This window comes from Miscanthus floridulus, chromosome 5 (genome assembly GCF_019320115.1).
Source record: "Miscanthus floridulus cultivar M001 chromosome 5, ASM1932011v1, whole genome shotgun sequence".
Classification (NCBI taxonomy): Eukaryota; Viridiplantae; Streptophyta; class Magnoliopsida; order Poales; family Poaceae; genus Miscanthus; species Miscanthus floridulus.
In genome coordinates, this window is record NC_089584.1 from 85,923,330 (window position 1) to 85,994,587 (window position 71,258).

Below are 71,258 nucleotides of genomic sequence, written 5' to 3' on the forward strand. Positions count from 1 at the left end.
AATAACACTGCGGTGATGAACAACATTGGCGAGACTTTTGTATTATCTTCCTCGCCACACCCCTCGTTTTTGTCATTACTCGTGAGTATATAGGTACTCCCTTCGTCCATAAATAAATTAATTTCTGGAGTAGTCATAGGTCAAACTTTTTTACTTTGGCCGAATCTATAGAAAAGAGTTTCAAGATTTATGACACCAAGATCATTAAATGCATCATAAACTTTATTTTTATAATGTTTGTCACAAAAATTTGTACTTCTTTCTATAAATCCGGTTAAACATTAAAATATTTGACTTAATGTAACTTTAAGAATCGATTTATTCAGAGAGGGGAATGCACAATGCGTGCATAGTGGTCTCATCACGTAAAAGATGAAGAAATCATTAATTATGGCCATCAACAAGGCGACGAAGATTCCTCGCACTCTTCACCTAACAGCCTAACAGACATGATCGCAGTATACGCCACGAAAAGAAAATGCACACCGTACCCACGAACAACAAAAGCATATCAGGAAACCCTTCCCTCTGGCTTGAGAGGACGGTCGAGCGTACACCAGTTGCAGCAGAAACGAAACGGGAGCGAGTGATCATTTAATCTCTCTCGTGAGCATAGGTACGTACGTATTATATACGTATACGTGTAATGCAAACTGGTTAACATACGACGAAGAAAGAAACGTGGTGGTCTCTGAGTTATATTTCTAGAGCATAGTAGTACTAGGATGAGCTGAATCCTTGACCAAGACGTCCGACAGTGACACGAAGATCCATCTCGGACCGTGCATAAACGTTCTTGGATATTCCCAGGGGACGATGGCATCAATATGCGCTTCAGGAGGCGTTTAATCCTTCCCTCGTCGCCGCGCACGGCGTGCTCTGATTTCTGATTTGGGTTGAGTCTGGGCTACCTCTACCTGCTGCCGCTGCCACGGGATCTTGTGATTTGGACGTGCAAAAACCAGAAAGGTTTCGCGTGGACATCAACGGCGCGAACGAGCGAGGAAACATCATGCGGAAGCGGAGCTGCTGTGCAGTGGCCAGTGGCGGAGGATCATCTCGTCTCGCTTTCACGCACCAACGGACGCGTAATGGAAGATGAGTTGTCTGCCCGCCCATTGGCCTTGACCGCTTGACGCAGCATGTGCTGTTGTGCTCAAACAAACATAAACCGTTTCGATCGGGACCAGTGGTGGAACTAGGGGGCCAGCACGGGGCGTGGCCCCACGATACAGTGGAAATCTTTTAAAATATTTCAATTTACAATACATTAAGACATCAATTCATCTATTTTTTTATCATAATATTTTGATTTTTTGTTATGAATACTAACTCTATATGAAAAATCATTGAAAAGTTATCGAGGCATGCACTTACCTATATATTTATCATACTTAGAGGTGTCATTATAACTATGTGTCCCTCTAATCAAAATTGCTAGTTCCGTCATTTTATGTGATTATGCTTTCCTTCTATAACTGAAGGTCCTACCTTTTGTCCCTTAGGGTTTGTCTAGGTGCAGACGTGTCATACCGACTGTCATTTGAAATGGCTCGTGGCTGGTCTGCTGCGACGTTGCTTACTATCACTACTGGAAAACCGAGATTTGCCTAGTGTTTAATGGTTTGCCTAGTGTCAATCGTCGGACACTAGGCAAAGAGCTTGTTTGCCGAGTGTTAGACCCCGGAGCACTCGGCAAAATAAAGGCACTAGGCAAAATAACGATTTGCCGAGTGTCGACACTAGGCAAAGAAATCCACTCGGTAAATGATCATTTTGCCTAGTGTCAATACTAGGCATACCATCACACTCGGCAAAGGCTGCCGGAGGGCAACCGCCGTTACCATTTTGCCGAGTGTCTTCCGTTAACACTCGGCAAAATTAGAACTTTGCCTAGTGTCTCCGGATGACACTAGGCAAACTGACCAGTTTGCCTAGTGTCTTACAGAGACACTAGGCAAAATATTTTTTCTTTTTTTGATTTTAGCTTCCAATTTTTTTCTGTAGCTTTCCTACTATACCTTGACCAACATGTTGAAAGTTGGCACAATTTTATGAAATTTTGCTATATTTCTTTAGTTTATTTAATTTCTTTGAATTTTTTCGACAAATGCAAATTTGAACTGCAAGTGTGACGAATAATGGCAATTCATGAATGCAAAAATGATATTCATGTTAGTAAGTGTTAGTTGAGGCCGTATCCAGAAACAGACCAAAAATTTCACACATCTTCACGTCGAGACATGACCACGAACTTGCGAGCAAATAGTTTTTAAATTCTATTAAATGAAAACGGAGTCTGAAATTCATGAAACTTGTCGACAAGTCAAGATATCGCATGCGGGTGCCATGATAAAAATTTAAAAAGATTTCGAGCACATCATCATGTATGATGCTTAGAAACCCTAACATCTCCTAACATCACATGGAGGTCACGGATGGAGGGAGGGAGGGAACGGCCGTCCACACAAACTAACATAATCGATAGTTCTTGTTGATTTCATGTATTTTGTAGGAAGTGTGGCTATAGAGATGTTTGTCCCTACTGCCTATAGATCTACCATGTTCTCCTTTCTGATAGTTGACTCCTATGCCTATCAGGTCTGTGACTTGCCAAGAAGAAGCCACCGCGACGCGTTCCGCCACTGTGACGTGCAGCTCGTGTCTGCCGAGGCCACGTTCCGCCACCGCGACGCGGCCTTCACGGAGGATCACTGGCGCTGCCTCGGCACTCTGTAGCCGGCTGGAGGATGCTGCCATGGTTCAGTTGGTAGACGGTAGGAGTACGAGACATCAGACGCTTGTTGTGAACTTTGTTAAGAAATTTGGTTGTGCACTTATGAACTTGTGAACTTGTGGCACATTTGAACTTTTGGTATGAACATGTGATATATGTGAACATGTGGTTCTTATTTATGATTCATGTGATATATTTGTGGTGTTTGAATATGATTTATATTTGTGTCGCAAATGGAATAATCAAAAAAAAAATCAGCTTCTGGTTACTTTGCCTAGTGTCAGGGGTCTGACACTAGGCAAAGGGGTTACACGTGGGAACAGGCTTTGCCTAGTGTAAGCGACCTGACACTAGGCAAAGCTTGACATATTTGCCTAGTGTCGGACGCCTGGCACTAGGCAAACCTTGCATACTTTGCCGAGTGTCAGACCTCCGACACTAGGTAAAACGTCCGTTACGATTTCCACCATCAGTGGAATACTTTTGCCGAGTGGTGTCCTTGACACTAGGCAAACACTTTGCCGAGTGTCCGAGGTTTGACACTCGGCAAAGTGCTCTTTGCCTAGTCCGCCTCTGCCGACCCTTGTTTGCCTAGTGTGACACTAGGCAAACTGTTTGCCTAGTGTTTCTGGGCCTTTGCCTAGTGTCTGCGGCACTAGGCAAATCGTGCGATTCCAGTAGTGTATGACTCTGCCCCATATGATCATTTGATTCGGTCCTCATTTATGTGTCATATTTTGGAAGCTGCTGCACAATTTAAAAATAAAACAGAGTACATTGGCCCTTTCAACATTCTCCAGCTTGACAAAGAAAGTGGCAATCAAGCATTGAGATTTTCCCATTCATGAGGTTTTTAACTATCGCTGCCTTTTCCATATCCTTTATCCCAAATGTATTTCTTTTAATAAGGGATTGTAGTATTGCAGTAGGCGTACTCGACGTTCTTTAAGCCATCCCCAAGTGAGTCGGCGGCTAGCTGCAGGAAGTTAGGCAACGACTCGTCGTACCTGAACTCTTCCGTGGCTCACAAATGAGGAGCAAACAGGTAATGATGACCTCTTCTAATGGAACCAGGGGTAGCAAGGGCATGCGGCCCCCTCCCCCCAACCCACACACAGTAATTTTTTTATCAAGGTATCAATTCACCTATTTTTATTATTATATTGTGATTTTTCATTATAAATAATAACTGAATATGTAAAAACATTAAAAATATTGTTAAGTTTGATGTATGAATGGAACAATGAAACAACAAGCTAGGATATTATTGTACTGTTCATGAGTATGTATGTTTTCTAGAAGACACATGAGTGCTGTGCTTCTTTATATTAAAAATAAAAAGTTCACTAAACAAGTTGTCGAAGCAAACAAAATGCCAAATAGACCAATTTAACATGGATCACATAAATAACCATAACTCGAGTGTGGCTCATCCAATCCTAGGTACTCTTTTAGGAAACGTGGGATGGCAAGGGAATCATCCTTGCCTTTTCTACTGCAGAACGTACCTATTTTGATCTAAATAGTTTTGGAAAGCTATTCAGAGAACTAATTTTGCATTTACACTTGTAGTTACTTTTCATGTCTGTTTGGATGAGCTGGCCAAAGTTATAATGACACCTCTAAGTTATAATGAGAGCTAGGTTCCTCGCGGGCATCGACACTCATAATAAAGGGTGCGTACACAGTGCAGAGAGCTCCCGCTCTGTGCGAGGTCTGAAAAAGGGTGTTGGTGGCAAGCCTTACCCTCGCCAGTGCAATGCGGGGAGACCACGACTCGAACCCGGGACCTTCCGGTCACAAGCGGTAAGACTCTACCACTTGTACCAGGCCCGCCCTTCGGGCATCGACACTCATAATGCCTAGGCAAATTGTTGCAGTAGCCGCCGAAGCACGAATGGCGTAGCACTGGGATGTTACACTCATCAATATCTGTAGCCAATGAGAATGAACAATAGGCAACAATGGAAGCCTCCCAAAGAATAACAAACATTGAGAAACACTTATAAAAAAACAACATTGAGAAACATGCATATACCAGTGAATAGATATGCATGAGGAGGAATTAGTAGTGACCTTGGCATCCATCAGCGACGTAAGTCAGCGACGTAAGTTGTAAGGGTTGCCATCGTAGCCCTTAGAGCAGGGGCACGTAAAGCCTCCATTCTCTTGCCAGCAGTCGTTATGCTTTGCTCCACTTTCTTGATCGGTACGACAGGCTGTGATGGGAAACCACGGGCGAACTCGCTGATGGTTCACAATAACTCTTCCATGGCGAGGAGCAAACAGTTAATGATGACCTTCTGCTGGAACGAGGGTAGCATGGGCCATGCGCCCCCCCCCCCCCCCCCCCCCCCCCCCCACACACACACACACACACACCCACCGCACACAGTAATTTTTTTTTATTAAGGTATCAATTCACCTATTTTATTATGATATTATGATTTTTCATTGTGAATACTAACTGCATATGTAAAAACATTAAAAAAGTTGTTGAGACATACACTTATGGAATATATGTCACACTTAGAAGTGTCATATTTGCCTAGCCCTCTTTAATCAAAACTGCTGGTTCCAACACTGATCGGAACAAAGCTAAGTACGTGGCCACTTGCTTAGAATAGTTGCACCATCAAATTTACCCTCCAAATCAAATCCAAATTCAAACAGAAATGGTTAAACATGATAAATTAATGGTCCGTTGGATCAAACTAGTAGTTCTTTTTGGTCGAAAAAAAGAAAATAAGACAAACTCAATCGCATTCCCAGTCGCGTGGCACGTGAAGAATAACAATGTACGGTACCTCCCTTGCGCCATCAAAATGGCATCATCAAAATATCAATAATGATATTGTGCGGGCATTCGTCCTGTCCGGACGGACCCGCACAGGAACGACTCGATCGAGGCCGTGACCCCCACGCCCACTTGCTCGGTCCGCTCTTCCCCCTGCTCTCCGCACCCACTTGATGCCGAGCCGGCGCAAGTTGCTGCCGCCGTTCCCTCCCTCCCTCCATCCGTGACCTCCATGTCGCGCGCGGTTCACTGGGCCGTTGTCGCCGCGCCCGTGCAGGTCGCTGTCGCCGCTGCTCCCTCCCTCCCTTCGCGACCTCCATGCGACCCCCACTGGAGACGAGGGCGACTCGAGCGAGGTAGGTCTGGATCTGAGCCATCCTCCTCCTCCTCCATCTCCTCCTCTGGATCTGAGCGCTCCTCCTCCTCCTCCTCCTCTGGATCTAAGCCTCCTCCTGCTCCTCCTCATTTGGATCTGAGGGACGCGGCGGTGGCTAGGGTTCAGACGAGCTCTGTTGCAGTAGTCTTGTTTTGCTATTGCAATAAGTAATATCTCTTTGTTGCATCAGTCACTTTTTTGTTTCTAATGTTGCATCTCGCATTGCAGTAGCCTTGTTCTGATGTTGCGACAAGTAATATTTCTTTGTTGCATTAGTCTTTTTTCTGATGTTGCTTTCTCGCATTGCGCTTTGTTCTGTCGTTGCAGTCGCCTTGTTGTGATGTTGCAACAAGTAATATTTCTTTGTTGCATTAGTCTCTTTTTTATGATCTTGCATCTCACGTTGCAGTAGCTTTGTTCTGTTGTTGCAGCCGCCTTGTTCTGATGTTGCAGTAGACTTATTTTGATGTTGCAAAACAAGTAATACTTCTGATGTTTGCATCTCGCATTGCTCCGTGTTGCAAGGTGATGGAGCACGGTGGGGATGGGACGTGGAGGTCAACGAGCGTGCAGAGGATGACATCACGGCGGGGGATGGTGACGCGACGAGGCACGGCGGCGCAGCGGTGGATGGGCCGCTCGTGGGGGCGCGCTCGTTCTCTTCGCATCGGATTGTGGTCCCGTGCGGCACGGCGGGAGGCACGGCAGGAGGATGAACCGCGGTCGGGATCGAAATATTACGTGGACTAGGTACGTCCGGACACGCCCTGAAACCGGATGTCCGGACACTAGTTGCGTCATCAAAATATTCATCGTCACATCATCAAAGTACAGATTTTTTTGACACAAACACACAGACTGACCCTCCTTTATTTCCGTATATGTAGCGAATTATTCCAAGAAACAGCGCCAGACAACATATTCGTGTCGGATCCGGTTATAACTGGAGTACTCTTCAGGCCAAGTTATTCTTTTTCGAGTGATCGATAACGGGCGGGCAGGAACAGAGAACAGGATGAGACAGACGGATGCCGCTTCTCACGCCAAACGGAAAAAAAATGTCATGTGTTGTTTCGATTACGTACGACACGCGGCCGCGCACCTTTTCTGATCAAGTGATCATCGCAACAAGAGGGACTTGTACAGCTTGCTCGCCGATCGAGATCCGGCCGGGCACGGAGGAACCAGGAATTTGTTCCGTCTGCCACGGGACGGGAGATGCATGCCGGTCGAAAAGGACGGACCTCCGTGACCGAACAACAAAAATTGAAAGCAGCGCAAACGGTGACCAAATATAAGAGGTTGCCTTGTAAAAAAAATTGTCACGGGATCAAAATCAGAGTACTTTGGGGAAGAGTGCCTGGCAAAGTCTTCAAGGGTGGAGCTGTCGGTCCAGAGTTCGAACCTTTGGTCTGTTCGCTGGTTGGTAGGCTGGTTTGGACTAGCGAGTGCTGGTTTGTTGTGAGAGAAAAACACTGTTGGCTGGTTGGTTTGGGCTGGCTGAAACCAACAAGCGAACAGGCTGTCCACTCACTGACCTCTAGGAAGGCCACGCCCAAGGTGCCGCATTTTAAAAAAAAAAATCAAAGTACTTTGATAAACTAAGAGTTGCTCGGTTAGTTACATTCCTCGTGGTATAACATGTTCATCTAGATTTTGAATCTCCGAGACAACTGAAAATAGCATACTATTTTTATTTGTAGTGAGTATCCCATGTATCTTAAAATATAATAAAGTCATGTTTAGATTAACTTAGAGTCATAACATGAGTGAGGTGACATCAACAAAGACTTTGCAGCTTCATATTCAAAACGAAAAAGGTAAAAGTACATGATGAGACGATGAAAGAGTGAGGAACCGACGAGCGGATGGAGGAGAGAGCGAGAGCCGGAAAGGAGAAATTAAAATGAAAAGCTCCGGCTTTCAAGCCTTAATTTATTTTAAGAAAATTACTTCACGGGATTAGGAGGGTACATTTCGAGCGTCACGTTTTAACCAAAATACTGTACTCCGTACGCTGTTTACCGGTGAACATTCTATATTTCTACTACACGCTGTAAATACGTCGCTGAGGCACGGCATGAGGGCGTGTCCACTCATCCAGGAACACGGCGAGCAGGGAACGAGCCGTAGCTTGTGGCAAAGCTGCTGATGATGCAGCGGCCGGTCGTGGGTTCGAGCTCTGCTCGACCCATGATTTTCCACCGGGGGTTTTCCCCAGTTTAACAGGGTCTCTCTCGCGTGGAGCTGCAAAGGGATTACGACACGCCCGTCGTCTACGGAGCCTTGAATGGTTTCGGTGATCTCTTCAAGGACGCGATCTTGGAATCTAGGTGTAGTTGTAGGATCTATTTGTGTACTTGAGGTGTGCGTGTGTGTGGTGTTGGTGTGTGTATCTGGTCATGAACAGATACTACAGTTGTACCTAGATAAGAGAGACGCAAAAAAAAAAGGAACACGGCGAGCAGGACAAACGATGTGCAACAAGGCCAAAGCGAGAATCCTAAGTTCCATCTCAGCACCGTTCGGTGCACTTGCCTATGTTTGGATGCCTATCATTTTTCTGCTTCGTCTTATTCATCTTCACCCCTCCGTCTTGTATAGATCCGTTTTCTCGATTCCCACTTCTCTCGTGATGCAAGACGACGCGATGCACCCATGATAAAGAGGCACATATGTCATACACTTAAAGCTCTCATCCATATATGCAACCAAACAAGATCTCATTTCATACTGCACCAACAACAAAAACAATCAAACATAACTGGATACACGATTTAAACATGCATCTCATTATTCTATCCTGGCTCTCCATCCCAGCTCTCCATCACCGAAGCAACCAATGACCACCCAAGTACAGGCCAGCGGCACCGGCACACCGCACCACGGACGGTGGCGAGCCGCTGCCGTTCACGCGTGGCTACTTGCCGTGTTCCTTGTGGCATGTGGGCCCAGAGCTGGATCGGGCCCCGCGGCGGGAAACGTGCGCGCCCGTGCTGTCCTCCGCACACGCGGCTGCTCGACGGGTCTGGTTCGGTGGTTCCGGAGGGATAAAGTACTAGCGTCACCAAGCCATCGTCCCCAATCAACTCGGTGGGCGACGATCAGGACGGAAACACGGGCAGGTTCAATGGATCTGCCGCCTTGTCCTATACTCCTATGCCGTTGCTGCTGGATAGATATGGATAGATAGAGGTGGATTCCTATCAAATCATATACTCATGATACTATTATTTATTTTTATTTTATTGGGTATAGATATACTTCTAGATATTAATTAATACAGAACGAACAGTTCCAATATAAATTAGCAAATCGTATACGAAGGATGTAGAAATAAATGTAGGCTCATGCTTAATTGGCATTTTGAGCGATAAAGCTAGAGTTTGTTATTAGAGGTGCAGAAAAATGAATACGGACATGCTTACATTATTTTATTTTTGATATGCATCCATGTGATAGGTGAGATTTACTTATTAATCTAATATTAATAATATTTGTAAAAAAAAAGTTGTCAAACATCAAATTTTTTTTCTCTCCTTTGAACTTTTCCTTTGTTTTCCCTTGGTTTCAACTGAGCTCATTTGGCCATTCCATTCCTCGTTTCAAACTGCCCTAAGAGCCACCGTTATAGCGTGTCACTATATATTATAATCCATCCAGGTTAATGGCACTATACAGAGGATCGGCGATGGTCTACGGGAGAGCAATGGAACCGTCACGCAACCCCCGCTCCCCCGCTCCCCCGCCCCCGCACTCGTACGCCGCCCCCCAGCCCAGATCCGCCGCCGCCGGCCGCGGCCCCCATACGCTGAGCGCGCCTGTGAAATCCCCGCCCTGCGCTCGTCCTCCTCAACCCACTCGCAAGACGTACGATGGTCCCCTGCCATAGATCGAGCTTGCCCCCCCCCCCCCCCCCCGCGCTCGCCCCCCGCCCCCGTACGCCGCCCACCTGCCCAGTTCCACCGCCGCCGGCCGCGGCCACCGAACTACGGACCCCCCACCCTGCCCTCACCCCAAGCGCAAGGCGTACGGTGGCTCCCGGCCACAGATCGAGTCCGCCCCCCGGCGCTCCCCACCCTAGGCGGCCATCAATTCGGCCACTGTGGAGCCGGATCTCCGGTTCCGCGCGCCCGCGACTGCGTCAGTCGCCGCTCGCGGCGCGTCCCCTGTTCCCGCGGTCGCCGTGGGGCCGGAGCCCCGCCTCGTCGTGACCAGTGCGGCCACCGCCAGTGGGTTCGACACGACGGGAAGCACGTCGGGCAAGCGAGTCAGTTTCACCTCGCCTCTCTGCAACCACCCGGTCAGAAGCTATTGCTCCATTGCTGCTACACCTACCAAATCCTGCCTTAGATCCGCTGCTGTGCAGAGTCCAGTGCTCCAGTCCGCCGCGCCTGGCTCTACCGTCACCAGGCGGCGGCAGCTGGCCGGTGGGGCGCATTCAAGCGCGCGCTTCGCGTCACAAAACGAGGACGGATGGTCTTTGGTGCTCTCGAGACGTTGGTGGCGTCTCCCGGAGTTCAAGAGCTTGGAGCATTCAACTCCTTCAACCACTCACATCACATCGGCGCGCCACCTCCACAGAGATGATCTACAGCGGCGTATGAGAGGTAAATGTTTCCGCTGTCTTTCCTCTGGCCACGCTGCGGCGGATTGCAGAGACCCGGTGCGGTGTTTCTCCTGTGGCCGCTGGGGACATAAAAGCTTTATGTGCAAGAGCAGGCACTCATCCTCCAGAAAGCAAGCTTCCACGCCCAAGACTGCCCCGCCACCGCTCGACGATACCAACTTCCCGCCCCTGCGCGCAACGGCGATGGCAAGGCCCGGGGACCCCGCTGTCCGTCCTCTGGACACCAGCGCAGTGGCTTTCTCCGTCGACAACATGGACCAGGAGCTCGATCGTCTCTCCATGCACGGCATGGTGGCTTGGCTGGGGGGGAGCAGGCCGGTGGTGGAGCCGGAGGTCATCAAGAGGGCCATCTGCCATCAGTTTCCAGTTCGCCCGGAGGATGTCACCGTCGTCAGGCACTCCCCTGAGGACTTCTTCGTCGACTTCAAGCACCGCCACCACCGCGACGAGGCGGTGGCGCAGGGAGCTTTCCCCTACCGCAACCTCGACATCCACACAAGGCCGTGGCAGATAGTAACGCACGGCGACATCTGCGACCTCAAGTTCCGAGTCCGCCTCTACCTGGAGGGCATCCCCCTTCACGCCTGGAATGAGAGCATCGCCAAGAGGGCTGTCGCCAGGGCCTGCAACCTTGACTACGTCGAGAAGGCGTCGCTGGACCGCACGGACACCAGGGCGCTCTGTGTCTGGGCCTGGACGCACAATCCGTCAGACATACCGAAGGTAACTTGGCTAACATTGTCATGCAGGAAAGCTGAGTCCCAGAGCGCGCAACCCGTGCGCGGCCGCCGGGGACTCACATTCAGGGTGATGGTGCACCTTGATCTGGTGGAGGATCCACCGGGGAGAGATGGACGGGCTGCTGCTCCCCGCGTGTTCAAGTGGGACTACGGGGTCGTTGATGGTGAAAGGACACCGCGCGACCGCCACGACCCACCGCCTGCTGTCTTCCGCGGTGGACACCGCGACGACGACGACGAATGCCGTGGACGCCGAGAGCACCAGGGCGACCACTGGTACTCGCGCCTTGCCCGTAGCCTGTCGCGAGCGCCCAAGGATCGCGAGCGGGAGCGGTCGGAGTCGAGACATGGTGGACGTCGACACCGGAGCCCTGAACACGGGGGTCGTCGTCGACATCTGCACGACGTCGCTCCTGGCCATGGCGCCCAAGAGCCTGCCCCGAGCGACCCTGCGGGCCATGATGTCACCCTTTCTGCCCCAGGCGTCGCTGCTGGACAATGGACGGACGCTGGGTTTCGGCACGGAGCGACTCAGCACGGAACCAGAGGACGCAGCAGAGAACGGGCGCAACACCGGAGGCCGCACAGGCACGCGCGCTCGAAGCCGAGGACCACAACGACGCGTTCCAAGTCCCCGTCACCGCGCCAGCGCTGCAAGTCGCCGGACTTCAGCGCTGCTGGCAACAATCATCATCCATCACCGAGCCCTCCAAAGGTGCGTGCTAATCAAAGCAATGTCAATAACCAACCCTGCACCCTTTCACCCGCTGCTTCCCCGCCCTGGAAGCCGAACGCCACACCTGATGCTGCAGCGCCGTCCACGTCGACAACACCGAGCGACTCAGCTTCGAACACGCTGACGACCGCTGCGTCTCCCACTTGCCTGTCTGAACTGCAGGGTCCTCCCGTCACCGACCAAGAAAACGGGACATCACAGCGGTCACGCCTCGCTGCGGAGCGTCGCTTCCGCTGCGGGCGAGTCTACTCCAGGCGCCCACATTGGAAGCAGACACAGCCGGAGAGGAGCCCCCATATGGTTCGTTTCCGCCCGGGGCTCATCTACTCCAGACACGGCGCCCGCGGAACGCCCAACGACTGCTCGCGCAGTCGACGCATGACAGATGGACTTCACCACCACCAGCAACCGGACAACAACAGCGAGCTCTTGAGTACGTTTAGCTCACAGGTGTATGGGGGGAAGATGGGGATGAAACCTTAATCTCGCTAGTCTTTGATTGTACATAAATTTTCTTTCCCGATCTTAATTGAAAGGCAGAGCTCCTGCCATTGCGTAAAAAAAAAAAAAAATCGGCGATTGCACCTGGACGACAGGTGGCCACCCGATACATGTGCGTGTGTGGTGGCCTCAGCGATTTGCTGCGCCCCATCGCCTTTTTTAGCACCTCGCTTGCGTTCTCTGGTTTCCTCCTCCCCTCTCCTCTACGCTCCGTCCGTCCGCTTCCCACCGTTCCCTCTCCCTGTCGTCTCTCCTACCACAAAGCCGTGGCCCGTGGGCGCTGTTCGCGGCGGCGGGTCTCTCTCCCCTCTGTCGCTCGCGCGCAACGGCCTCAAAAACCCTAGCGACTCGGTCGGCGCTCCATTTGGATCGTGCCGGGGGCCAGGCAGGGCAGCTCGCTTCTCTCCTCGTCGTTCAGGTGCGTCCGCTGTACAATTCAACCCTCTCTCGCGCGCTGTTGATGCGTGTTGCCTCTGGGCGCCGGTGCGCGCGGTTTAGGAGTGTGCGGTCGGTTGTGGCCTCGACTATGCGTGCGTGCGTAGCTCGTTTGGGAAGCTTCTGTGCTCCTTGTTTGATTCGTCAAATTACTGTCGCGCGCCATCTGTTCCTCGCCGCAAGGGGCGAGGTGAGCTTTTCGTTTTCAGTTTTTCATCGTGTGATTTGTGATGGACGAACTCGTACCACTCTTCTGGGTTCGATTGGCAATATATAAAGGAAAAACATGGGCAATTTGGCGTAGGCGGGTCTCTCTCTCTCCTCCCCTGCGGCATGATGCGATCTTAATATTTATTGCCCCTTCTGTGCAAAGTCTGTTCAGGGTGGGCAATTTTGGCGATACGAGGTCTCACCATCCAATTTGTTGGTCTGCTCCTTTTCTAGTCGTCGGATACAGACTGCTTGCTCCAGTACCGGTCGGACGCATTTAATCCATTTGATTTCGTGACGGCTATTACGTCAGATTCGTCTCTCTCTTTTTTGGTCGCATGTGTTCACTGGAGATTTTTACTCTCTGTCATTTTTGTCGAGTGTTCCTCGTTCGTTCGATTACTGATTTGCTTTATGTGATGTTAGATTCCTGCCGTAGAACAGTGATAACACTATAAGTACCCCTGGTAGCTATTATTGGATAATAACGTGAGCATTTTGTATCTGTATATTCCGTTTTCATAGGGGTATAACCTTTGAGGCAAATGGCCGTATACATTCAGTACTGTTTTCTCGTAAATTTTTACTATAAATCTGTATGCATCTTATGCTACTATAGTATAGAGTATACCTTTTTGCCACAAAGTTTTGCTATGCATCTAGATATACATTATATCTAAATGTATATTAAAAGCAATGTATCAAAAAATCTGAACAACTTACAAGTTGGAATGGAGGGAGTACCTGATTAATTTACATGGGATGAATTGCTAAGAAGTTCTTAGTTTTCTTTAATGAGTTTGGTGTGGGATGGCATTTTTAGTAACTCGTCAACGCAGCATATCTTTTAACCAATAAAATGTTCAAAGACACAAAAGTGATAGATAATCTCACACACGCTAGCAGCATGTAGGGGCTGTTTGGTTCGAGCCTCGCAGGCAGCTCATCTCCCAGGCACATCGATCTCACCCCAGACGCTAAAAAATGAACGCCTGGGATCGATGCCTGGCGGGTGAGGCAAGTCTGCCTGGAGAGCAATTCAAACAGGCAGATAATGCTAAGGCATGGTGGGTTAAATTGTTTCGAGGGCATATTTTCTTTTTCTGTAGAAACAAGCATACTAGAGCATTAAGCAGAGATGGATATAATATATGTATCTGACTGAAAAAATAAAAGCTGATCAGTTTGATCTAAATGGGTCTCTAAGACTTAGTATTATTGTAATTAGGTGTGGTTGGTATTTACAATTTAACTTAGATATTTTCTTCTATGTTGAGCTATTTCCTCTAGCCTACCGGAACTTGTTTGGGACTTAAAGGCTTTGTTGTTGTTGTTGTTGAGCTATTTCCTCTATGCTGTGTATCACGAGGCTAGCAAGTTAGCCAATTTGACCCTTCTTGTTCACTACAAATAGATTATTAAGAGAAGTTTGATGCTTGATATGATTCAATTCTCTATCTGATAATCAGAATCTTATAAAGACTGCTCTGTTTTGGCAGGACATTGTTGATAACTTGATACTGGATTTTCTTCCTTCTCATACCTGTAGAGGGCCCTGCTTTATTTGGTACCATTCATAATTTGTGATACCTTTAATTACTTAGTCCTAATTAATAACCTTTATGTTTTACTACTGCTCATTATTAGGTGTATTGTTTCTTAATCCTCACTCCCTCTAGTTTGGTTTATAAGGCGTAGTATGACATGGCATGGTCTCCTAAATTATACTTTGATCATTCATTTATGTTGTATTAATTATATTGTGTATGATATAAACTTATGATTATTGGGTAGTACATTTGATTACAAATCTAATAGTATCATATTTGTATTACAATAGTTAAAAAAATATTGGCCAAATTATTGGTCAAAGTTTATAAAATTTAACTGTTGACATGCACGAAATGCCTTATAAACTGGACCAGAAGGAGTATTTCTTATTATACATGAACCTGAAGTATGGGCTAAAATTTCCCTTAGGGAAAAAAGGTGGTGTTTGCCAAGACCCTTGTCCTTAACCTAAAATATAGCTACAAACTCGAATTTTACTTGTTCATCTACAAGCGTTGCATGAAAGTGGTACCGTTAGACTTGCAAAGTTGTCAAGAAAAAACTTCCATTACATTGATGTATAATATTTGGGCAATGTGTGGTTACAAAAACTAGTAGTTAGATCGTTAGAGTTAAGCATACAGGCTGCAATGTCCAAATCTAGTCACCCTGATTGGCTACACCTGCAGCTGCTGCTGCAGAGATCCAAACTGTTTGTCCCTGTGGAGTGCACTGCATGCGTGTAGCAGCAGCAACTGCAGCTACAGCAGAATAAGCATAGCTGATCAGGCCCACTGGGTTTATCATGATATGGAGCGTACTCTTATGGTTATTAGCACTAGTTTTGTTTTTGAGAGGAAGCTGATTATAGATCACTTGGTTGAGGGTGTGGATAGACGCTTAGACCAGGTTAATTTGGGTACCTATTGTCTTTTATAATATATAAAGTGGCCTAGTTCCTCTTCCTCCTAGGTTGGTCTACTTTTTTAGTTTTTTTTTTAATAATCTAAGGTTCTTTAGAAAAATCCAAAGGTTCTCTATAGGTAAGGTCTATGTTTGGATATTAGTGGGCAGTAGATTTGAGTATTTGACTGCTTATTGAACCATAATTGTGAGGTATCATTCTAGGATATATCAATCTTGAGAGACCCATAATTTCTAATTTTACTAGATTCTTGTACTGTTTGGACGCTGGTCTCCTTTTCCTTTATTATTTTATTCTATGATGTTAACTGGTTAGTTGGAGACCTCTTTCTAGTCCTCTTGTTGCATGATCTTAGTAATTGTGACTGACTGAATTTTGCTTGACCAGCAGATTATTGCTCATATGGTCTAAATTCCACAACTGGAACTTTGCACCTAAAAAGTGAGGCCAAGTTCACTACTTCATTATATCCTTTCATACACAGAAAGTGGATAGACATGGACCGTGATGATATAGCTGGTTTCGTCAGCGGAGGCTGCTATGAGTCCTGACTTTCTAACCCAGTATATATAACAGAATTATGATATCCAGAAGGCAGGCAATTGTTTCTTTTCGTTTTCTAGTTGGTTTGTTCCACAATTGGAATGGACACAACTACTGGAGGCCTTGAGTTTAGTGGTGGTATCAACTCCTTGAAGCCATATTGCTATTGGAGCACAACTCAAGATACGACTATGTACAAAGATAGTACACCAGAGGCCCTCACTTTGGGTTTTGGCCGCTCACCAAGTTCATCTGATAACAGCAAGTTAAGTTCTGGCACTGCTTGCATAACATCTTCATCTTTATTAAAGGAAATTGATGAGGAGTCTTCAGTAGATCTTGGCCTTAACCTTGGGTTTCATATTAACAATGATATTGCACACTGCCAACAGAAATCCCATGCTGGTTTTAAAAATGTGATCTCGACAAACTCTCCTAAACTGGATCTTCAGTTGAGTTTATCTACCGGTTCCCCTGAATCAGTTGTCATTGATGCAAATATGATGTCACCAGATGGCTTGGTGATGCCGATGACCAATTCGCCACCTGCCACTGTAGAAGGATCGGTACCACATAGTTGGGGTTTTGAGCATTCGATTGTTTCATCATCATATGCTTCTGAAGCAACATATGCCTTTCCATTATTAAAGGAAACAAATGGAGGCAATGCCTCTGTGCCTTCTCTTGTCATGTCATCGACTATGTTTACAAGTGTGAAAAGTCCAGTTGCCTCTACCTCTGAGACAACTAATTCCCAACTACGCAACAATAACACTAAAAGCTGTCAGTTTCTAGGATGTATGAAAGGAGCAAGAGGGGCATCAGGGCGTTGCATAGCCCATGGCGGTGGTAGGCGTTGCCAGAAGCCTGGTTGTCAAAAGGGCGCTGAAGGGAGGACAATCTATTGCAAGGCCCATGGTGGAGGCAGGAGATGTCAATTTCTTGGGTGTACAAAGAGTGCTGAAGGGCGCACAGACCACTGCATAGCTCATGGTGGTGGCCGTCGGTGCAGTCATGAAGGTTGCTCCCGAGCTGCTCGTGGAAAATCTGGCTTGTGTATCAAGCATGGTGGTGGCAAAAGGTGTCAGAAGGAGAACTGTACCAAAAGTGCAGAAGGTCATTCTGGACTCTGCATTGCCCATGGTGGTGGAAGGCGGTGCCAGTTTCCAGACTGCACAAAGGGTGCTCAGGGAAGCACAAAGTTCTGCAAGGCACATGGTGGAGGAAAGCGCTGCACATTCTTCGGATGCACCAGAGGGGCTGAAGGTAGCACTTCATTTTGTAAGGGCCATGGTGGAGGCAAGCGCTGCGCCTTTCAGGGTGGTGGTGTGTGCCCAAAGAGTGTGCATGGTGGCACTCAGTATTGTGTTGCCCATGGTGGTGGGAAAAGGTGTGCTAGCAATGGCTGCACTAAGAGCGCTAGAGGGCGCACAGAGTATTGTGTGCGCCATGGAGGTGGCAAGAGGTGCAAGTTTGAGGGCTGCACCAAGAGTGCGCAGGGGAGCACTGATTTCTGTAAGGCTCATGGGGGAGGTAAACGATGCTCATGGGGCCAGGCGGACACAAGCTTTGGTGCTGGTGCACAGCAATGCGATAGATTTGTTCGGAGCAAGACTGAGCTCTGCTCAGCTCACAGCGCTTTAGTACAGGACCACTGTGTTCATGGTGGTGGTACATTAGGTTCTGCTATCTACCAGTTTGCGGTGGATGTCAAACCTACTGAGATGAAAGTTGCTTCAGTGAAGGGAGATCCACGCGAGATCAACGGTGATAAAATTTTACTGGATCCAGGTAGCTCTGTTCCAAATAGTGGTGTTCATCCTCCTGTCCTGGCTCAATATATGGTCGATCCACTGCCAGAGGGCAGAGTTCATGGTGGTGGGCTGTTGGCTTCACTTTCACGGGCAGAAAGCAGAACAAGCAATGGTGGCTCAGAATTGTGCTCCGGGCAAGATGGTGTGGATGTGAGGCTATCAGGTTCTCCAGGAAATTGATTGCCTACAGTTTTGATCAGTTCCCAAGTTTGTGCTGTGATGGACCGAGTCAGCCTTTCAGATTCCTCCAATAGGTCCTGTTTGGCAGGACTTATTGCTGTTGCGGCTGATTTATAGGGTTAATTTGTTGTGAAAGAAAAACACTGTTCCATGGCTGAAAAGTAGAGCTGATTCTGTCTTATAAGCTCAAGCGAACAGGGCCATGTTGCTCATGCTCGGGTTGCATAGGATCTATCCGGACGTGTACTGTGAAAATAAGAGGGGTAGCTCGTAGAGCAGATGTATTGTGTGTTATTGTAATTACTTAATGTGGTTGTGGCTAGAGTAACCTTTTTGTTTCAGTGCATTTAATCAGTTACTTTAATGATCATGTTTGGACTTGATTTAACTCTGAGCAATAATGTTAATTTAGCTGCTTATTCTAGTGGGTATAGTATTTTTTTTCAGAAAAGCACCCAATACCATGTCACTCACTAATGGTGTGTTTGGTTTGAGGAATAAGGTTATTTATATTTTCTTCTCACTCCTCACTTTTTATCTTTTATTTTTTGTTTGTGAAATGGCATTCCTCAAGCTAATAATTAGTATATCAGAAATGGGTGATTATCAAAATTTATAGGATAAATTCATGATGCACCACTTCATGAAGCATGGGATGATTTCATAAACCAAACACATTATAAGTTTACATGCTTAGCACAATGATCCTTGTGTTAAACTCTCGCCCAGTTGATGGCTCTGACCTGTTCCGATGAACCACTTTTGCCAGTTTCCAGGGCAATAGAACTGCCCATCGATGTTCAAGTGCGGTGAGGATTTGGTTCATAAGAGCAGACTTTTCTAATGCAAGACACCGAAACAATTGAAGATGTAACTGGTTAACAATTGAAGATGTAACTGGTTTTACAGTATGTTGAGCAAAATTATCAATACCGAAAGTAGATAGTAGCGCAGGTCACCAAATATGACAGAATGACACCATCAGTCAACTAAATTTGTACCGAGACTGCAAAAGCAGAGCAGCTGTTCTGTTATAGAGAAGCTTAAGCAAAAAGAAGAAAAAACACCTAACGCTACAGGAGCTCAAATTTACACCTAAGATGGCAACTTGACAACTCAATGGACTAGATACATGTTACAACGTCGCCTGTAAAGCACCCAGAACACCAAAGGGGGCACGACAAAACTGACCCAAAAAATATTCACCCGTCCAGGGGTAGTCAGTGAGGACTGAGGACATTACACGTAACGAAGAAAGAATGAACAAAATTTCCCACGGTAAGAATCATCACCCCAAGTATGACCAAAATGCTACAAATCTACTGTTGTTGTATCATTCGAGACACCTGTATCATCAGGCGGTGGCTTTATATACTTCCCCAACGTCTTTTGCCGAGCTCTATTCTTGATTCTCTGGATCTTCTCTCTGCTCTGCTGCTTTCGCCGCTCCTTCTCCTGCTGCCGCATGCTCCGCTCCCTCTCATAGAGACCCTGCCAGAAGACCTCTCCAGTTTGTGGCCAGAGCCACCTCCTGTCCGGGTGATCCAAGTCAAACTCTTCTGCAAGCTCCTCGTCCATGCTTTTCAGAGTGGTGTAGGAGAAAAACTGCACTGACATTTGACCTCTCCTGCCATTGAGATGGTGCTGCTCCTGCATTGCACCAGTCTCAGGATTAACATAGACCATCCGCCGTGCACTGTGGAATGCCCAAACATTCACAATCAACTCCAGAACGCGAGAATAGCAGTGCTCGTCCTGTACAAAATAAGAAAATGTCAAAGGAGCACATGACATCATTAAAAGGGAGACACGGATGGTGAGTTTCTATTTCTTTTCTTTTCTAAGCACATGAGGGCAAACCATGTATATCGGCACAGTGATGATCTCGATTCTTATAGCTAGGGAATACATTTCACACTATAGATTATTCTATCTTCAGAAAATCTATTGCTCTGGGACAGGATTTGAAAAATAATTAATGTTATCTAAAGATGTGGCAAAGGGATCACCTTGTGGAGACTTAAGATGCAATGCCCAGTTTGATGGTGTTTGTCATACATTTGTGCATCCAATGCATCAACAAACATTCTGAAAAGCAACAGCATACTGTAAACACTAATGAAGCATATAGAAAATCCAGAATTTCTATGGTATGATAGTCCTATCAGGTAAAAGGAATGAACATAGAACAATGCAAGCAAGCAAATAGCGACCAAAAAGACTTTATCCGTGTTGATTAACATCTAGGATGCCTGTTATAGCAACATAATCCTTTGAAATGATCAAATGACAAGATACTAGTTGAGAACTAATCTTTTTTTGGACCCTGAGTCAATTAAAGCAAGGCTGCGCTTTAACAGGTAATTTTCCACAAAGTAGACAACCCCAAATAATCATTAGCAATATACTGCTAGCAATGCTGACACAAATATGCTTAGATCAGCTACATCCAGGAGCTCATTCACAGTATGTTTGATATACATATAACATCAGATAATAAACCAGTGCATACATATTTTATCTAGCTATACATGTAATAACACTCATTTGATTGTCAGTAAGATTCCAAAAACATAACCCATACCTTGAAAACATAACAAATTCTAGGAATGACCGTGTAGGCAAAACCCAACTTTGCATCACAGACCATGTGTCTCCATCATTAGGCATATGTAACAGAGAATCCAGGTCATGATCAAGATGTACACCATACATCCTTTGGAAGGCCTCCAAAACAGCTAACCTTTGAGGTGCAGAGTAGATTAGTTCCATTCTAACAGAATAAAAACCACTATGACAATACCATTGAAAAGCATACAACACAAAGCTGATTACATTAGTTAGGATGGTCATACCCATAAATACCATATATGTAGCATATATTAAGGTAACAGATCGCGTAGTTCTGTAACGATGATAAACTGAAATAGGCACTGAAGAACCCAGAGTACAAAAAGCTTAAATGACTACTCCCTTCGTTCTAAATAGTAAATCGTTTTAGCTTTGCCCAAAGTCAAACTTCTCAAGCTTTGATCAAGTTTATAGAAAAATACACAAACATCTACAACATCAAATAAGATTCACCAGAGACACCATGAAGTATATTTTGATAGTGCATTTATTTGATATTGTAGACATTTGGACATTTGGTCTATAAACTTTGTCAAAGTGAGACAAGTTTGACTTAGGACAAAACTAAAACAACTTATAATTTGAAACAGGGGGAGTACTGTAAAAGAAAAGAACATAAAATCCTTTAAATGATTGCTCAGTAAATGTTTGGTGATTCTTCAAAGAATTGACTATGTGCAGCAGTAACAACAAGGTGCTTTATTCCCAAGCAAAGTTGGGGTAGGCAGTTGTTAAGGCCATACCGATGCCATATCGTCGCCATATGGCCGTGGCGTTTTTCTGGCTCTCGCCACGGCGACGCCACGGCTCCGGCGTGTATGGCGTCCGCCATAGCGCCGTGGCGTCCCCGTGGCGCCGATTTGGCGTCATGTGGCGCCTTTGTGCGCTGTGGCGGGCGCAATAGACGGTGAGGGTGAGGGTGAGGCCGTGAGGGTACCTGTGTAGGCCGAGTGGCCGATTGGAGCCCTCCGAGACCGAGCCCGAGACGCAACCGCAAGCAGCCCTCCGAGCCGCCGCCGCCGTCGGCCGCCGGGACGATCGCCCTCCGCCCGCCCCCGCCTGAAAATCCGTCCGCTTCGCCCTCCGTTGGCCTCCCCCGCCCTCCGTCGGCCTCGCCCGAGCCCGAGCCGGCGGCCCCCGCCTGGATCCGGCCACGGGTCGAACGTCTTCATCTTCTCGGGTTCCGGCAATGGCTCCGGCTGCTCGCGATCTCCTTCCTCCCTCCTCCGGCTTCGCTTCTGGTGAGATGGGAGACGGATGGGGGCGATTGGGAATCTCCTTCGATCTCCTCTCATGGATTCTCCTGCTCCTGCTCCCCCTCCCCCTCGTGGCGGCGGTGTGGTGACCTAGTAGGGTTAGGACTTGAACGGGCCGAGGTGAGTGGCAGACTGGCAGGCTCGATCCTGTGGCCTGCTGGGCCGGAAACAGACGCAATTTCTTTCCTGTTTCCATAACAGCCCGTTTGGGTCCTTAAAACCGAAACCCAACCTAGTCTAGAAATCAAAAGTTCCTCAACGTGATAAATGCTGAAGTGTTTGTTTTGTTTAATTAAACTCACCAGGAAGATGAAATGTACCTTTTAAGCTACATTTGCATTACCATTTGTCAATATAATTTCCTAATATCCTAGACTATAATGTATGTATTCGCCACGCCAATGTGTGTATGGCGTCGCCACGCCGCGCGCCATAGACGTTGTAAAGGTGTGAAGGTGGTGGGTCGCCGCGCCTCGCCACGCCGCCGTAAAAACTAATGGCTACAAATGAAATCCAACAAGGAACTAAAAATAAACAAACAAATAAAAAAAATGACACAATTTTGCTCAAACCATTACATTTGCAGAGTTGAAAATTAATTCAACACATGAAACACATTTATCTGGCTAACCTGCAGTTCCCAGCATTGATCGCATCACAGAAGGACCAAAAATCTTTATTAGTGTGGTTTCTTGGATCTTGATCCATCCGAACCCAAAAATAAAAGGAATCTCCATGCTTTTGAGATTGAACGGCTTCTAAGATTGCAGATTCAGCATTGTTTGACAAGTTTGCCTGTTCAGGGAAACAGCTACTCAGTAGTCAGTACAAATAAGGTGTCAATTGTTCTGGAAGACAATGTGGATTGTTCTCACTGCACTCAATGCATACGTTTCTTACAAAGAAACACTTGCCTACTCATCATGTTATCAATCAGATTCATGAAATCCATGGTACCCAACAAAAAATATATTTAAAAAAATAAGAGCTCTGTAGCATTATATGGCCATGACTGGTTTGTTGGTCATTGGTCGTTTCTTAGTTTCTTTTCGGTGATTTCTGTTGTACTGGTCATTCCCCATTAGGGGTCTTTCTCTTCTTAATATAATGACACTCTACTCTCCTGTGTGTTGGAGGAAAAAAAAAGGAAAATAAACATACTTGATCGTTACCTTTCTTGCTGTAGATCTCCAGGATTGAAACCCTATCCAAGAATTTTTATGTATTCTATCAATTCTGTTGGCAAGAGCAAAGAAAGCTCCAAATTCACCAAGAATATCTCTGTAATAGACATTATTGAGAAGAGGAAGACGAGAAGAAGCATCAATATCATCGGCTCCTGGTCTTCGACCTTTTGAAGACTAATGAAAGAGACGTAAATTATCAACATTATCCATCAAAATATTAGCAAAGCTATACCATATGTTATTCTTATTAATGCCATATCTGTTCCACTGGTAGTAGTAATTATGCTCGTTTTAGTTTTAGAACTATTTTTCCCAAACATAACCAGTCATCAGTAACTATGCCAATTTCAGCAAAGGTAAAATATCTAGCGCAAATTAATTTTCGGGTGCTAAATCATGAATTCACCAAGTGGATTCTTGGATGTAGTTTGGATGGATCAGGTTTTGAAAGGGATAGAGGGCACTATATAAGAGTGATGGACTCCACCACCAATGATTGAGAAATCAGGAGGTATTCTGCCTTCTTGGCTGATTATAAATCTGTACCACTCAAATACTCCCTCCATTCCAAATTACAGGTCGTTTTGGCTTTACTATATATCTAGACATAGTGTATATCTAGGAACATAGCAAAAGCTATGTACCTAGAAAAGCCAAAACAACCTATAATTTGGGATGGAGGGAGTATCATCCAATGACACACATGGGAGTTTACACATCATCACCTAACATACCTCAAGAGGAGTTGAATTTACAGAATTATTGCTATATTCATATATATCATCAAAGGCTTATCTAACAACAGCAACAACAAAGCCTTTAAGTCCCAAACAAGTTGGGGTAGGCTCAAAGGCTTATCTAACCAAAAAAAAATATTAGACCAGAATTTGAAGAGTCCCTTAGTATGTAGTGGAATGCATTACTCGAAATATTTTTAGAAGGACCAGTCAAATCTTCGAATTTGCAAAATTTTTGCTAATCTATGTGTTTATAGCTCATATCCTCAATGTTAGAATTCTGTGAAATGAGTTTATAACATCAGAATTGTCTAAATGCATCTTTGGAACATTCAAGCTGACCACAATTATTTATTGTGCTTTGTGGTAACAACAGCTTACCAGGCCAACTCCACGATAAAGAGAGCTCTGGTGCAGAAAGGGCCAGGTCCCCTCCCCAAAGAAAGGCTCATATATACAAAGTGGCTGACCTGTCCGCTCAATCTCCTTGTCATCTCTTTCATGCAATTCATTTTTTAACCTCTCTACCCTTTTCACATTTCTGTACACCTCCTCCCATGTTCCATGCGGTTGGTCATTCCTGTCCTTCAACTACATAACAATCAACTCCAGTTACTTACTTCAAAGCATTTAAAAAAAAAAAGAGACAAAGAAATAATGAATGACTATGCAAACTATTGCTGAATATGCAACATTTGCAATTTACCTCTTCCTCCATTTTTCTTTTGATGTCCATAACCTCATTTGCTCTCTGTTCCTCCCAGGCAATTGCAGAGAATGCGTCACTGATATTTGTTGTACTCAAAGAAGAGTTTTCCATTTGGTTGCTATGCCACTCCTGCTCTAGTTTCTGGAGTATCTTGTAGCCAGAAAAACTTGAATTCATACGGTGTAAATGCTTCATATCCTCGAATAGGTGCCATTTCCACTCCTGTTTCAGAGCTAAAGGTATCTCACCAGCAGTTAAAGGGCTCAGTGCATCAGTGGGGAACTTGACAACATTTTCCAATAGCACAGCATAACCTTCAATGGTCTCAGAAGCCATAAGATTCTTGGCATGGGCCTTCCCAGCTGAAGCAATTTTTTGCCCTGAAACAGACACTTTACCATTCGACACTGCTCGAAGAAGAACTTGAGCTAACATGCCAATATTCTTTCTTGGAAACAGAAGTCCATTTACTCCATCATCGATCTACGCCATATGACAACCATGTTAGTTTATTTAGAATACTATACGCAGTCATCAGTATTTGAATCTAGAGATGAATCACAATCTAATATGAGGTGCCATCACGAACATACATGTTTTCTAATAATTGCAAGGTCTGGAGCTATAACCAGCTTCTCAAGACTCATAGCTTGGACTAGCACACTGGGGAATAATTGCTCCTCGAGACAAGAATAATATATAACAAGGTCAGCTGTACCAAGGAGGTTGTCCTTATCTTCAGCAGCAACATGCTCCACTGCACCTCTTGGGAAGCCAACACTTAGAGCAACAGACTATCATGAACCAGAAAACTAATACACGGTTAGATACAATTTAAAGCAATCAGACTGTAAATAACAGTTCACATGATCAGACAGGGCATGAAGACATGAATAATAACCTCAAGGGCCATCCTATGCTTCTCAGTTATGTTCCCAGTGAAGACCTTTACTTTCAGTTCAGATTGTGTGCTATTCTCAGAGCGATATCTCTGTAACAGAGGACTTACTGCTTGCAAGACAAGTGCCTCTTCCATCAAATTATCACCATATGAAAATGGACTACCAACAATAGCAATTAAAAAATCTTTGGGACTCAAGCCCAAGCTGATCCTCACATCTTCATGGTAACTTTTAGCAATAAAGCTGTCAACCTGAAATGCTTCTGAGGGGCCTGGAATTACGAAATAGTTACCAGAATCAAATGCAGCATACATCACCTGCAGGGAAATATTTAATTATACTTTTAGGTCAAAGGATCTTCATCCATATGACAATGACTCAATGATTGTTGAAATCACAATCAGATCAGAAGTAAATACCGGTAATATATAGTTTGGGAAAACTATAACATTTGCCCTGCTGAATACATCTTTCCAAGCATTTATGAGCTGAATCATTCCACTTGCATTATATTCTTTAGCACGATGTGCAAGAGAATATTCATGCACAGTCCAAATGATAGGTATGGATTTGAAAGGCTCGTGCAGAAGACTGTAGGAAGGCACAGACACATAGTCCAAATCAAACATCTGACTTTGAGAAAGTATTCTATCAATTTCAAACAGAACAAACTATGGTCATACAATTCTAGTTATCTAATACTACCTTGAGAATACTGGTCTTGCCTCAATAGAATTGACAAGTATGCCATCATAGCTGCAGAAATAATGCAAATAAACCTGATGAGGAAATAATTAGAAAGTGAGGCTGAGGCCACATATCTTATCAGTAAAAGCAGGACGGGAAACATATAATACAGTAACCAATAAAAAACAACAGGAGAGATAACTTCTGAAACTTACTCTAACCAATCTACCAAAATAGGTAAGTTTGCATCCTCAGGTAGTATGCTCACTGGTACTCCAATGGCTCTCCAGATATTACCACATGGGCCATCCTCAAGTGAGAAAACCTGGATTGACAAATTAAAGGCAGAAGTTCAGAGAAAGTATTTTGGATGTACATGATAATGGCTAAGAAAATATATATGTAGGAAACCTTAACTCAGATACTAGCATGTAGTAATAGTATGGAAACTAGGAACACTAGCATCTCACCAAAAACAAGTACAGCCAGTCAAGTCAGAAAGAGCCAAAAAAAAAAAGGTGATACAGCATAAGTTGAGCCATTGGCCAAACGTAGCAGCTTACTGTGTAAAAGGGCAATACTCCAAGTATCATTATCAAAAAATTATGTGCATACGTCAAGAAGTTAATACAATCAAAGCAACATGCCAGCATCTTGGTTAAGTACATTAGATATGCCGAATCTTATTTTGATGAGTCTCATAATGTTTCTTGGTAATATGGAAGTCTAAAAATGTTGCTAATTAACAACCTCTGCAGGTAACATTTTATATTACACACAAAAAGGGTAAAAGTACCAGTTCTTTGCACATTTTAGCACAGAAGACTATACACCAAAGAGGCAAAGTTGATCAATCTGGATACCAATATGCTTCCAAGTTCTGACAGGAACTTAGTAGAGGAAGCAACTGTCAGTAGTTAGCCTAGTGTTCTTGTTTTTCTAAGTTACCTACTATAGATATTTACTATTCACTGTAATGTGTTTCCTTGGCAACCAAGTTGATCATGGTGCCTTGGCAACCAAGTAGGAATCATAGCATCTGCTTTATACAGTTAGAATATGCTAAGGAGTAGGTACACCACTTGCCTATATATGCAGTGGTTAGCATCTTTGTATCACTAAGTCATTTTCTGCAATTCAATACAATTCAAGCGGCCTGTTGGCCAAGCTGCCCTCTGGCAGCCAACAATTGGTATCTAGAGCCGGTTGAGAGATAGGGAAAAGCATGGCCACCTCCGCACCGCCGCCGCCGCCGAGCAGCGGGCGCAGCGTCTGGCCGCGGCAGAGGCCGCAGCCGCGCAGGCGCAGCAGGCCGCGGAGGCCGCAGCAGCAGCAGCTCGAAACGCGGCCGCCACGGCCGCGGCTCTGCGTCGAGAGTTGGTGGAGGAGGATCCGCCGCGCGATCGCCGCCCATTTCCGCGGAGGAGTCCGGAGCGCGAGCGCAGGCAGACGCGGTCGCCCGATCGGGATCAGGATCGCCGCCGCGGACGGGCCAGGGGCCGCTCGCCGGTGATCCAGACCGTGTACAAGGATTCTGGCGCAAGTTCCACCTGGCCGATGCTCACCAAGACAAATTACCATGAGTGGGCCTCGATCATGAAGCTGAAGCTCCAGGCGCGGCAACTCTGGGATGCGATCGAGTACCAGGATCTGCCATACCATGAGGACAGGCGCACGGTGGAGGCGATCATCGCCGCCGTGCCGCAGGAGATGCAGATGCCGCTGTCCGAGAAGGGATCGGCCAAGGAGGCCTGGGACTCCATCGCCGCCGCACGGGTCGGAGTCGATCGGGTGCGCCGCGCCACGCTCCAGCGACTCCACAGCGACTGGGAGAAGCTCACCTTCCGTCCGGGTGAGCAGATCGAGGACTTCACCCTTCGCCTGATGGCCCTGAAGCAACAGCAGCTTCTCCACGGCGACAACGACATCGATGAAGAGCGCGCGGTGGAGAGACTCCTGCGCGCCGTACCGCCGAAGTACGCCCAGCTCCGGATCGCCATCGAGACGCTTCTCGACTTCCAGGACCTCACCATCGAGGAGGTGTCTGGGCGCTTGAGGACGGTGGACGACATGGAGGCGCTGGACGCGGAACCGGCCGCCATCGGTGGACTGCTGCTGACAAGGGAGCAGTGGCGTGCCAAGGAGAAGGATGAGGCTGCCGCTTCCGCGTTGGGCAAGGAACCACGACGTCGTCCACGCGGCGGCAAGAAACAGCGCGGAAGGGGAAATCGCGGCGGAGGAGACAGAGGCGGTGGCGACAATCGCTGGGTGGACGACGACACCTGCCTCAACTGTGGTGATCGCGGCCACTGGGCGCGCGATTGCCGCCAGCCGCGCCGTGGTGGCGGTGATCGCGGCGGCGGTGGTGGCAACCAACGCGGAGGAGGCAACCGCGTTGGAGGTGATCGAGGTGGGCGGCGCAGTGGAGGGCGTGGCGGTGCTGCGCACATCGCAGAAGCAGAGGACGATGATTGTGCTCTGTTTTTCGCCCACAGCTTCCTCGAGCTCGACGAGAAGGACGAAGCCGTCTACTCCAAGGCCACGGCCTCCCTTGACATCAACGAGCCACGCGCGCGTGTCTTCCTCAACACCAGCGCCAACGAGGAGGCGCTCGACGGATGGTACCTCGACAGCGGGGCCACGCATCACATGACCGGCCACCGGGAGCTCTTCGCCGAGCTCGACACCACGGCGCGCGGCACGGTGCGTTTCGGCGACTCGTCTCGAGTGGAAATCAAGGGGACCGGCTCCATCATCTTCCAGGCCAAGAACGGAGAGCAGCGCGTCCTCCATGGCGTCTTCTACATCCCAGCACTCCGGAACTCGATTATGAGTTTGGGGCAGCTCGACGAAGGAGGCTCCAGGGTGGAGATTGATCATGGAGTGCTCCGCATCTGGGACCGGCGTGGTCGTCTTCTCGCCAAAGTACATCGCGGGCCCAGTCGGCTGTACATCCTACACTTGGAGGCCGCGCAGCCGGTATGTCTTGCCGCCAGGAAGGAGGATGAGTCATGGAGGTGGCATGAGCGCTACGGGCACCTCAGCTTCGAGGCGCTGCACCAGCTCGGCAAGCAGGAGATGGTGAGGGGGATGCTGGTGATCAAGCATGCGGAGCAAGTCTGCGACACCTGCGTCACCACCAAGCTCCGCCGCAAGCCGTTTCCGCAGCAGGCGCAATACCGCGCGCAGGCGCCCCTGGACCTCGTCCACGGCGACTTGTGCGGGCCGGTGACGCCGGCGACTCCAGGAAGGCGCCGCTACTTCTTGCTGATGGTGGACGACGCCACTCGCTTCATGTGGGCGGTGCTTCTGCCGACCAAGGATGCTGCTGCGGATGCCGTGAAGCGGGTGAAGGCCGAAGCAGAGAAGGAGACTGGCCGTGAGCTCAAGGTGCTGCGGACCGACAATGGAGGAGAGTTCACCGTCGGCGAGCTGGCGCAGTACTTCGCCGCAGAAGGAGTCAAGCGGCACTACTCTGCACCACACTCACCGCAGCAGAACGGTGTTGTGGAGCGGCGCAATCAGACGGTCATGGCGACCGCACGCGCGCTCCTGAAGCAGAGGACCATGCCGGCCAAATTCTAGGGGGAGGCAGTGATGACGGCGGTGCATCTGCTCAACCGCGCGCCAACGAGAAGCTTGCAAGGCAAGACCCCCTATGAGGCCTGGCACGGACGAGCGCCGGCGGTGAGCTACCTGCGCACATTTGGCTGCGTCGCCTACACAAGGGAGCTCGGGCAGCTGCGCAAGCTCGACGACCGCGGCAAGGCTGGGGTCTTCATCGGCTACGCTGAGGGCGCCAAGGCCTACCGGGCCCTCGATCCGGCGACGGGACGTGTTAAGGTGAGCCGCGACGTGGTGTTTGATGAAGGGCGCGGCTGGGATTGGTCCAATTCGGCCACCGGGACGTCTGCTTCCGCCTCCAGCGACTTCGACATCGAGTTCTGGGGAGTCGACACAGACGGAGCTCCGCCGCGCACGCCGTCACCAGCTCCAGGGGAGCACGATCCACAAGCTTCCTCTGCTTCACCAGCCTCCTCTGCTTCACCAGCAGCAGAGACCGAGCAGGCGGACCCAGTTGAGTTCGCGTCACCGCTCGAGGACGACGACGATCGCCTTGACGCTTCCTACGATGGCGAGCAGCTGCGGTACCGTACCATGCCCAACATCATCGGGGACGCACCCACACCGCTGTCGGCTTCACGTCTCTTCGCCGAGCTTCACCTCACGCACGCCGGCAAGCCGGCCAACTTCGCGGAGGCTGAAGGCGATCCTGCCTGGCAGGCCGCCATGGAGCAAGAGATCAAGGCAGTTGAGCAGAACTGCACTTGGGAGCTTGTGGAGCTTCCTCCCGGTCACCGGCCCATCACTCTGAAGTGGGTCTACAAGCTCAAGAAGGACGAGCGGGGCGCGGTGACCAAGTACAAGGCGCGCTTGGTGGCGCAGGGCTTCGTCCAGCAAGAAGGGATCGACTTCGACGACACGTTTGCTCCCGTGGCGCGCATGGAATCCGTCCGAGTCCTCCTCGCGCTGGCAGCCCAAGAAGGATGGCGCGTCCACCACATGGATGTCAAATCAGCCTTCCTCAACGGCGACCTCAAGGAGGAGGTGTACATGAAGCAGCCGTCTGGCTTCACCGTCGCCGGGAAGGAGAAGATGGTGTACCGTCTGCGCAAGGCTTTGTATGGCCTACGGCAGGCTCCGCGAGCTTGGAACGCCAAGCTGGATGCCACCCTCAAGGAGATGGGTTTCCAGCAAAGCGACCATGAAGCTGCGATGTACAGGCGAGGAACAGGGGAGGAGCTGCTGCTGATCGGTGTCTATGTTGACGATTTGATCATCACCGGTGCCAGCACTCAAGCCATAGAAGGTTTCAAGGCTCAGATGAAGGTCTTCGACATGAGCGACCTCGGCCTCCTGTCCTTCTACCTGGGGGTCGAAGTACACCAAGATTCAGCTGGGATCACTCTGAAGCAGACCCATTATGCCAAGAGGATCCTTGAGCTAGGAGGCATGGATGCCTGCAACCCTGCCCATACACCAATGGAGGAGCGGCTGAGGTTGAGCAGGCAGAGCACGGCTGCAGAAGTTGATCCTACCCAATACAGAAGATTGGTGGGCAGCCTGCGCTACTTGGTCCACACAAGACCTGACTTAGCCTTTTCAGTAGGCTTTGTCAGTCGATTCATGGAGAGGCCGACTGCAGAGCACCAAGCTGCCATCAAGCACATCCTGAGATATGTGGCTGGTACTCTGGAATTCGGACTTCACTACACTAAGGCTCCAGGGAGAGCAAGGTTTGTTGGATACTACGACAGTGACTTGGCTGGGGACATTGACACCAGCAAAAGCACTAGCGGCACTCTGTTCTTCCTGGGAAGTAATCTTGTGTGCTGGCAGTCAGTGAAGCAGAAGGTGGTGGCTCTATCTAGTTGTGAAGCTGAGTACATTGCCACTACCACAGCTGCAAAACAAGCTATTTGGCTATCCAGGCTGCTAGCAGACCTCCTTGGAAGGAATGTGGAAGTGGTCGAACTGAAGGTTGACAGTAAGTCTGCACTTGCTCTAGCCAAGAATCCAGTCTTTCATGAGCGCAGTAAACACATCAGAATCAAGTACCATTTCATTAGAAACTGCTTCGAAGATGGAAGTATCAGGGCTGATCACATATCCACCACTGATCAGCTGGCTGACATTCTAACCAAGTCTCTTGGAAGATCAAAATTTGAAGAGATGAGGGGAAGAATTGGGCTCAAGCACATCACTTCCAAGGACCACAAGGCTAAAGGGGAGAATTGTCAGTAGTTAGCCTAGTGTTCTTGTTTTTCTAAGTTACCTACTATAGATATTTACTATTCACTATAATGTGTTTCCTTGGCAACCAAGTTGATCATGGTGCCTTGGCAACCAAGTAGGAATCATAGCATCTGCTTTATGCAGTTAGAATATGCTAAGGAGTAGGTACACCACTTGCCTATATATGCAGTGGTTAGCATCTTTGTATCACTAAGTCATTTTCTGCAATTCAATACAATTCAAGCGGCCTGTTGGCCAAGCTGCCCTCTGGCAACCAACAGCAACTCTCAGGACAAAACATAGTAGAGGAAGCAAATTCAGCGAAAAGGATTGCACCTCCAATTTAGCCCTTGAATTTTTTTCCATACCACAGAAACTGCACTGACACAAACCTAGCAAAATACAATCCGCATTACATTACTTCAACATGAGGACACCAAACTGCAGAGCATTTAACTGACACGAGTCAATTGAAGTAACCTCACAGTTAGCTTTGTGTATCTTCCTTCTACTCTCTAGAAAGTAGAAACTAGAACATAGAAACCAACACCGAGGCTCATGCATTACTTAAAAAAGTGCATACATCATACATGGCAACCCAACTTGCTCCAAAATATTGATCACAACAGCCCAGCTTAACCCTGAAGTTATGTCCAGTTTTTCACAACTAACTGTTAGAAGCAAAATCTAACAAAACAAACACAAGGGCACGCATCGCACTCAATCAGTGCCTCCACGAACTTGTCTGACGAGCAACAAGTAAATTGCTAGCCTATGGTTCAGGAGACAGCATTTCAGCGACGCACCTTCATTTCGTAGCCCATGGCTTCCAGCACTGAGGCGACACTAACCATCTGAAGCTGCATTGCGCTGGGATACAGGTCACCAAACACCTACAGAAAGCTCAACCGCGAGCAGCGAGAAAAAAAATCAGAAACCACATGGCAAAAAGTAAATCCCCAACCCATACATATCCTCCCCCCACGCAACGCCAGCAATCCTCAGTAGTAGTACTCACCATGGCAAGCCGCGGCTTCCGTACCCCGAGCCTCGTTACGGGCGTGCCGAGCTCCGCCAAGCTCTTGGCCTCCTCCCTGAGCTCCCTCGCCCATTTCTCCCTCAGCCTGGTCGGCTGGAACTCGAACGCCACGCCCGCCTCCCACCGGACGAGGAGGCCGTCGCCGCGGTCCTCAGCAGTCCCGCCCCCGCCTCCGCCTCCGACGCGCCCCGGTCCCGCGCGGCGCGAGGGGAGCGTCAGCCTGGGCCGCTCGACGACGACGACGCCCGACCCCGGGAGGAACGCGACGAAGACGATTGCGACGAAGAAGAAGAAGGCGGCGGCGACCATCCACTGGAGATAGTCCACCTTCTCGAACAGCAGGAAGCGCGCGAGCCTGGATCTCGCCCGCACCTTCCGCGCGCTGCCGCCGCCGACGCCGCCAGCCCGCAGCGCCGGGCCCGGACCGCGCTTGTAGCTCCCCGCCGCGGCCGCGGCCCCGTTGTCGAGGGAGCCCATGCCGAAGGGCCAAGGCTGAGCCGCGCGCTGCCGCTCCTAGGGTTCCGCGGCCATCGTCGATTGGTCGGTCGTGCAGACGAGAGCGAGCAATGGATTGGCAGTGAAGCGACTGTGCTAAGGCTCGTGAGCGAGAGCGGGGCGCACCTACTACTGCGAGTATTTCCGCAGCGAGGCGTTGCGTTTCGTTGAGCTTGTTGAGACGGGGAGGAGAGAGAGAGAGAGAGGAAGGCAAAGCGAGGACCAGAGGACGCTAGAGGGGGGCGAGGACGATGGCGTTTAGACTACCCAAATACGACCCATTTCAGGTTTGATAGCGATAGGTGCAAATGTTTAGATATTTATTTTTGTCTTCTCTAATAATAAAATTTAAAAGAAATTTTTTCTATAAATATATTTATAGAGAGGAGGATACTTAAATTTAAATTATGTTCTAACATTTAAAATAAATCTCTATATAGTTACCTCGTTAGAGATTAATAAGGTGCCGTCTTTGACCCATTTTATATTAGGCGAGGTGAGCGGAGCAGGGCGCACGGACGAGCGTCGGATGGAGGTCGGACGGTCCAAGACGGGGCTCCCCACGCGCGGAGCATGGGGCCGCGTGTTTCGGGAAGCGGGTCGGCGGGTGGGGATGGGTTCACGCCGTCTCGGGCTCCGTAAGCCGCGTAGGCAAGTCCTGCTGCTCTCTCTCTGCGGGTTTTGGCGTGGCAGGTGGGTCCGGAGCCCGAGGGGGCCCACGAGACATCCTGCGGGTAAGCCAAGTGCCTGGTGGCGTTCGGTTTGTGCAGAGAAGGAGCCTTTGTTTGGGTATGACATGTTTTTCCGGAGTACACCTCCACTGTCTACGGTTGTCGCCAAGCCCGAGGACGGAATGAGGGGGTGTTTGGCTAAACTTTAGTTTAATCACTTTTAATAACTATAAAGTTATTGAAGAGGATTAAAGTCCTTTTTAGTAGCTTTTAGTTATGACGTTTGGTTAAAAGTTACTAAAATGACTAAAAGCTACTAAATTTAGTAGCTACTAGACGAACCAAACAGACCCTAATGATCGTGTTGACATGTTTTTAGTCATGCTTTTCAGCTAACGGGATTTTCTCCGCGGTAAATCAGTAAACAGTATTTTTAGTCCCTCTTTTCAGCGAACGATGCGAATAAATAAATGAATATTTGCTCGTGCGCAATTTCTTGTCAATACCAAATTTGTTGCTCGAACATTTTACATTGGTTCTTTATATTCTCTATTACACAAAAAAAATCTTTTCATTTTTTCCGTGAAAGTAATGCCCAATCAATTATACTCTACTCAAGAGATGCCTTAACGATGATAAAAAAAAGGAAGAGAGATGGCTTAACGCTAGCATCATGATTTACGAGCACGCATGGAAAAGTGACAGGATTTTTGCGGAAAGAAGGTGCTATCTCCTGATTCCAGAGTTCAGGCGACGCGGCAGCTTTGATTCGTCCGTCTTTTCGGCACACTGGGGAACGCACGGGAAGATTACTGGACCGGGTCTGCCGGTCTCTTTGGTACACAAACGAAACGTTCCTGTGGCCGAAAGCTCAAGTTGCATGGTTGGTCGGAAGCGTGCGGAAGAGCGAAACGCCTCTCTCCGTCTCCGTGACCGAAACCGAAAGCTCCTGCCGCGGCAGCAAAAGAGCAGGTGCGCCGTGCGCCGTGCGCGGCAAAGATGGCTGTAGAATGTGGAAAGCTTCCAGCCTGGCCGTTTAATTCGTTTCCCTTGTGTCTGCGCATATAAGGTCAAATTATTTCTCTTTTCGGTTGATGACGCCCCGTTTGCCCCTGGGACTTGACTTGGATGGCGTGTACTTGGTTCAAATGAGAACAAGTATTTCCATTCGGATTTGGTGCGGGAGAACGCCCTGTTTTTTGCAGGATTGCATTGTAAACACGGGACGAATCTTCATGAATTCCCTAGCTCGTACAGTACCAACCAGGATAAGCAGAACGGTGGAACCATACAAAGAGCGGGGTTTCTCGTTTCTGTGCTGCTCTGTACTTAAAAATTCCATTCAAGATGCAGATGCATTTAGCCTGGCTTATCGTTTTCTAATCAACCGACAATACTTGTCAGCCTGACCAACGGACACGGCCGTAGTATCCGCATGTCCACCTTGGACCTAAGATATGAATATGCCTTGGCCTTGTAGAGTGGCGGATGAAAAGAGTATTCGTGCACCGAGACTGTCGCCATCAGCCAGATCTGCTCGCGTTAGATGCTGTCAACGAAGTTGGAGGAGGACCCCGTCCCGTCACAATCATCGCTCTTTTTCTATCATATTAAATTTTCGAACGTATGCATGAAGTATTAAATGTAGATAAAAAAATAATTAATTACATAGTTTTATTATAAATTACGAGACGAATCTTTTGAGCATAGTTAGGCCATAATTGGACAATAATTATCAAATACAAACGAAAATACTACAATGCCAAATACTGATTCCTAACCCCAATCTAAACAAGACTCAAACAATTTCATCACTGCGATTGCGAGAACGTGCAGCAACCAGCAAGTTTCTCTTGCTCTAGGCTGTCTCCAACAGGGGCGGATCTACAGGGGCTCCAGTTGCGATTGTTTTTAATTTTAACCTTTTTTCGAAACTAATTTTAATTCTAACACGTCCGATTTTTTTTAAACTAACACTTTTGGCCGCGCCTATTGCCCTGGCGCGGCCAAATGCCTCTGTCGCACTATGTATGGTGGCGCGGCACAGGGCTGATGTGGCGGCAACCAGGAACAATGACCGCTAACGGGACAGGGCCTGCCGCGCCACCCATCTTGGAGCGGCAGTGCCGCGCCAGGGGTTATGGCGCGGCTGGGCTAAATAAAACCCCGCAGCCAGTCATGCCAGCCTGAGCAGCAAGCCTGCCCGCCGCGCCCGCCGCCAAACCGGCGGTACCTGGACGGTTTAATCGGAACGCGTCGCACCGATGGTGGGAGTTGTTGTAAGTATTGTTTGACGTAAAATGAATAGTAAATTTGTTTCTATATTTTGTTAAATTTTTTTAAGGCCGAATAGAGAAATTGATAAGGCAATTGATATTTTTTCCGTCTTTCATAATACGGTTAAACACCATGTTAACTAATCGATTACGAAAAATTGGATCGGATTGAGACGAATATTTTTTGAAAGCCGTTTTTTTAACTAGTTGCTATTTAATCTCGCAAGCAGTGATGTTGCGACGTATTGAAACGAATATGAAGCAAATAACATAAGTTGACAAGCTGCCACATAAGTTTGACTTAAGTTCGATATAACATAACCAAATAAGCCTGCAAGTTTCGGGCCTCAATAATAGTTCGACCTAACAAACTAAGACTCGGGAGTGTAAGGATTTCTCGGACGCCTATGTCTCTTCGGATTTGTTGGCAACACATTGGGAGTGTAGCCAACGTCGGTGCGGTCGCGTCGCCGGTGCGTATGGCTCGTACCCTGCAAGTATGTGATATGCACGATTACTTAGAATTCTTTGTAATCGTTAGTTCATGTAGCCTACGTATTTAAAGAAACTACCTTTGTTAGTACCTGTGATGCTCCTTGGGTACCAAGCGGGGCATCACCTAGCTAAGACATGTCGATCTCGTCATACGGCCAATCTTCCCACTCGTCGTCGTCGTCCTTGTCGTCCTCGATTGCAGGGTCCTTTCCAGCGCTATAATGTGGTGGTGTACGTACTGCGGAAGTGGCATCTGTCACCGGCTGAGAAGAGCCGGCTGGCGTCCTCAAAGAGGCTAAAGACGTACCACCCGACTGCGCTGGGAGTGGCGGTTCCTCATAAGGAGTGTCCATGCAGCTCAACTTTTGAGCTAGCTTCCTGCAGCTCTTCTTCACCTTCTGCATAAATAGACGTTAAAGTTAACGCATTTCACAAACGCATATACACTAAAGAAACAATTTCGGAACAGACTAGTTTATGTTTACCTCCACAAAAGCCTCGAGAACGCCTGGCCCCTGCCCTCTAGACTCGTGAAGCCGGTACGCTGCTTTGTTGGACAGTCTCGACGATTGTGTCGCCTGGGTTTAGAAACGCGGTTGAACATTTTTAGTATACATAATTAATACCAAATGGATAACAAATTGTACCATTCAAATATCTTACCACGTATCTTTGTAGCGGGCTATCTGTAGCTGTGTGTCCTCTCTAGTGGCAATGCCGTACACATCTTCGATCATATCTTCCTCCGAGTCCTCGTCAATCGCCTCCTCAGTGTACGGGGGCTTGATATGTGTCCTCGTAGACCTGTGAAGTCAGCGCAGGTACTCGTCGAAGGTGTGCTGGTCGTGTGGAGGACCCGCATGGATCGGCTGTCGTTCCCTGGTCTCCCACAAGTGGATGTACACGCTGTGTGTCACGCGCCAATCCTTGGTCTTGTACCTCTTCCTGCGGTCAAATCTGCAACAAAACGATGTTAGTTCTACCACATACACCTCTGGATTGTAGCTCTGTTATTAATAAGTAACGTACTCGTGCAATACTTGGTTGGTGGAGTAAAGCGGTGGTGGGCAGCCTGTCATTTTTCCAAACTGTCTGTAGACCCTGACGGGGTAGTGAATCTCGACCATGTGGAAGAAAATAAGAGGGACGTTGCAGCGATACTCCTCTGACTCGTTCCTAGGGACAGGACTGAGATAGTTCTAGAACTCCGGAGCATCCCAAGGACATCGATGCACCTGAACATTTCGTAATTGAGTTAGGCTGTGATATAGTGTAGATCGAACAAGACACATGTATGATAGTAAAAAAAAGCGTAACCTGGTGCTGTGTTAGGACGTCGAGACCGTCCGTGTACTCCCTGTACTTGCGCCTCGCATTCCCTCTAACTAACTCTGATTCCGTCCAGATAAACAGAGCTGTAGGGAGTGTATCATGCCTGTTTCATTGATGCATTGAACACGATAATGAATTAGCCATTAATGGCCCCGTTCGCTTATCTTAAAAATGGCTTGTTCGACTTCTTTTTTCAGCCAGAACAATGTTTTTCTCTCACAACAATTCAGCCGGAACAGTGTTTTTTAGCCAGTTTCAGCCAAGTTTTAGACCAGTGAACAGGGCCAATAAACTCATCATATGTAACCATATCGAAGAATATAATGAACCCAAGTACTTACCGGTAAACCCATATTAAGGGGCCTCTCAACGGGCCATCGTTCCCAACACAAAACCTGGAGTAGGTACGAGCAACCCTCAAGGTTCGCATACCCTGAGGTGCAACGGCAGGCAACGCATAGCTGTCGATACGTTCATACCAGGACAGCGCTGCCCCAGCTGTACGCCGCTATGTTCTCCAACAGCTGGCGTAGTATGTCAAGGAAGATCCAGCTGATGGTGTTGCCCGAGGTGTCTGGAAAGAGAAAAACACCAAGAAAGTACCAGAGCCACACTCGAGTGAACTGTCGATCTGAGCCTCCTCAGCCTGTGGGTCCAAATAATCAAAGCGCTCCGTGATCCAGGACGACGAAACACCAGAAGTTTTTCTGAAATTTACCAAAGAAAATGAGACCCGATGGCTACAGGAAAGCGATGCAAATATTAAATAGGCTTGAATTTCTTACTTATTTTTCTTGAAAGCCTCGTCGTCCGATAGAACAAAGCCAGTAAACTAAGCCACCAGCTCCCTCCAGTGATCGTTGTCAACTATTCCTGTCACTGGAAGTCCCCCCAACCGAAGGCCTAAAATAACCTGCACGTCCTGCAATGTCAAGGTCATCTCGCCACAAGGTAGGTGGAACGTGTGGGTCTCAGGCCTCCACCTGTTATAAGAATAGAACGACTGTTAGTTGCCTCAAATTTTTTATAAGAAAGTTTACGTATAAAGAATGCACTCGCACCTGTCTACAGCTGCGGTAAGTAGTGCTGGGTCAAGGGGCGGAAGACCGTGGTTGACAACACGGACAAGCTCGAAGAAGCCGGCACGCCGTATGTACGGCGCGTAACGCTCGTCCCACTGATGCGCCCTGGTGTGCGTGCGGGGCCTCAAAGGAGGCAAGGCCACCTCTGCGTTGTTGCCACTCAAGATGTGTGCTCGGTGCTGGTCATCGTACTCCACCTCAAAAATAGGGTACAACGGGTGCTGCGTGGGATGGGCCATCCTGTTACAAATTGGAAAACAAAGCGTCAGAGTACTCAAATTAACAAAATTCAAATTAACATTATATAGCATTGCAAAGTAAAATATTCACTCTAACCCAAAATAAATCGACATAAGGATAGGATAAACAAGCGCACAAAAGAGGTAAAGCCCGATGGTCATGTGCTAGGGACGTGGATAGAGGCTAGAGATCGTAGTACGACAAAGCCAACCAAGAAGCGAGGGAGCCAGTTACGCTCAGCGTTACGGCCACGGCGGGATGAACTTACGATCGAAACGTTCGAATGGAATACGATCCCTCGACCGGCTCGCTACAATCCCTAACTAAATAACTAACTATAAACTAAATAATAACCGGATCTACCAGTGACAACCGCATCGCTACAATCCCTAACTAAATCAATAACTACAAACTAAATAACAAATACCTAATCAATCCCTAAACCCAAAATCATAACCTAAAAACTAAAAACTACATACGGATATCACACACTAATTATGCTAAAACAATAATGATCATAATAACATTAAACCGAGAGGGAGGTACCTTAGGAGCGGGCGGCCTCGACGCGCCGAGGTTCGTGGCGCAGTCGGCGCGGGTGCTGCGAGGGCGAGGGCCGCCCGAGTGGCCAGGCGCGGCCGGCGAGGGCGCTGGAGGCGGGCGCGGCGTGGGCGCGGGCGCTAGAGGCGGGCGATGGCCAGCGGCGGGGCGCGTCGGCTGGCTGGCGGCGCGGGCGGGCGGGCAGGGGTGCGTGCGGTCGGGAGCTCGGCCGCGGGGTTTTATTTGGCCCAGACGCGCCATGACCCCTGGCGCGGCACTGCCGCGCCAAGATGGGTGGCGCGGCAGACCCTGCCCCGTCAGCGGTCATCGCTCCTGGTCGCCGCCACGTCAGCCCTGTGCCGCGCCACCATGTGTGGCGCGGCACAGGCATTTGGCCGCGCCAGGGCAATAGGCGCGGCCAAAAGTGTTAGTTTTTTTTTAAAAAAAATCGGATGTGTTAGATTTAAAATTAGTTTCGAAAAAATGTTAAAATAAAAAAAAATCCCAGTTGCATCAATGAAAATATAAGAAGGGTGAGTGAGAAGAAGAGGTGGAGAAAAGAAAAAAAATGGAGAGAGATGAAGAAGAAGAGATCAGTCTTCTTCAATCCTGTTCTGCATCCGCCACTGGTCTCTAACAACCACGACCCAAAATACAAGACTCAATTGTTCTTTGAGTAGTGCTATAGACAAATGGTTCAATATCTATTTTTGATCTTCTCCAGCAATAAGACTCAAAAGACAACTATTTCTGTAAATGGATCTCCAGGAGGGAGGATACTCAGATTTAGATTATGTCTTTTGTAGCACATAAAATGGATCATTTATATAGACTGTTGGAGGTTATAGGTACATTTTAAGTTGCGCGAGGGCTATTCCGTTGAAGACATCCTCACGATTCATTCATAAGAGCACGGAGCCGTGCATTCAGCGTTTGTCACTGTGTCACATGCAACAATTCTGAAAATCAGGCGACATGTAACTCAGTGCGTGATCCCCTATCGCTATCAGTTCCAACAGGTAATCCATTTCTGTTAGAAGAGATATCAGCTAGCTACAGCAACAACCACTCCGCATTCCGCAAACACGAGTGAACAGTACATATATGTAACCGTGGCATGGTCCAGTAGCTCGCTGGAAAAGCTATTCATCCAGATGGAGACATCATATGGTCCATTGCGCTGTCCCTAAAGGGCAATCATATCTTGATTGATCTAGACACCACGGAGGTTGACCCACAAAGCTGCCGACGCTTAGAGAGTAAAGATAGAAAGAACACCAAAATTTCAATAGTGCCGATGCCTGATGGTATACCGCCCAGATCCCATGGAGGCTACACCTAGAAATTCTAGGCATTATAAATTCGGGTTCTGTGAATGCTCTCAGGCATCATCAAGTATGAGAACAACAATATTGGTTAACACAAGATTGATGTGATTTTTACTAGTAACAGTTCTTGTGAATATAAGTAAATTCCACAGTGACAAAAGGCATGGGTCTTATTATCTAATCTAATGGGATACAAGTTACCAACTGATCTAGGATTTAACAATAAATAGCCAAGTGTGTTGCTTGCATAAAAAGCATTACAAGTATGGAAAGCACCCTTTTCTGATATTTGTCACACCATTTTTTTTTAAGTCCAGGAGAATGACCCCAGATCTGAGCTTTGCTAAACCTAAGACAGCATGTGAACACATGGGCCATCTGACATTGCAATAAACAGTGCCCTAGTACTGCTTTTGTTAAATTGTGGCAGGTTAAGGTATGGTATAAGTCCAGATCAGGATCCTTGGGTTACTTCCCAAAAATATTACTTTGGCTGGAAGACCATTTTTTTTGGAAAACATTCATTCTAACTAGACTACTGGAGTAATAGCAAATGCTAGAGGCACCAAAAGAAGGACAATCCCTGGCATCCTACCCAGCTTTCCTTCAAAACTAACAAACAATGAATTAAAGTGCATTTGATTTTATGACAATCTTTATATTACATATCCAGGTTTCAGCAAAAGGAGTGGCTCTTGAAAGGTACAAGGTACCAGGCTTGCTGGCAACACTGGGCATATACTGCAAATTTAAGATGATACACGGCAGATCAAATAAGCCACTTGATGAAAAATGGGAATGACTTTGCCATGTCAAGCAACAGGCTGCAGTTCTTCAGCAATGGGAACCTTGGAGAAGGGTGTCATATCTCAAAGAAGACATGTTCCAAATCAATGTAGGATTCTACAATATATTGAGTTCAAGTTCCTAGGGATGAACAATTGGCAGTAGGTCCCATCCAAAATGGTGCTATGCCGCTGCATGCATTTCTGTTTCTGTATAGTAATAACTTAAGACTGCATCCGCTGCATCGCTGACTTCACACAACCCAAGATTCTAGGAAAGTGGTAGAACAGGAAAGAGTGCTCACCCGCTAAGCCATCACGGTGGTAGCGATTGCTCCCAGTAAAATTGTTGCATGGGCTGCCACCAATTACCAAGTCGAACCCACCTATTTTTCTCATAGTTGACTCAAGCCAATCATCAGTTATATCCTTGACATCAGCGATTTCAATCAATGTTCCTGATTGGGTTTGATCCCACCAGGCTTTCAAGATAGTCCTGTTTACTTTAGATATCTCAACAGAGACCACTGTCTTCATACGGATTCCAAGCTTGTGCAGAGCTATCTCAGCTCCTCCAATCCCAGAGAACAAAGAGAGAACGTTCATGCCATCTGGAAACATCTCCCTTAGTACTGAAAGATGGTACGCAACTGTATGTACTTGGAACGAGTTACCTAGACATTTGTACCTCTCGGTCCTGCTGATTCCCCTGGTATGGTCCTTTGGAAAACCAAGCAGAAACTCTATTTCTTCAGGCTTGAGAGGAGCAACTCTGTGTCGACCAACCCAAACCAAATTCCACTTCCTACATTGTTCAAAGACATATTTCTGAACTTCTGGAGATGGTGGGTCTTCACAGTTTGCAAGAGCATCACGAATCCGTTCTGTCAGCGCTGAGCTAGCTGTACATGTTTGGATGCAGTTAAAATGTCTTCTTGTGTCCCATGAGGGCCACCACTGCTTGGTACAGGGAAAGGCATCATGTATCGTCTTTGGTGGCAAAGGAATGAGAGGAGACCTGTTGGCAGTTGGGAGGTTATGTATGTAACCTCTTTTCCTTGTAGTAGCGCAGAAGAACTTTGAATCAACAAACTCGGGCTGGATGTCATACAGGAAACTTGAGATGGTTGCCCAGACACCTTTTGGAGCAAGAGCCACATTTTCATAATAGAAAAAGGGGCGTCCAATAGCCTCTTTGGGAGCAATCTGTCCATTGACACCCTGTCACCTGGCAAGTTGAATCCAGCCATTGGGTTTGGGAGAGGCATTGACTCCTCATGCCAACCATCTATGGACCCTCCACTTTCTCGTGCCCCACCCCCAAATCTCTTCCCATTTATCTTCTTCTTTTCCATGAACTTTGTCCACTTTCTTCTCACAGAGGAACCACAACCATCCAAACCTGCCTCCTGCAGAATTATAAAGGCAGTTTTAGTGTCACTCCATTAGGTTAAAGGAACATTTTCCTTGTTGTTTGCATCACGCTCATAGTAACTGGCTCCAGCAGCCACTGAACGGCAGATTGACTCAACTAACACAGATATATCTGCGTCTTGCCCTGAGTAATATTAAACCAAGTAGACAGAATAAGTTAGTTCCATTTGAACAAGGTCTACATTTGCAGCAGATTCAAATGAGACGTACCGCATCTAGTAATAGCCATTTTGGCTTCATCCTCACGAAAGCCCATGCTCACTAAGGACTCGACCTTTTTGTCCCTCCGTGACATCTCTTGTAGAAATCCCTGCATGAAAACATAGGAAAGCATATAGAAAGCAACTCATAGATTACTCTGCCTACGAGGTTAGAAATTGTGGGCAATGGTTCAACAAACAAGTTAGGAAGCCTAGTGAAGTCTAATTCATCCAACCTCAGCTATATGCAGTCTCCAAGACACATGCCCAACACTTAAATCACACAAAAAAAACTACTTCTAGATCAAAATATGAATGCAGATCCTCTGGCGGCATAAAGGATTACAGCAATGTGCCTATTCCTAAAGCAATCCACCACCACAGAAAAGAACAAACTATATGTAGCTAAAACTTGATCAATCAAAAGTGGAATAGCACGTGAGTAAATAACCCATAAACTTTCTGGATAAACTATTTGGATTATAATTACAAGGAAAAGGCATGCTAAACATAAACACACAGATAACACGCACCCTAGTATTACTTTTTTTTAATCAAAACTGTAGCAAAGGATGGCACTAAAGATATGTAAAGTTGAAGGTTAAAAAGAAAACTCCGTAGAGATAAGGTCAACAAGAACAGATAATGAAAAGGGACACATAGCTAAATTATACCCAACTATGAATATCGCATACTATTGATTAGAAAGAGACATGAAAAATGAAACAAGTGCAAAGAAAACTAAAGATCAAGTGGCGAGAAAGATTAAGTTAACAGTTTCATTAGCAAGCTCTTCTAACAAACATATTGAATCATTGGTTTTGCCGGAAACAACCTTCCCTCAAAAAACTGAATGGAAAACATGCATTACAAGCTCATGTTTCTCATAAACCAGTTTAAACTGAGGGGCAGATTCAAGTACGCCATATGAAAAAAAGGAAACAATGAGCTTAAGAGTTAAGACGAAACAGGAACAAAACAATGTTTAAGCATGATCAGTTGATCAAATTGATAAAGCACAGCAAGTACATTTTGTAATGAAGACCAACGGAAACCATGGAAATACCTCATCATCAGAGTCATCAGAGCTGAGGTGATCATCGCTGTTGTTCGCATCATCTCAGTTTTCAAGAACATCGTCGTCATCGTCAACAGGATGAGGAACACAAGCAGAAGAGTGATTATCCACCGAAGGGTTACAGCCTATCTCCTGCATTTCACATCCCTTAAAAAATACAAAACCTATTCCCAGGAAAAAAAACAAGCTTTAGCCCAAATTGAGTTAAAGATTGTGCATTGTCAAACACCTTATATGTGAAAAGAAGATCAAGTAATGAATCCTCCCCGTGGTCCCCTGAAAGCAAAGGCATCAGTCAATCATAATATGCAAAAGGAAAAGCTGCAACTCAGAAATCAGATACTAGTATAACTGTACCATTTTTAGTCATGGCCTTCAAGACAATCTCTGGAGAAACCCATCCCCACAAAATAATCAATCGTATACACAGACGACGCTACCCCATTGTCTCTCTCGACATTAGAATCCTTTTCACAGTTGCACAAGAAAACACCACATGAAAGATCGTAACCATAAGACCATATAACAGGTAAAAACATGTAATGAACAAGTAGATAGTCGGTGATGTCAATCATTTTTTTCTCACTCACCAGCCTTGCCAGCGTGGATGGGCCAGGAGCATGAGGGTTCCTCGACGTCTGAACCGATGAACCAGCAGTGCTTAAGCTCCCCGCTTCCCCATCACCCTCACTGTCCCACTCAAACTCATCTCCATCGCTGCTCTCTGCTTCCCCATCACCGTCATTGTCCCACTCAAACTCATCTCCATCGTCGCTGTCACTGACCAAGTCCTGTAACACGAGCAAAGCACCACTCTTCAGATACCACAATTATAGTGATTTCATCTCAACAAGTGTCGGTGCGAAATGTGGCCGACAAGTAAATATTTGTAGTTTTGCCGTGCGTTGTGATCGGATGTGGCCTAGCACTCAATGACACAGGATTTATACTGGTTCAGGCAACGGGCCCTACGTCCAGTTGAGGTCAGTCAGTGACTTTATTCCTGAGCTCAGGTGCTCGAAGTTTGCTATGGGGTTACAAACGAGTAAGGAATGAGAAGGGGGGTGTTAGAGGCCCGGTCGGACTCTGAACCGAATGGAAGAAAGTGACGGGTGTTCTAACATGCGCTAAGTATTGGAGCGTATGCTCTGTGTAGCTATCGAGTTCTAGAGCAATTGAGCTGTTCGAGTCCTCAGATCGTCGAGTCCTCGAGAGAGAGAGAGCCAACGTCCTTTTTCAGGGGAGAGCGCATCCCCTTTTATAGTTGAAAGGGATGGCCTTACAAGTCAGAGAGAAAGAGAGAAAGTGTATACGTGTGCTGCCTAGTCTTGTTGCTCACACCATCAGGTACAGAATGACTGCTAGCGCCCACAATACTGTTTATGCCCAGACGCGTCTGGCAGGCTCTACCGTGTTCGCCTGGTACGGCAAATGTCGGCGCCCACAATACTATTTGTGGTCTGACGCGTCTGGAAGGTTGTATAGTGTCCGTCTGTCATGACCTGGAGGCATATGGCAGGGTACAATCCTCGGTATTGCGGTTGACTTGAGCGCCTTACCTTATCTGCTCCACTTGCTCCCCAGACCCACACCGAGCGGGCGTCCACGGTCGGTTGTTCCCAATCATCCCCGACCGTGTCGGTCGGGAAAGAGCAGCGAGCAGAGGTTCGGCGTATCCTTGGTCGAAGAAAGGGGTCGGGCGAGGCGGAGCCCGCGACCTAGAGGTCGGGCAAGGCGGAGCCCGCGACCTAGAGGTCGGGCGAGGCGGAGCAGGTCGGGGCTTCGACCAGATCTCCTGGGCGGAGGTGCCAATCGAGGACCGGATCGTGGTCTTGGCCTGTCATTGTGTATCTGGGCCGGCCCAGGCGTGTGCTGTCGTTGCGCCACCTGCTGGGCCGAGTTCTGTAGGGAAGCGGGTCTATTGGGGACCCCGGGTATATGAACCCGATACTCAGTGACATTGACAGATTTCTCCCTCTCCATGACAGTCTCCATCTTGCCAACAAACACAAAATTCAAGCTCACCACTGGATATGGGCCTAAGCTATCCTTCCTGGAAGACATCATCAGAGAAACCAAACCATTTAAAGGTGAACTATGGCTATGCATTGGAGATTTTAACCTCATCTACGAGGCTAGGGATAAGAATAATCAAAATCTAAATCCATGACCGAGTAATCAACTGGAGCAGAGACGGGCATCAGGACTCTATCCCCCTTAATCAACTGGATCTTTCTATTGCCTGCTTGGTAGTCTACCAATGTGAGCACCTCTTGTGCATGTAACTCTAACTCTCCTTATTAACATGCCAGCTAAGGCTGGAACTTTCAAAAATAAAAAAGTGATTAATAGCCGAACCAGACCAGCCACAATGCTAGCATCACATGCAGAATGTAAAAACCCTAATTCAATTTCGGCCCAAACCCGCAACTCGAGTGCAAAGGCACAACAAACACGGCAGCCGCAGACAAATTATGGATATCAACCGAAAAGAGAAAATGAAAAAAAAAACATCATAGGGTATACGGATACGGAGGAGAGTAGGGGATCGGAGGGGAACTAATCACCATTCCGGAGCCTTTGCGACGAGACGGGCTATCTGAATTCCTCCTCGATCGCCCTAGTCGACTGGGTGGGCGGTGGGCCGGTGGGGAGGAGGAGTCCCGCCACGGCGCTGGGCTGTCTCGCGCCGTCGCGTGTCACGCCGCCCTTTTCCCAGTCCACTTCAGACGAAGCGGCCGGAGTGGTGCGTCCGCGGTCCGCCGAAGGAGCCAAATGAGATGTCGTCTCGCCGATGCGATTAGCTGACCTGTGGGGCCGCGTTGTGCCGGGCACAACTGTCAGTCAAATCATCTTTGTATCTGTGTGTAGTAACAAACAAGGATCTCAAGCACGTAGGTGGATCCGTGGTCACTAGTGTGGGAATGATCTACCAATGATGAGGCCGCATGCTATTTATTATAATAAAAACAGATGAGATAATAGTTTGGCAAAATTTATCTATGCCATTTAAATGCAATTAAGCTGCTTAGATCTTCATTATATAAGAAAATATGCCCCCTTACCAATGGAAAAAGGACAATTGTCTAGCGGACATCAAAGTGATGTCGTTTGCTGGCGGACACCCCGTTTTGAGCAGTTTGCCAGAAGACACTCCGGTTCGGTGAATTAGGCCACAGGACACCGCGGACCGGGGGTAGCCGGTTGAGGAGAGAGAAAATTTTATTTTGGACATCCGGTGCCCCTGAGCCACAGTTGGGTCTGCCCCTCTTCCTCTCACCGACACACGGGCCCCACCTGTCCTCTTCTTTCTCCTCATCTTCTCCTCTTCTCTTCTTCCATTGATGAGCAGCAGCCACCGCCGTCGACCAACCCGGCCACGCAGGCGCACAGACGAGCTGGCGAGCTGCCGCAGGCGCGGCCATGCGGGCTTGCGGGCGAGCTGGCGAGCCTCTGCCGCGACCACGAGCGTCGGAGGCGCAAGGCCGGAGCGCGGGCGCCAGGGCGCGGACGTCAGAGGCGCGGGCCCGGGCGCCGGAGCAGGCCGCCGGAGGCGCGAGACTGGGGTGCGGCGCCGAAGCGGACCACCGGAGGCGCGGGCGTCGGAGGCGCAGCCGCCCACGACGGCGTGATGCGCGACGGCGGGTGCGGGAGGCGGGGAGCAGCGGACCCGCGTTGCGCCGTGGAAGTAGAGGAACGTGCCGCGGCGTGCCTAGGGAGACCATCTGCAAGAGGAGCAGCGGCACCGCCCCGCCCTTGTCGCGGAACGCTGGGAGCAGGTCCAGGAAGGCCGCGAGGTTTCCTCCTACAGCCGTCAGCGGGAGCAGCGCTGCGCACGCGTTCTCGATAGTGGCGGACTCCAGCGCACGCCATAGGCGCGGAACCACGCCACGGACAGTCATGTGGTGTTCGAGGACGCCAGTGCGGCCACGGCGCGCTCGCAAGGTCCCCGACGGTGGAGGCGGAGTCGAGCTGCGCCGCCACCGCGGAGACGGCCGTGGCCGCGGAGGGCTCCGGCAGCACGAGCGTGGTGCTCGCTAGCTCCTCCAGCGCGGCGGCACGGGAGGCCGCGGAGCCCAGGCAGAGCCGGGAGACGAGCGCGTCTTCCGCGGCGGAACAGGAGGAGGCGGCGGAGGAGGATGGGGCCGACGCGGGCGTGGAGGCGAGGAGGCAAGCGTCGGCGGTGAGCTAGGAGAGCAAGGCGGCAGTGGAGGAGAGCAACAAGACGGTGTGGAGGTGGCCGAGCCTAGGCAGGCACGTCCCCTGCGGCGGACAGGAAACAGAAAAAAAAAGAGAAAGGGAGAGAGGAAGAAGAAAGCAGCAGGGGCGAGAATGTCATTTCACCGCTGTTCTCTCTCCTCAACCGGCTGCAGCCGCTCCGCGGTGCCCTGTGGCCTAATTTCACCAAACCTGAGTGTCTTCTGGCAAACTGCTCAAAACGGAGTGTCCGCCAACAAACGACATCACTTTGGATGTCCGCCGGACAATTGTCGCGTGAAAAATCTCAAGATCACTCAAAAGATATGCCAACAAGTCACTATATCATCATTACATTAGCAAGAAAAAGAGCCAACAACATTTTGTTTAAAGAACAAGAACCGGAGAGACATAACATTAGGAAAAACTAATATAGTAGGATTCTAGGCTGACAGCTGACGCGGTAGATTGAACATCATGGAGAGCACTTATAAGTTACTATATTATAACAATACAAACGGACGTAGTGTTAGCTTTGTAAGGACACCTTTTTTATGTGTTCTAATAAGGAAGAAATAATGTATTTTTATCCATTGTATAACTTGATATTTTAAAATATTTATTAGTAAGAGCAACCATTTTCGAGACATGACCTTTTTTTTAATGGACTCTCGTGGGTTGAAAACAGTGCGTACAAGTTTTAACCCCCCCCCCCCCCCCCCCCCCCAAAAAAAAAAAAACTCATTCCGTTCATAAAACTTTTAACATCTGTCTTCATGTACAATATACCATGTCAACTACGTTTTAGGTTAGTTAACATCAGGAAACTATAGTATTTTCCAGGCTCCAAAAGAAGAAGAATATGGACAATGCACCACATCCTCCTCAATTAGGATTGGACAAAAAAAAACTCGCGGCTTGGTAGCTCGCTCGACTCCGCTCAACTCGTTTTGTTCCTATATTTTTCAACAAACTAAGCCAGCATTTTAGCTTGTGTAGTTAATGACTCACAAGCCTAATGAGTCAAAGCTATTGATCTTAAACTTTTATTAGTTTTATCTCGTGTAGTTAACAAGTGAGCCTAACGAGCCAAAGCTATTGGTGTTAAACTTGTATTAGTTTTGTATGACTTGATGCATTGTACTTTACAATTGATTGATGGCTTGATCTATATCATGTAAATTTGGGATTAGTATGACTATCACTTTGTTTTAGATGGATATATGGATAATTAATTTTCAATAATAGATATGGATACATTATAATTGTGTAGTACTATAGTTTATTGTTGTTATTGTATATATGTCACATGTCAGCATATATAATTTATTTGTTGGATTTGAACCTTATGGATGGGTTGATTTTGTATTATTACTATTCTCAAGCTTATGTTGTGAGTGTTTTTTATAGCTGACTCAGCAAACTAAACGAGCCAGCTCATCTGAGCCGAGCTGAGCTAGCTTTCTGGCTCGTTAAGCTACCGTTATCTAGCCCTATCCCCCGAATTTTTTATATTTTAGCCCCTTTTTTAAAGTTTCTCACAAATAGACCCCTGGAGGAAAGATTTCATAATATAAACCCTTAGCTCGGCGCCATTGATGCTGGCGCCGAGCTAACACGTCTCGGCGCCAGCGTCCCTGGCGTCGAGCTCCTAGGCTCGACGCGAACGTGGAAGGTGACATGGCAGGGAGCTCGGCACCAGTCACTCAGGCGCCAAGCTCGGCGCCGTAGATCTTGGCGTCGAGCTCGGCGCTAGAGTGACTAGCGTCGAGCCTTTATTACCTATGGGCCACGCCCCTCTCTTCCTCTCCCTCTCTCACCCTAGCAGAGTAGAGCCGAGCTTCGCCGCTGCCGCGCCCGCGCCACCGCCGCTCCACTGCGTCTGCTCCCGCGCCCCGAGCCCACCGAGCGCCACCGCGGCCGCCCCGAGGCCGCCCCGCGCCGCGCCACCGTGGACGGCCCACGCCCCACAGCTGTGCCACCCCCCGAGCCGCGTTGCGCCATGCCATGCGGCCGCCGCGCCGCGCCGTTGCCCGTGGCTGGCCGCCTGCGCCGCGGCCAACACCCCTCCGCCCGTGCCCCGGTCCCCTCACCGGTTCCTGCGCCCGCGCCGTGCCCTCTCCTCACCTTGGCCTCGCCCCGCCTTGCCGTGCCTCCCGCGCCCGTCGAGCCACCGCTGTCGTCGACCGCGCCACTGACCCCGCCACCTGCAGCGGCCGGCCGTGCCACTGCCGGCCCGGATCGTCGGCCTGACCCACGCCCATCATCCTCTGTGACTCCATCGATGTCCACGGATTAGTCATTGGAAAGGTAAAAAATATGAATATGCAATGTACCTACTTAGTTGACATTTGTTATTTACTAGTTAATGTGATGACTCAGGTAGTTGATTTAGTTAGTGATCTAGTGAGATATATATGTAGATAGATAGAAACATAGATACATAGGTACATAGATATAGTTAGATAGCTACTTAGATATGTAGTTACATATTTAGTTAACTAAATATGATCTAGCTATTTAGTGAGTACGCTGTATATATATACGTAGTTATTATCTTATTTACTTAGTTTATAGTTAAAAAGTACTTGTTAGGTACTATCTATCGTCTAATTTGGACTAAAGGACATGTTTCGTTACGTGTTTGAACTAGATGGACAACCTAGTGACCATATATCATGGAGGCACCGTTGAAAGTGATCGCTATGGATATGTTGAGTTTGTTGACATGCAAAGCGTGCCTGTGCTATTTAATGATAGGCCTTCATTTAGTGAGATGGTTGCAAGGGCTCGGGAGGAGCTGCATTGCCTTGGAGATGATGGCATTGCAGTTGATGGTGTACTGCACCTAGGTTCTCCTCCCAACATCTTCAGGCGAATGATCTCAATTGGTTGTGCGGATCGGTGGGAGAACTATGTGAGATCGGCTATGAAGAGCCAGCTGCAATGTTTGGACGTGGTTGTGCGTCGGGTGTTAGTGAATCCCATCCCTCATGGGTTTTTTCCAACAATGGATCAGCAGGCACACATCGACCCTCCCATTCTGGAACCTTATATGCATGTAGAGATTGCACCTATGGTTTCCGATACTCAATCTACCCCAATGCGATAGTTGGAGATGGTTGTCAGACTCATGTTTCCATGGCAGATCCTCCTCATGAGATCCCTTTGACATAGAATCATCCGAGTAAGTGTCTTAACCGCATGGTTTTTAGGAGCTTACCCCGTTCTTTACATCTATTTCTTTCATTCTTTCCTCATTTCTCTACTTATGTTGTAGGAGACATTCCTTAGAATATGGATGTGCCCCCTGTTGCTGCGCAAGTGCACTTTAGACATGGATTCTGTGGCTCCAATAGTGTTGAAATTATGCATGATTCGGAGCCATATGAGATGGCTATGGCTCTTGATTCTGATGATGATCACCCTATTGGAGAGCTGACGGAGAGTGGTGTTGAGATGATGAGGCGTATCTTTCCCGGCCGCTGTGATCCTAGAGTTCACGAGTTCAGCGATCTTGCTCATTCCGATCAGGCATTTGCAGAAGGACGTGATGATGAGCTCTTAGAAGCTCCTGAAGCCGGTCCTAACATGGTAATTGAGAATGGGAGGGTGTTCAATGACCTCCCTGGTTTGAAGAGGTGGTTGTAGGCTTTTGTAGTGATACGAAAGAGACCTTACATGGTATTGCATTCATATGTAGAGCACTGTTATACAGTTGTGTGTGACAAGGAACGCTGCCCATGGAGGGTTTGTGCAAGGAAGCAATAGGTCACCAAAAAAATGGAAGATCACAAAAGTTGTCGGGCCACACAATTGTGCTGACCATGAGCTAACACTGAGGCATCGACAGTTGATATCTATCCTCATTGCTAAGCGGTTGATGGGAATTTTGCAGGGAGAACCCAATATGAAGGTGAGGACAATTATCAGGACCGTTGAGGCGTTGTATGGAGGTTATGTGATAACTTATGGTAAAGCATGGAGGGCTAAGCAGCGAGCATGGAAGATGATATATGGGGGCTGGGAGGATGGGTATGAGCAGCTGCCAGTTCTTTTCAATGCAATCAAAGCGGTGAATCCAGGCATGCATTATGAGTACATCCCAAAACCAAATGAATGGAAGGATGGGAGGCAGATATTCTTCCGTGCTTTCTGGTGCTTCCCTCAGTGTGTCGAGGCCTTTAGGCACTATCATCTCGTCTTCTCCATTGATGGTACATTCTTGATTGGCAAATATCAGGGCACACTTCTTATAGCCATATCCTATGATGCGAACAACAAGTTGGTTCCTTTGTCATTTGCTTTGGTTGAGAAGGAGAACAATGACAGTTGGGGATGGTTCTTGAGGCTAGTCCAGATACACGTGGTTGGGCCTGGCAGGGAGGTTGGCGTCATATCTGATAGGCACCAGGGCATACTTAATGCCGTGCGAGAGCAGATAGAGGGGTATGCACCTTTGCACCATCGTTGGTGTACTCGGCACCTTGCCGAGAATCTACTCCGGAAGGATGGTGTTAAGGGTAACTTTGATCTGTTCTAGAAGGCTGCTTGATAGCTTGAGGATAAGTACTTTCAGGAAAAGTTGGAGCAAGTCAAAACCGCATCAAATGCAGAAGGTAGACAATGGCTCACAGGTTTGATGAGGGATTTGGAGAAATGGATGAGAGCTCACGACGCCGGTGGATGAAGGTACGAGTTTTAGTGCAGCAACATGGCAGAGTCATTCAATAAGTTGCTATTGGGGATACGTTGTATGCCCGTGAATGCAATCGTTCAATTCACCTTCTATAAGCTTGTTGCCTGGTTCAACGATAGACACGCCCATGCATTGCAGTTGCGGAGTGATGGAGAGATATGGGCTCCGAAACCAAAGGCACACCTAGAGAAGGCAAGAGAGAGGGCTGGCACACATGAGGTTACATGCTTTGACCACGCCACAGGGACTTATCAGGTCGAGCATAGGGGCGGTACAACGTCCGACGGTGAGGTCCGAGAGTCAAGGATACATGTGGTTGTCCTCTAAGATTTCAAGTGCACTTGTGGTAAACCAAGGCAATACCACTTTGTATGTTCTCATTTGGTGGCAGCAGTTAGGCATCGCAACTATAATATCGAGAGGAGGATACCTCACGAGTTCAGTGTTGACACGCTTGTGTACACATGGAGCCCCCGCTTCGTGCCTTTCCGGGGCCCTAGAGAGTGGCCTCCATATGATGGGCCGAAGTACATTGCGGATCCAGCTTACCGTTGGAACAAGCGTGGATCAAGGTAGAGGACGAGGCACAGGATGGTTATGGATCAGATACCCAAAAGAACGAGGCGTGGGAGAGAAACTCCATTTGTTACTGACCCCGAGCAGTACGAGTGCGGCAAGTGCGGTAGACTTAGCCACAATTCACGAAGTTGTCATTGGCAGATTAGTGAGATGCGACTATTGGTTGATTTTATTATTTTATATTTGTCGTATTCATTTAATTAGTTATGCATATCTCAATTTATGCTTGTATTTGTGTCAATTACTTATACATTTCTAAGTTCATATTTCATTGTATATTGACATTCTAATTCATCCACTTTTTTTCAAATGTCTTGTGATGGTCCATTTCTATTAATATGGTGACATTACATGAATTCAAGTAACGATGACATACGTGCAGGTTGGATCATCAGAAGAACAAGAATATTTTTGACTGGGAGAGGCACCACCAGTCCTTCATTGAGCAATGGGAGGAGATGCACGACAACGTGGACGACAACAACGAGCCGCACACGAACCGTGAGTTTAGGCGGTACCAAGCTTGGTACCAGCATGCGACACGTTGCAGGCTAAGGGTACAGTGGACAGAAGATGACTACGCCGACATCGAGTCCTCCGACGATGAAGACATGGCGTACGACCAATCGACTCGTGCAGGAAGGCAGGTGGAGGCAGGACCGATCTTGGACAGAGTGGTAAGCCAATTGTCTTATTTTTCTATGTTAAGTTGCACAACAGTACATTAGGCGTTCTAGGACCAACATTAGAAGTTATCTATTTTAGTTAGTGCCACCTTCAAGCCGTATCACCCTTATAATACGTTAGATTCTTGTACAAAAGAAAACAAAACCTATTGCTATCTGTTCAGAAGTATTATTACTGAGAACTTTGTTGCAGGGCAATACATTCAAATGTTCAGTTGAAGAGATTGAGCGCATTTGGCCGAGAGTCAGGGACGACTACATGCTTAGCTTCCTGGATGTAAGATTAAAAATATTCTTTCAAACATATCATTAATACGTTAGATTATTTTAGTTAACATAATTTTGTACAACAGAGGCTGTCACGTCGTCTACGCCGTGTGGCTGGTCGTTGTGATTGCAGGACAGACACGGCGCAAGACATGTACGTTCCTTCCACAGGCAGAGGAGGCTTGGGTTTCTCTAGCCAAGCATCTACAGGGGACGGGGACGACGACGACGACGACGACGTGGACAAGAGGCACGGGAAGTTTGGCCCTTCTCAGCTCCATGACGCTCCCTCGACTCATCCTACATCACCTCTAGGCACTAGGCGACGCCATTCGTGTGACCCTTACACTCCAGGTACGAGCGCTCTCGGTCACAAGGGTAAGGGCAAGAGTAGTAGGCAGTGAGGGATGTGGTAGTTGTTAGTATGCACTATATGGATTTTGTATTTACTTTTATATAACTATTTGGGACTGTATGGACATTGTGGACTATTTGGACTATGCAGAACATATTATATTGGTTGTGATGTTCGTTGTGGTTGCATTTTGCTCCTTGGATGATTAAATGTTTCGAATATATAATGATGTCTCTATTTGTAACTGTGGATGCTCCTAAAACAAGGGAAACTCTTGTGAATTTTTTCGTGAATCATTAATCATACTACATTGCTAAAAAGGCACAAATGTAGTACATAGATTAACTATAAATTTATTAGAACGTGTATAATCCAAACGTATCGTACATACGCTTTGTAGATGAATCTAGGGTTACCAAGCAACAGTGAACGAATCTATGCTTTTCAGACAATAAAAATAGACTTTTCAGATATAAGGACAGCAGCGATTTATCACATCACTGACATAGTACTGGCATGCAAAGAAGCACAACTCCACTCTATCTCCACCATCCATCTTATTACTGTTTGATCAAAGGGCTGAGGTGAAGAGGCACACGGATCGCTGACATGGCACATTGAGAGGCCTCCATTCCTCCTCTCAACCTATAAATAACCACTAACTCCCTCTCATTCACACACACAACAAGGAAGAAGAACACTCCTCAGCATTTTCTTTCGTTGCAGTACCAATGTCTAGAGGGTCGTCCAGAGGAAGAGGAAAGGGGAAGGGAACTACCATTAGGTGGGAGGGTCCTCTTGGTCCCGATTTTTTTGAGGAAGCTCTTTATGAGAGGTTCTCAGTTGAGAGCAAAAGTGATTTCACCAAAGAGGCACCACTGAGAGGATACGATGAAAGGAAAGAAGAGTGACCAAAATACATGCATGGTGAGGACTGCCTAGTGCAGATGTTCACAGAGGGAATAGATGGAGGTCGTCGTTTCTTCAAATGCCCACGAGCATGGGTAATTGTTATTACTATTTGTTTCTTCAATATGTTTCTCTTCTATATAACTTACACAACATACTTATTGTAGTCTTCCTTGGCCAAAGAAAATTATGGGTTCACTAGGTGGGTCGATCCTTGACCTATTTATCCGCATACGGAGTACATCTACTACCTACAGGACCGTATCTTTGATCTATAAAGAGAAGTTAGCAGTGGTTACAAGGACGACGGACAGAACGACGACAACAATGGTGCCGATTCACAGGAGGCACTCTGCAATGATCCATATTGCACCTGCCCTAACCACAAGAACAAGGGGCCTCCCCTGTCACCCCCGCCACCACTAGCACCAATAACGGGAGGCTACTATGGAGAAGGTGCAACACAATTTGCTATGTGGCCACACTACTAGGATGACTTTATCTTATTCACATGCCACATCTATGTGTTTGTTGTTTGGTTTAATTAACTAAGGCATGCTAGGTTTAGTCGAAGGAAACTCTGTACCTAGGTTCGGTACATGTTCTCACATGCTATTTTATGTGTTTCGTGTGTTGAATTATATAATGTCGTACGTCGTTAGATTTTATTTGCAGCACGTGTTCACATTTCAATACGTCAGTAACATTAAGTGGAATATTAAGATCATAAATAATGAAAACAACCATATAATGTAAAGTTCAATACTATGCCACATTAAACAACATAATAATACTAGAAGTATGTGCCGACAGTAGACATAGGAGCAAATGCACTTCCAAATCCTCAGTCTGAAACATACTGAGTAATCAACTCATCATCCGAGTACCAGTCCTCTACTATAACCCTGTTGCTGTGGCTAGGCTCACTTGCATTGCTCTGACTTGCCTGTCGCCTATAGTAAGCGGCCTCCGCTTCATCTACGGCCGCTGCGGCCTGAGTGAAGAACGCGTCGTCATCCTCCTCCGCCTGTAAACCCGCCTCTGCTAGACCGATGAGCTCGCTTAGTCTGTCAGTGTCTTCCTCAGCCTCCTTCGCCTGCAACCCCACCTCTGCTAGAGCGATGAGCTCGCTCAGTCTACAAGTATCGTCCTCAGCCTCCTGTGCCTACAAGCCCGCCTCTACTAGAGCAATGAGCTCACTCAGTCTACCAGTGTTGTCCTCATCCTCGTCCCCCTCATCAGACAACACAATCGGTGATTGAACGGTGTGACCAACTCGCGATCTATGCTTATCTAACTTCTTCTCCTCATACCTTGCACGAGCCAGCTCTACGACATGTTCCTCACTGCAACCAATCCCTTCATGTATGAAATGCAATTAGTTAGCAATGCGATTATATTATATTTAAAATAAGGCAACGAAAAAAATGCTTTCAAGCACTCACTGGTACATAATGCAACAACATACTCGTTCAAGACCTGCATCTGTACTCTTGTCTCCTCCCTTGCCTCATTCCTTGCCATCTTCTCCTCTAACGTCATTCGTCTGTCCAATCCCCATTTGTTAAGCTCAACATCGATCGGGTTACAAATACCGCGTTGTCTAGCAAACTCACGCATCTTTTCTTTGTGATGTTTAACGAATGGGTTGACGTACTCAGGTCCATATCCCCTCTTCCGTGCAATTACTTGCCTCTTCTTCAGTTCATCCAAGAACTTAGCTTGATCATCATAACATTTCCACCTGCATTTTTTAGTGCTCTGTTCAAACGAAAAATTATATCATATATGTCTTAGCAAAAGAAACAAAATACGATTTCATGTTTACCACAAAAATAACCAACCTCATCATACTCAACCATATGGCCGCAATAATGGCATATTCTAAGCTTCGAAGGGACTAGGCCATAGTTGAATTTAACACCACATTCGCACATGACAGGAGGTGCTTTGTAAATTACCTTTTCTTTCTTCGTTTCCTTAACCTTTCGTGGTTCTTCCAGCTATTGGTTCTTAGGACCATACAACCACTCCTTCAAACGACACTTCGCCATTGAAAACACCTAAATAAGTAGACATTAGTACATGAACACATATAGCTCAACATTTCAACACATACACTTTGCACTTACTTCATGCTTGTTTCGACACACAAACTTCAACGTATTCTCAGGGTTTATCACAGCTCGATCTCGACAATCGCACAGAGGAGGTTCCTCGAGTCGTCTAACTGCGGCTAGGTGCTTCTCCTTAGCCATCATTAGCGGAGGGTTAGGGGGGTGGAACCCATCGCTTGAAGTGCTCATGCGGATGTCTCCCTCTAAATCAATCGTCGAAAAGGAGGTACCCAGGATCAAACTTGTCTGCATCGTCGATCCACTGAAAGAAAAAGCACCTCCCATGGTCCTACACAATGAGATTCCAACAAAATATTAATACCATACTTACACAAATAAAGAAAAAGGATAGTGGAAATAATTTCTTATATTAAAACGACTGCATGTGTAGAAGCAACGCGCCGCTGTGTCCGGATGTTTCGATTGAAAAACATGAGCCGGGAAACCACAGTCACAGTTAGGGACAGGGAGGTCAGGAGAGACAGGGGTATCTTTGCTAGACGCGTCGGGGTATAATTCTCGAAGACGACACCGTTTTCGCCAAAACTCCTCCCGAAACATTTCTTGCATCTAAACGGATGTAATTTAACAAACATAAATTAAAACATCACAAATAAATGTCAATGAGAACCATAACTACAATACAACCAATTTCTTCCTAAGAACCGAAAGCAGTTAACATTAAACCCTAAACCTAGGGCTTCCCATTTGATGCACAACAATAGACCCATAACATAACTACATGCGCCTAGGTTTGCTAGCTTTTCCACGCCTTAGCATCATCCTACGTTTGTATAATACATATATTGAGGGATAGAATGAAACCCTAAGTGATGACGATTATTACGTTAAAAAATCCGACTAATATATACCGAATCGATGCGAAAAAATCTAGAAGGGGAGCGAGGATACCTTGCTCTCGAAGATCTACGTATCAAATCAAAGTTTTCAAGGTCCAATATACCGATTCATGAGGTAGGGTGAAGTGGGGAGAGAAAAAACCCGAGAGGGAGAAGAAAGAAGAGAAAGAACGCTCGGGCACGAAGCTTGGGCCGGGTTAAATGGCAGAGAGCTCGGCGCCAGTCACTCTGACGCCGAGCTTGACGCCAAGATCTACGGCGCCGAGCTCGACGCCAGAGTGACTGGCGCCGAGCTCCCTGCCATGTCACCTTCCACGTTCGCGTCGAGCCCAGGAGCTCGACACCAAGGACGCTGGCGCCGAGACATGTTAGCTCGACGTCAGCATCAATGACGCCGAGCTAAGGGTCCATATTCTGAAATCTTTTCTCCAGGAGTCTATTTGTGAGAAACTTTCAAAAAATGGCTAAAATGTAAAAAATTCGGACCTATCCCCAGCTCTCTTCAAAACCAGGTTGCATGCATCTTGCATCCCTTCTTCAGTCAGAAGAATAATGGAACGGACAAACAATGAATAAAATTAAATTTGATTTGCTGCCGATATCTCTACAAGACATATTCAGGCTTCAACAAAATGAGTGTCTCTTGAAAGGTAGAATGCAGACAACACTAGGAATCTACTGCGACTCTAAAATGATACATATGGCAGATCAAATAGACCACTTGATGAAAAATGGGAATGTCATTGCCGCTGTCAAGCAACAGGCTGCAATTCTTCAGCAACAGAACCTTGGAAAAGACTGTCATATCTCAAGCTCCTTGTGACATCAAAGAAATGTGCTACAGCTTCTTCGGGTGTTTTCTGAAGTACACCATGGCCCAGGTTAAGTATATGACCTTTTGGACCAGCTGCTTTCACAACCCTGCAGAGCAGGCAGTAAGAGACAAAAATTATTAGCAGTTCATAGCAACTAATCCTAAAAAGGAAATTGGAATGTAAGGACTGGAGGCAAAGCCCATTTATGCTTGTGCACCAACCATTACCACCCCCATGCAACATAAAACAAGCAGTAAGGCTTAAGTGATGCTATACATGATTCACGATATTACCTGAAAACATGCAGAAAGATACAGCAACACCCTAAGATTGTGTGACGTAATCATTTATTCCCTATTCTTTGGTCAATGGTTCAATAGATCTAAGGACGAATATCCATTGGTGGTTTTTTAATTAGTACACAACTTTTTTCTTGAATACACAGGGGATAGTTTGGTACACAACTATGGTTTGAATCAGAAATGAGATGAGCTTTGCAAACTGTACAGCTGAACTTAATGATCAAAGATTGATAACTACTGAGAAGATCATTGTTATGATGGTGTAACACAAATACATGACGGGGCTGATTGGTGGTGCATAAGCGCTTATCCAGGCCCCCGTAGTGCAGGTGGCCTTTGTTTGGATGGTTGGACTTAGTCATATGCAGCATACCACAGTGCAAAAAGGGGCGAGCACGCAAAATTTAGTCGCATACATGGATGCAGGCCAAGAGAGAGCTGCCAGAAAGCAGCGTGTCTACCACCACCTTGCGGCCGTAGTAGCCAATTTGGAGCGCAGACTCGAGCGAGGGCACAAAGATGCAAGGGTTGAGCACGCACAGCAACGCGACGAGCCGCAGGAGCTCGCCTCACGCATGGAGGTCGTCCACGAGCGGGCTGCGGGCGGCCACAAGGGAGACAAGCATGTGCAGCAACGCTGGGGAACTGCACACAGATGGAACTGGCAAGCACCTGGCTTGGAAGAGCAACGCTGGAGTGGGATCTGTCTCAAGGCCTCCGGCGGCGGTGAAGAAGTACAGCGCAGGGAACAAGCGCTCTGAGAACTCGATTTGCAAGATTTGGATCACATCTCCAAGCCGTGAAGAAGTGCGGAGTAGGGAATCAATATTATTCTAATCCATCTCCAGGCCGTGAGAGGGCGAATTGGGAAGAAATACAGAGATTTGGGATTCAAATAACGCTGAGAGGGAACTTGTTATGACCGGCATCCCCTATGCCAGGCGCAGGCCCAATAGTGGCTAGGGGGCCGGTCTGTTAAGGGTCTTAGAGGCCCAATTTATCGCTTATTTGGTATTTTCTTATAGATAGATATAGTTCCTTAATTATAGCATCTATAGGGAAGGATAAATACTTGTAATCGGAGATAATTGGAATTAAGCAGAAAGCAACAATTAAGTTGCTGGCTTCCCTTGGGAGCCAGCCGTCCCTGCCCTCTCCCTCGCGTGAACTCTAGGGCTGCTGCAGTAGCCGCCGCTCTCGCCGCCACGGCCCCTCGCCAACGTCAAGAGTACAGACCACGTCCTCCCCTCTTCCACCCCTATAACCTGCACAGCAACACCGGTAGGGCATCAAGTCCTATCAATCTGGTATCAGAGATCTCTGGTTCGATCATGTCCAGCCCTCTACCGAGTTCTTCCCACCTGCCGCCGCCGCACACCCACCCGCCGCCACCAGCGTCTTCGTTGGCGCTGCTGCCCCACACAGCAGGCGCGCCGGCATTGGGCGCGCTAGCGTCCTCAGGGGCGCTTGCGCCCTCTGCCCCGGCGCCGTCCGCCCTCGTCCTCACCCCGGAGCAAATGACGGCCGCAATCCTAGAATTAGGGCAGGCCGTGGCGGGCATCAGGGCCTTCCTCGTCGGGCCCTATGCGCCCCAGCCGCAGCCCCAGCCGCCACCTCCGCCGCCGCCACACCAACAGCAGCTACCCCCACCGCCGCCGTCCCAGGGCGTTCCCATCCAGCAGATCAAGTTCCCGCCGTCGCCGTCACCGCTTCCGGCTTGGATCGCCAGTTCGTCGAAACCCATCTACACGGCACCCAGTCCCCAGCCGCACCTACCGCCGCTCCCGACCACCGGGGCTGTCATGGCGCCTGGCGGCGCCCCGGCTCCGGGCGTCCTCTATGGCGGGGTGGACGGCCCCCTGTTCCACGGCGGCAACCTGATGCCGACGCTCTCCGCCGCGTCGCCCTCGCTGGACAGCACGGGCGCGGCGCCCTCGGCCGCCGCACAGGCCCCGCCGCCGCCCAAGTTTTACAAGTTGGAGTTCGCCACATACGACGGCTCCGTTGATCCCCTGAATTGGCTCAACCAGTGTGAGCAATTCTTTCGGGCTCAGCGCACGGTCGCCTCCGACCGTACCTGGCTCGCCTCCTATCATCTCCAGGGGGCGGCCCAGACTTGGTACTACGCCCTCGAGCAGGACGAGGGCATGCCACCGTGGGAGCGCTTCAAGGAGCTGTGTCGTCTGCGCTTCGGCCCTCCGATCCGCGGGAGTCGGCTGGCTGAGCTGGGCCGGCTACTGTTTTTTTCCACTGTGCAGGAGTTCGCCGATCGCTTCCAGGCGGTGGCATATCATGCCCGGGACGTCTCCACGCGTCAGCGGGCCGAGCTCTTCGTTGGTGGCCTTCCGGATCATATCCGAGTGGACGTGGAGATGCACGACCCCCCGGACCTCCAGACGGCCATGTACTACGCCCGGGCGTTCGAGCGTCGTGCGGCTGCCATGCAGCCAGCGCCGGCTCCGCGTCAGGGTCAGCCTCCTCCGGCGCGCACACCCGGGGCGGCCCAGGCGGGGCAGGCCCCCGCTGCGGCCAATGCGGCCCCCGCGGCGCCCTCGTACTACGTCCCTGGGCATGTGTGTCAGCGGCTCTTCTACCTGGAGTCCGGGGACTACATTGAGGAGGACGTCGCGCCCGCCGAATACGGGGACGCGGCCATACCACCAGAGGACTCTTGACGAGTTCCGCAAGCACTTCCCCGACTTCCAACTCGAGGACGAGTTGTTTGCGCAGGCGGGGAGAGATGTTATGACCGGCATCCCCTATGCCAGGTGCAGGCCCAATAGTGGCTAGGGGGGCGGTCTGTTAAGGGGCTTAGAGGCCCAATTTATCGCTTATTTGGTATTTTCTTAAAGATAGATATAGTTCCTTAATTATAGCATCTATAGGGAAGGATAAATACTTGTAATCGGGGATGATTCGAATTAAGCAGAAAGCAACAATTAAGTTGCTAGCTTCCCTTGGGAGCCAGCCGTCCCTGCCCTCTCCCTCGCATGAACAGTACCCGCGTTACTGTAGCACGGCTTGAACTCTAGGGCCGCAGCAGCCGACGTCGAGAGTACAGACCACGTCCTCCCCTCTTCCACCCCTATAACCTACGCAGCAACACCGGTAGGGCATCAAGTCCTATCAGAACTCAATTTGCAGCTTCAGTCAATTGGACAAGTGTCGAATTTGGGCTGACTGCTGGCAGTGAGAAGATGAACTGTTTTCCAAGGAGACGATTTGTGATTAGCAGGAGCAGCAGCAGCGAGAGCAAAAGGAGAAGGAAGGCCTGCCGCTTTGGATTTTGGGGACGGAGGTGGCAATGATGTTGTTCATGTCATATGACCTGGAACGGCAGAAAGGATGAGGGAGATGGAGGTTGAAGAAGGAATGAGGTGATAGAGTTTAGGCCTACCACAGTAACAAAGAGGTGGCTGCATCCAACTCGATGCAAGCAACCAAACACAATCTCCTACAATGAAAAAGGGCTATGCAAGCAAACCAGACACACCTCATTGCATGCAGTTATACAGGCTAAGGCTACGCTGCATAGGGTGTAATGCAGGTTTATCATAGTGCAGGCAACCAATCATACCTGACATGAAGATGTATACTACTCAGGCAGCACTTTAGGGGATCTCTTTAATGAATTGCACATAAGCATTAACCAAAAACTCAAAATAACATAAATAAATTAAATGGAAATCTTTGAGGCTTAACTAACCTATGAATTTCATCGGTCAGTACTGGTAATGGTGAAAACAGAAATGCTGGATCCACATTCCCTTGTACACTAATTCCATTACCAAGGCGCCGCCTTCCATCAGCCATGTCCACTGTCCAGTCAAGCCCAATAACATTAACTCCTGTGTCCTTCATGCGCTCAAGTAAACCTCCATTTCCATTTATATACAACACAAGGGGTACATGAGGGCACTCTTTCTTAATCCTACTCACAATCTGTCGAAGAAATAAAGCTTAATGGACAGAATCAGTCAATCAAAACTTTGCATGAAATCTTTTAATTGAGCTCTAAATAACAGTCTACAAGCTATGATATTTTGCACATTTTTCAAGGTCAAAATGAAATTCTGGATTTTTCCCTCTAAATACACCAAGCTTGTGGAAATTACCATTATGACCAAGTAAGGCAGTAATATACACTGTGCTAGTTGCAGTCTTGAAGATATGCAAACCAAATTACAGGAACATACAGTATCTAAAATTCCAAATCCATGTGGACTGAGAACATGCTGCTGATGTTTAAACATCAGCTACTGGTTATTTTGAGAGATTGGCTCTTTCTAGATTCCACTTTCGTGGTTATAAGGAACTTGTGGTCATAACCATAACAAGTCTTGCAATGTGGTACCAGAAATTGCTGGGGATTAATGCAATTAATCATGTGAGAAGCATTTTGGTATAAGCATAACGAGAGTAGTTCTTACGGGATACTGAGCTTTAGAGCATTTAGTGAGAACCATCAATGTTGTACTATAAGACAGTGCAGATACATAGCAACGCCACCGACCATGTAATACATGAAAGCAAGAAAAGTAAGGAAGACTCACCTGTTTGATATATGGTTTTGACCACTGCTCCCACACATGAGGTGGAAGTTGTCCACCCCATGAATCAAATATCTGTATACACTGGGCCCCAGAGTTAACTTGGTAAATGATATAGTCAGATATCGCTTGTGCAAGGTGAGATAGAAGACCCCTCAAGACATCTGGAGCTGTATGGCACATGCTCTTTATATTTGTGTATGTGTTGGTCATCCCCCCTTCAACAACGTAAGTTGCAATTGTCCATGGGGCCCCCACAAATCCTAGCAAAGCAGCTTTTCCATCAATCTAGAGGATAGAAGAGGAAACAAGATTTATAAGCATCAAAGGAAGTGTAGGGCAGAATGCTTTGCTGAACAATACTCAATCCAATTCGTATCAATAAAACAGCACTCATAAATAAACTGTTGATGTTCATAAGTATATATTGCGATGAGAATAAAACTGTCAGCAGAATATTCAACAATGAGAACAACAAGAATATGACTTTGGGTTCAATATACTACATTAATAGGTTTACTGATGTTTCAGCAGGCTCACAATCCACTAATTACTAATAATTTTAAATTGAAATGCCCAACTGGCCTAGTGTACCAGCAGAGATTTCAAGCAATCACTGGCATAAATATATAATTCAAATAATAACAAATGATAAGCATTTCATAGACATAATCAATGTCCAGAGAGATTAAGAAACAGTGTAGCATGTTTCAGAAGTTGCAAGCGTTGGAAAATCATGTTGATTTTCCGAGGAGATACCTCAAATATGTCAAGGTTTTCTCATTAACACATAATCGATCGAGACCTACAATAAAACAACCGTAGCAACCTCTTTTTCCTGAAATTTCTTTTCAGCTTTAGGCATTCATAAGCAGCCAAAACACTCTTGAGCTACCAAAGTGCACCAAATTTGTGATAGTAAGGGTATGATTAAAGTAAGACTGCATCGGGATCGCACTAATGACCAACTATTCCATCATGAGGCTAGCACTAACCAGTAACTACCAACATGCAGCTCTGAGTCTAATGTTACTTGAATCCTTCACATAAATGCAACTGGTAGGTCAAATGCCAACACAAGCGTTGACTCACCATAATACATTGTACATTTATAGCTAGTACTATCATTTAGTAATCCCAGAGCACTACAACAAGTAACTCAATGGAACCAAGCTTTATGTAGCATAAAATGCATACGGCCATACGGGCATTACCTCATTTCGAAGAATCTTTAGTGACTCCCCGACGAACTGGAGCATATCAAGGTCGATGGGGACGAGCTCCCTCACCTGCTCTTCGGACCGCACTGGCGATTGGATCACGGGCCCCTTGGAGTCCGAGATATCGAACGGCACCCCGATAGCCGGTAGGGGCGTGAGTATGTCCGAGAACAGGATGACGCCGTCAGGCGCGAAGGCACGCCACGGCTGCAGCGTGATCTCGACGATGAGGTCCGTGTTCTCGGAGCGCTCCCGGAACGAGGGGTGGCGCTTGGCCAGCGCCTGGTACTCCGCCATGTACCGCCCTGCCTGCCGCATCATCCACGCGGGCGGGCGTGGGAGGCCGTCCTCGCCCCGCGCCGCGCGCACCAGCAGCGGCTCCTCTGGACACGCGGCGTGCAGTTCAGATTATTAGGGGCGAAATGGAAGTGAGAGAGGAAAGGGAATTGGGTTTACCGGAGGAGGAAGAGGAGGACGACGGCGAAAGGGATTCGGAGATGGCAGGAAGGCGGCTGCGCCGACGGCGGGTGGAGAAAGAGGGGGGCGCCGCAGAGAGGAAGACGGCCGTCGCGGTGGCCGTCGGGGGCATCATGGCGGTGGCGGTTACCGTGGCTTCGCCTTTGTGCTATCTAATCTAATCTTGTTTCGGGGTGATAGACGAAGAGGTCAGGCTCGAACCGCCGCTTCTTCTTCCGTAACCGGAGCCTGGGACCTACGGCAGTCCGGCCGGGTGGACGGGCAACTGGTTGCACTGCAGGGTATAACTTCTCAAAAGGGGAAATCGCTATGAACGGTTAAATTTGGATTATGTATGTAGGCGTTGACCTCCACGTAGCAGCAATTGTGGTTTGTTGACAATTTCGCTGACTTTAGTGAGATGCAGTTAGGGCTTAATTTTTTATTTGAAACAGAGGGCTAGCTCTACTACCTTGTTATTGAAACCAGAGGGTTAGCTCTACTGCCTTGTATGCCTTGTTATTGAAACCAGAGAGCCAGCTCTACTGCCTTGGTATTGAAATCAGAGGGCCAGCTCTACTGCCTTGTTATTGAAACCAGAGGGCTAGCTCTACTGCCTTGTAATTGAAACCAGAGGCTCAACAATATCGCGAGTCACCAAACACTTTACAGACTCTAGGAGGGTTTTGTTCAGACATGTGACTCATCCGGGTCCAACTCATCCCTAAGTTGGCTAGAGCATGCCAGTTGAATTACAATTTTTAGGAACAAGAAGAACAACATCACATACAAAATGCTCATGAAAAAGGACCCATCTATCCCAAATCAACATACCGCTAACTGCTAGGTCCATCGATGAAGTGAGAAGCGCCGAATCTACCTCGACTTGGACCCGAGAGATCCCATAATCCATTGCCGATTGCAAAGCTTTTGCACATGCCGCTGCTTCTGCTGATAACACGTCTGGTACCGCTGTCGACCTGCTCCAGCGATGATAGGTTCACCATGATGATCCCTAACAATGAAACCGTGATGCAGTTAGGGCTTTAGGGGTGGGCATTAGCCTCTGGGGCTGCTCTCTTGTCCCAACATCAAATTCCTTAAACTAGCTTTTCCAGCTATGGCGGCGGTATAAACGAAGACGGAACCGAGTAAAATCGTGCTAAACAGGTCTTTAGGTTTTCTATGTATAGTAAAAGAATAACCTAAAGAAAAATAATTTAGGTTAACATAATGAACAAACACATGTATATTTAATTCTGTTTCTAAAAAAATGTGAGTGGATTATGTTACTAGCAAACTGAAAGCGTCCAGATAGCATGATGTATATCAATTCAACAGTAAGAAAATGAACAGATTTTAGAGAAAAAAGATTCGGAGGTACTCCCGGTGGTTTGGCTTGAATCCTAATAATCCCTAACAATATTTTGGTTCAATTTACTCCACCAACTATTTTAATTGGTCCGATCTACTTTATAATAATTTTATTTCTAGTAAACACTATCTATAATATATAACGTTAATACTCAAGGTAATAAATAGCGGTGGTAGCGGCCGCAATAGCGGTAGCGTCCCATTGTCGCTACCGCTACGAGGTAGCGCTCTGAATTTTGCAGCCTGAAACTTTGCGGCCGCAATTCTAAATAGCAAGCGATATTGCGGGCCGCAATTGCACGTAGCAGGCCACAGTAGCGTGGAAGCAAATAATATGTTTCTTTGCAAACTCTTAATGTGATGATTTAATGCGTGGAACACCATGTTTGTTTTGTTAATTTAAATATGTGAGACATCAGTTCTTTTAGTGCAATTAGATGTTTATTTATACTCATTATTTATGATATATGTATTTAAAATTATGTGAGATTATCAAGCGTCGCTATTGGAACTTATCATCCGCAATATCGCCCGCTATCCGCAATCTGCTACCTCGACGTCAATCCGCTATCAACCCGCTATACGCTATTTATTACCTTGGTAATACTAGGAATCAGACATCTGTCCACGTCGAGCGCCCCTGTTGGTGGACCCAACATCCAGAAGTCTATTCGTTCCTATCTGCTCCCCTCTAGTCACAGCAGATTTAAAAAATCACGCACCACCATGACTCCCGCACGCCTCCTTCTCTATCACACCTCCCACTGGCCTTCCTCTCCACCACCGTCGTGCCTCGCACCACCGCGCCGTGTGTGGCTGAACCTCCTAAATTATAGGACCCACATGCATCTGTCATTGTCCAATGACTTCTGACGACTATGCATATGTTCCTGGTAACTTAAGAAGCATGTCGGGTGTCCTCGAGAGACCCCGAATCATCCACGATTTCTTCCGAACAGGATCCATCACAGAGTCATTGCAGTATTACAACAGTTTATTCATTAATATACATCAGAGTAAAATAGCGGAAGTCTTATAATAACTTAGTTACAAAACAGTTGTTTCACAAACTAAGTATGATTATTATTACAAACCATAGTAGTGGAGTAGCTTAGTAACATAAAACAAAACATGCAATAAAGTGCCCTGCCCAAGGACCACACATTTACTCGACATCTTCGATTTGAACAATCGTCATGCAGCACGGTCCAAGGCAGACCTGCACATGAGGCTCACCTGCAACAAGGGTTACGAACCCTGAGTACAAAAGTACTCAACAAGACTAAACCGACGTATAAACAGAGAAAACTCAGGGATGCAGGCTCGGGGATTCAAGGTAAGGCTTTAGCAAGAATCAAAGTTCTTTTGCGTAAAAGCTCTTTAAAAAGATTCTTTCTTTCAACATTTAATCCTTATCAAAATCATATATGAATCTGCCATGATCCGTATTGAGATCGTGACCTTCATATCAAACATTTTCTCAAAACTTCCTCAAGTTTTATTTATTAACTACGATGATGAATAGTGAGTTGAGTCTCCATAACCGAGGAGCAACGACGATTCAAACCGATTATAACCCAGCTAGGGATTTCCAACCACACGACATATGCAGGTCCCTGACATACATATACCAACCCACCCTCAGATCCTCTAAAACAAGAACGGGTCCGCGTCACCCGAGAGCACAGTATTCCACCAATCCAGCCCATTGCTACGTGGGTACATGCTACTCCCACCATATCTCCACTCCCAGTGCGCGAGTAGCCATTCTCGTAATAGAATAGCCGAGTTAAGGCTTACCGGAGTATGCGGCTAGTACTACAAAGTCTTACCTCATGCAATTCAACAACAGACGGTTCTTAATCGACACAGGCGGAAAGAACCCGCTCACAAGACCTCCATGTCTTGTGGCTCTTATACACCGAGGTCGTCCGGTCTAGATTTATTACTCCACATGCTCATATCTCATGATAACATAAATAACCAGTCGTATCCAAAAATCCATTTATATCTCGCAGGTGACCAGTAATCACCCGACTTTTATTGTTCTAAGCATGGCTAAGTATAATTAGGCATTCTCGGATTGAAACAGGTAACAAGGTTGATATGGGAAAGCAAGGTTGGTAATGCACCAATTAGGTTTTCACTCAACTCTTAATCACTTAATGCAGTACTGAAAAGCAAAAGCGATATAAATTTATAAAGCACAAGGTAGGTTTAAATGCATCCGGAGCTTGCCTTGATTGACGGAATAGTTAGGTTCCAGAGATGCTCCACAGATATCAAACCCGGCCTCAACAGGTGGATTAACTTTCTCAACAACTTGGTGGACTACCACGTTCTCACTTTCGTTCACTACACGTAGTGATAATGCCATGTTTAAAATGATGCACGATATAAAACATGATGCTTGACAATGGATACAAAATTTAATAACTTGAATACAACTTTCCTTCGCGGTACAGTTGCAAATCAACAACTAACTAAACCTTTTTATAAACTCAAACACTTACTTTAAGTACTAAGAATTATTTTATACTAATGACCCAAGGTCATCACTCAACCCAAAATTCAAACAAAACCTAAGTCATTAAGGTTTACTATTTAGTTTTATTAATTAAATAATTAATTAATAATTATGAAATAAATCAACTTTCTCCAAATGAGCTCAAAATTTTTGTGAAGGCTCATCACATGATAACTAAGTGGCAAAACAATTTTCATAATTTTTGGATAATTATTTAAGCCTAGAAAAATCATGGAAACCCATTTATTAATTATTTGGAGCAATTTTTAT

General features: G+C 47.4%; 3 protein-coding genes and 1 pseudogene across 10 annotated transcripts; 1 reads left to right on the plus strand and 3 right to left on the minus strand.

Annotated features, from left to right (window-relative positions):
* Positions 1-12,644: 12,644 nt before the first annotated feature.
* Positions 12,645-18,604, plus strand: LOC136450174 (uncharacterized). 3 transcript variants are annotated; one of them, XM_066450517.1, is made up of 3 exons: positions 12,645-12,935; positions 14,662-14,729; positions 16,026-18,604. In XM_066450517.1, exon 3 carries the CDS (start codon positions 16,283-16,285, stop codon positions 18,173-18,175), a length of 1,893 nt encoding a protein of 630 aa, XP_066306614.1. In that variant the 5' UTR covers positions 12,645-12,935; positions 14,662-14,729; positions 16,026-16,282; the 3' UTR covers positions 18,176-18,604. The 3 variants fall into 3 exon arrangements, with proteins under 3 accessions (XP_066306614.1, XP_066306613.1, XP_066306615.1); XM_066450516.1 differs by having other exon boundaries at positions 16,029-18,604; XM_066450518.1 differs by lacking the exon at positions 14,662-14,729 and having other exon boundaries at positions 16,029-18,604.
* Positions 18,605-18,741: 137 nt separating this feature from the next.
* On the minus strand, positions 18,742-33,806 carry LOC136450172 (uncharacterized). 5 transcript variants are annotated; one of them, XR_010758278.1, is made up of 15 exons: positions 33,099-33,798; positions 32,887-32,973; positions 26,500-26,609; positions 26,303-26,353; positions 26,017-26,188; positions 25,597-25,914; positions 25,289-25,489; positions 24,693-25,178; positions 24,368-24,577; positions 23,235-23,423; positions 22,694-22,857; positions 20,760-20,918; positions 20,185-20,263; positions 19,109-19,930; positions 18,742-19,010 (listed from the first exon to the last, which is right to left on the minus strand). XR_010758278.1 is itself a non-coding variant. In XM_066450514.1 (14 exons), exons 1-14 carry the CDS (start codon positions 33,594-33,596, stop codon positions 19,487-19,489), a joined length of 3,168 nt encoding a protein of 1,055 aa, XP_066306611.1. In that variant the 5' UTR covers positions 33,597-33,798; the 3' UTR covers positions 19,057-19,486. The 5 variants fall into 5 exon arrangements, 2 of the variants coding, with proteins under 2 accessions (XP_066306611.1, XP_066306612.1); XM_066450514.1 differs by lacking the exon at positions 18,742-19,010 and having other exon boundaries at positions 19,057-19,930; XM_066450515.1 differs by lacking the exons at positions 18,742-19,010; positions 20,185-20,263 and having other exon boundaries at positions 19,764-19,930; positions 33,099-33,805.
* A 9,914-nt stretch (positions 33,807-43,720) lies between these two features.
* LOC136454866 (DNA (cytosine-5)-methyltransferase DRM2-like) lies at positions 43,721-45,494 on the minus strand (annotated as a pseudogene).
* Positions 45,495-60,297: 14,803 nt separating this feature from the next.
* LOC136450175 (uroporphyrinogen decarboxylase 1, chloroplastic) lies at positions 60,298-67,308 on the minus strand. Of its 2 annotated transcripts, XM_066450519.1 has the most exons (6): positions 67,088-67,308; positions 66,626-67,014; positions 65,415-65,699; positions 64,568-64,803; positions 64,439-64,483; positions 60,298-60,665 (listed from the first exon to the last, which is right to left on the minus strand). In XM_066450519.1, exons 1-6 carry the CDS (start codon positions 67,221-67,223, stop codon positions 60,497-60,499), a joined length of 1,260 nt encoding a protein of 419 aa, XP_066306616.1. In that variant the 5' UTR covers positions 67,224-67,308; the 3' UTR covers positions 60,298-60,496. The 2 variants fall into 2 exon arrangements, with proteins under 2 accessions (XP_066306616.1, XP_066306618.1); XM_066450521.1 differs by lacking the exon at positions 64,439-64,483 and having other exon boundaries at positions 67,088-67,307.
* Positions 67,309-71,258: the final 3,950 nt, after the last annotated feature.

Excerpts from the sequence above, each read along its gene's own strand:
- LOC136450174 (XM_066450517.1), top strand. The coding sequence starts at position 16,283 with ATGGACACAACTACTGGAGGCCTTGAGTTTAGTGGTGGTATCAACTCC.
- LOC136450172 (XM_066450514.1), bottom strand. The coding sequence starts at position 33,596 with ATGGGCTCCCTCGACAACGGGGCCGCGGCCGCGGCGGGGAGCTACAAG. Across the intron at positions 26,189-26,302 it reads GCAAGACCAGTATTCTCAAG|TCTTCTGCACGAGCCTTTCA; the intron begins GTAGTATTAGAT and ends GCCTTCCTACAG. Across the intron at positions 24,578-24,692 it reads AAAGAAAAATGGAGGAAGAG|TTGAAGGACAGGAATGACCA; the intron begins GTAAATTGCAAA and ends ATTGTTATGTAG.
- LOC136450175 (XM_066450519.1), bottom strand. The coding sequence starts at position 67,223 with ATGATGCCCCCGACGGCCACCGCGACGGCCGTCTTCCTCTCTGCGGCG. Across the intron at positions 65,700-66,625 it reads TAAAGATTCTTCGAAATGAG|ATTGATGGAAAAGCTGCTTT; the intron begins GTAATGCCCGTA and ends TCTATCCTCTAG. Across the intron at positions 64,804-65,414 it reads CAAAACCATATATCAAACAG|ATTGTGAGTAGGATTAAGAA; the intron begins GTGAGTCTTCCT and ends TTTCTTCGACAG.